This window comes from Malaclemys terrapin, chromosome 12 (assembly GCF_027887155.1).
Source record: "Malaclemys terrapin pileata isolate rMalTer1 chromosome 12, rMalTer1.hap1, whole genome shotgun sequence".
NCBI classification, from domain to species: Eukaryota; Metazoa; Chordata; order Testudines; family Emydidae; genus Malaclemys; species Malaclemys terrapin.
In genome coordinates, this window is record NC_071516.1 from 2,779,216 (window position 1) to 2,838,668 (window position 59,453).

A 59,453-nucleotide genomic window follows, 5' to 3' on the forward strand; every position below is an offset into this window, starting at 1 on the left:
CCTCAGCTCTTCTACCCCTCCCTGGCTGCCTTCCACTGTCAGACCCAGCCCTCTGCACTGGCCTGCGATGAGCTGCGATCCCAGACCTTCGATGCATCATCTCCCACAGCAGCTCGCACGAGCGATGCTTCTGCACTTTCCTGGAATCCAACTGCTCACAGCCCGTCGCCGTCACTTCCAGCTGCCCAGCCGGGATGGGACTGGAGGCGCCTGCACCAACGTTACCTTTGGCTAGAACGCTGTGCCCCGGCAGGCCAGAGGCCCAGGGCAGAGCAGGCAGACGTGTCCCCAGCGTCTGCCTGGGGCCCCTGGGAACCGCACAGAAATACCGTGCAATGCACCATCCATGCGGGCCCGGCACATCGCCCTCCGCACGCAGATTCAGGTGCTGCAGCAGCACCAGGACTGGGGGAGGAGTCCGGAAACCCCGTGCCAAACCCCCCAGGACAGGCAAACGCTGAGCAAGGTTTGTGGGTTAGGAGGGGGAGGAGGCAGCCAGCCCAGCTCCGTCTCTCCTTTGTCGGAAAGGAGCCATCTGCTGCCTCCTGCCACCCCTCCCCAGTGGGATTCCCCTCCTGGAGGAACGATGACTTTCCCACTGACAGCTCAGTTCCCGGTAACAGCCCCGATGAGGCCATTTTCCAGTAAGGGCCAGAGGCGGCGAAAACACTTTCTCCAATGGAAGTGGCAAAGAGAGCGAGAAAGCAGGAGAGATCCCAGGCACCTGCGACAGACTCGCTACCTGAGACACTCACTTTCCTGCCGCATCCCCCTGCCCCTTAACATTGCCTCGGGGAGGAAGGGCCCAGACCAAAGCCCCAAATCAAGGCACCCTGAATCCTGGGCAAGATCCACATCTTGGCCCCATGTCTGTTTTTAAAGGGCTAGCGTGCACTGGAAGGCAGTAGAAAGACAGCATAAGGGTGGGGGGTGGAGGGGACTTGAAGGAAACCAGTTGGTTTGAAGTGTTCCAAGTTCGACTATCTAGCATCCCTGTGCACCGTCCGTGAGCCCTGGCTTGGCACCGCAGGCTGGCTTCCTGCCGCTCTCACCCACTGCCCCACCTGACCTCTGCCTGGGCACCCTGCCCCTGTGCTCTCCCAGCCCTCCTGGGTCCACAATGAGCCCGCAGCAGCTCCCGCCCTTCCAGCAGGTCCCATCCGTCCTGGGCAACATAATGGGACTTGACTGATAACGAGTTAAAGGAGAGTAATGTAATTAACGCCCATCAACTGGGGGTTCTGGAAAACAGCCTGTCAAGCTCACTTCATATCTTTTTTGGTGGAGGTTGCAAATTTGGCTGACAAAGGTCATTGATGTAACAGACACGTTTGACTTGGGCCCACACAATGTTTGGATAGACAAACCCAAGTGTGAGATAAAAATCAACGTGGCGCACATGGACTGGATTACAGCCGGCTCACTCGTAGGTCTCAAAATATAACTGTCAATGGAGACTTATAGCAATGCCAGGCTGGAAGGGACCTCGAGAAATCATCCAATCCAGCCCCTGCGCGGCGGCAGGACCAAGCAAACCTAGACCAGCCCTGACAGGGGTTTGTCCAACTTGGCTTTAAAAGCGCCAATGACAGGAATTCCACAGCCTCCCTTGGAAGCCTGTTCCAGAGCTTAACTGCCCTAAGAGTTAGCAAGTTTCCCCCAATATCTCACCTGAATCTCCCTTGCTGCAGATTAAGCCGATTATTTCTTGTCCTGCCTTCAGTGGACATGGAGAACAATTCATCACCGTCCTCTTTATAACGGCCCTTAACAGACTGGATGGCTGTGATCAGTCTCCCCTCGATCTTCTTTTCTCAAGACTAAACATGCCCAGTTTTTTTAACCTTTCCTCATCGATCAGGTTCTTTAAACCTTTGATCCTTTTGTTGCTCTCCTCTGGATTCTTTCCAATTTGTCCACAACTTTCGTATAGTGCCATGCCCAGAACTGGACACAGGACTCCAGCTGCGGAGTCGAGCTGGACAATTACCTCCGGTGTCTTATGTACAACCCTGCTGTTAATACACACCAGAATCATACTAGCCCTTTTTTGCAGCTGCATCACACTGACAACTCCTATTCAGTTTGTGGTCCATTCTAACCCCCAGATCCTTTTCAGCAGCACGACCACCTAGCCAGTTAGTCCCCATTTCGTAGTTACGCACTTGATTTTTCCTTCCTAAGTGAAGTACTTCACACTTGTCTTTTTAATGTGACTAAATGTAAACATGCACACCTAGGAACAAAGATCGCCGGCCGCACTTACGTGATGGGGGACTCTACCCTGGGAAGCAGGGACTGGAAAAGATTTGGGGGTCCTGGTGGACAATCAGCTGAACATGAGCTCCCAGTGCGACACTGGGGCCAAAAGGGCTAATGCAAACCTGGGATGCATAAACAGGGGAATCTCGAGTAGGAGCAGAGAAGTTATTGCCCTTCTAGACAATAACAGCGGCTGGAATCCTGTGTCCAGGTTAGGTCCCACAATTCAGGGAGGCTGTTGATAAAGTGAAGCGGGTTCAGAGAAGAGCCACGAGAATGATTAAAGGATTAGAAAACCTGCCCAATGGGGATAGATTCAAGGAGCTCCGTCTATTTGGCTTAAGAAAGAGACAATTAAGGGGTGACTCGATGCCAGTCTATAAATACCGACATGGGGAACAAATATTTAATAATGGGCTCTTCGATCTAGCAGAGAAAGTTATAACACGATGCACTGGCTGGAAGTGGAAGCTAGACACATTCAGATGGGAAAGAAGGTGTAACATTTTTAACAGTGGGTAATTAACCCTTGGAACAATTTACCAAGGGCCGTGGTAACACCAGACTGGATGTTTTTCTAATAGAATTTCTCTAGGAATTATTTTGAGGAAGTTCTCTGGCTAAGGTCCCTTCTGGCTTTGGAAATGCTGGTCCTCTCCCTCATCTCCAGTTTCCTCTGTCCTACAGCCTGCAGGGCTTAGCCAGGCAGATGGTAGCAAGCCCTGAGAAAAGGGAAGGGAAATCCCCTCCCTGCTACACTGTGCGATTCTAAGCCTAGGGTTCCACGAGTTATCAGCTGAGTGCAGCAGCCCTGAGGCGCCAACCACAAGCGGCTCGTCCCCAGGGCTCTCTGCTGCAGTTCTGCAGCCAAGTCACCAGCACCGTCCCCTGCCCAGCATGCTTTCAAGCCTCTGCTGAAGCGTCTCTCTGACTCACTACATCTGTTTGTTCTTCACCTGCAATACAGTGTCCCCCCCACCCCCCACATGACAGTAGGGATGGGCCCCAAACACCTCTGAAGCCTGCAGAGTCCAACCCCAAATTGGGAGGTGCCCAAATGCCAGCTCTGTGTCCATGTCTGGCAGCTTGGGCCCCATCACTGTGAAGTTCCAGCCCTACCATAGCGTGGCAAGAACCTGCCTAAAGGGCCTGACAAAGCCTCCTACAGCACCAGGCATCTACTGGCTTCTCCACGTACACAGTAACTCCAGCCCTTAACAAAAGCTCTGGAGGAAACCAGCCCTTCCACTGGCATGGTCCAGCAAACAGGGCAGGCAGGAGACCGGGCTTATCGCAGGCTCCACCATTGACCCACAGGGCGGCCTGGGGCAAGTGGCTGCGTTTCTCTGTGCCTCAGTTTCCCCATCTGGACATGGGGCTAGTCATACACTTAGCGAGCCACCTTCATAAAGCGCTCTGAGTCTATGGATGGAGAGCGCTAGCCCAGTACCATACTATTACCTCAAGGAACAGCCCCGCTGAGACCGTGGTCACCAGGATTTGGCTGCTGGGCTGGCTGGGATGGCTCAGAAGCTCCCATGGGCGATGTAGCAAAATGCAGCTGACTTCTCAGGGCTTGAATCCTGGCAGGAGTTTTGCACCAGAAGAGGCTGGAAGCCAGGGTGAGGTGCACGGGCACAAGCTCTGCTCGAGACCAAGGCAGGGCGTCTCTACGGGGGAAGTGCCCCGGCATAACTATCCCGCTCCAAGCCCCAGGATAGGGGGAGCAGCGGGGAGCAAATGCATTAGTGGGCTCTGCTACCTTCCCATTCAAGCGCTTCGGCCAGAGATGGTAGGTCTGGAGCCGAACAACCAACCCTCCTGGAGCTTTACAATACCCCGGCTGGACCAGGTGCCTTTGATGAGGCTGTCGTGGGACGACAGAGGGGGAATCGAACAGGAAGCCATCCTCCCTCGCACTCCCCTTCCCCGGAAGATCTGACAGCCATGCTGCGGCGCCTGCCCTCAGGACCAAGGTGGAGGCAAAGCCCACCCAGGGACGGCAGGAAGGGGCCGGGCCGTGGGAGGAAAGGGCTCTGTTTATCAAGTCGCAGGGTGTGGCAGGTAGCCAGGAGCCTGTCTGAGCAGCACGCTTTCCTCTGTCCGAGCTTCCCGACAGGGCTGGCCCCCAGTCCCTGCCTCATCCCTTCTGGAGCTGGGCGAATCACGCGGACAGCCCAGACCGAGAGGGGAAGCCGGCTCTGACCCAGGGCTGCTCACTGCATCTCTGCCTCCAGCTCACCTTCCGGGGGTGGTGGAGTCCCTCTCGGAGGAGACTCTCCTGGCCACGCCAGATGGGATGTGCCCCGAGAACAGCCTGCAAAGGGCAGCCTCGCGCTGACACTACGCCAGCTGAAAGGGGCATGGCCACATGGTATCCGGGGTCAGAGGCACTTGGTGACCCTGGGGGGTAGGGGTAAGTGAGGCTGCGCTGTACTCAGCTGGGAAACTGGCTGCTGAAGTCTCATGACTAACCCGCTGGGCACTGGTTGGTGCTGGGAGCGTGAGCCCTCGAGCGCTGGAACGGCTGGATCCTTAGGCCTGTTATTCCACAGGGTTGTAGTGGACGCAGGTGATGGAGGATGGCATTGTCTGCCCCAGCACAGCGGCAGCCCTGTTCTTCCCATGGCCAGCAGCATGGTCTAATGGATTGAATAAGGGTTTGGGAGCCAGGCACTTGCATATCTCATCCCAGCTCAGCTACCAACTGGGCTGGTGACACGGCTCCTGGGTTCTGTTCCTGTCTCTGTGCCTCCGTTTCCTCAGCTGTCCCATGGGTGAAGTGTCCCTCCCCTTCTTCATGGAGTACTTCAGCGGTGCACTGTGCCAAGTGCTGCTATTCTGATCCTGGGATGTGTTCGGCTCATTTGCCTTGGAGACTTAGCCAGATTGTTACCTATGGCATTGCCTAGTGGTTAGAGCAGGTGACAAGAAGGCATGGGTTCTATTCCTAGCTCTGCTGCTGACCAGCTGTGCGAGCTTGGGCAAGTCCCTTTCTCATGACATGCCTCAGTTTACCTAGCTGTAAAATGGGGATAGAAACTTCCTCATTGTAAAGTCCTTTGAGATCTTCCAAAGCCAGGAGAATGGCAAATGGTAGTAAGGGATTGTGCTAAAATAAAGCTCTCACTGTAAGTATAATCAGCTTTTCGTTGGTGACCAGCTCTGGCGGCAGATAATTGCTCTCGTCCCTAGGAGAGCTGCTTGAGAGATTTCATCCTAGTTAGTGGTCACGAGCTATTCTCCGTGTCACACCTCGCTCGACTCAAGGAGGACAGTTTCCCTTAGACTTTAGTGCTAATATCTCCCCCCTGCTTCTCCCCCAAGGCCGGGGGGCGGCATTACAGCTCGACGCCCCTTTGGAACCCCACGGCAACTGCCCCCAGATAAGAGCTAAATCCACATGTCATCGGTTAACAGCTGGTGTCAGCCATTCACAGCGATAACTGCTGGAATCTTGCCAAACCTGTGCAGGACAAAGGCAAACAGGGGCCTGACGGGACGGGACGGGCGGTGCTCACAGGGAGGGACAGGTGGGGGGCAGAGCACCAGTGGCACTGGCAGTGCCAGAGGAGGGGGTGGGCACAGTAATTGGCCCCTCAGCAGCAGGAGAGGGGACACTTTCAGGTTGCTGGGGTGGCACTTGGTGCCAAGGCCCCCAAAGCACTCATCTGCCAGCCAAACCCAGCAGAGCCTGGAATCTGCTCCGAGACCTCCATGATGGGCACAGTGTAAGACAGACAGACAGACAGACAGACACTGCTGAGGTGCCTCTCAGAAACACCCAATGATTACTCCCCGCCCCCAAAGCAGGCTCCCCCAGGTCCCCAACCAGCCTCCAGCATCCACCCTCCCCTAGAGACACCCTGAACAGAGCAGGCTGCCTTTTGTATGGCAGGCCTTGGTCATGTGCTGCCCTGCTCCTTAAAGGCACATGTGGCACCTGTTGCTCTATGCACAATCAATTCAACCTGGAGAACCCAGCAGGGCACAGCGGGGTCCCAAACAGCTGGGTTCACTGAATATATGCAAACAGGCGTCCTGCTGTCTGCCTGGTCTCTGGACGCTCTAAAACGAAGAGCACAGTGAGGGCCACTAGAAGGCTCACCAACTATTTAAAGGGACACTGCCCGATTCTTGCACACTACAGTATGTACCCTCTCTTTTAAAGATGAATCTCCCTCCGTTCTTTCCTACCTCACTGGGAATTTGCTGGCTCCTTTCCTGGTCCTCTGGAACTCGCTACCTTCTTGGATCTTGTCTAAGCTACATCATTTGGGGTCCTCTGCATATGTTGCCACCACACTGCTCCCCCCTTTCCCGCTTCATTAACAAACCACATAACCAACACCAGGCGTCCTCGTAGGAAACCTTGTGGCACTTTGATCCCGATGGAAACTGACCCCTGCGCTGAGACTGTCTCGGGGATCAGCTCAGCTCTGGCCAATTATGCTTGCTGTTTTTCAGCGTGGATTCAAGGGAACATTTCCGGAAGGAAACAGCCATTTGCTGCAGCTCATCACAACAAACCGTACAGGATGGAGGCAAAATTCCTCTGAAAGGAACTGCACAATATAGGAAACGCTCAACGATCCCACTGCCCCCACGTCAGGGAAGTGCCTTGCACGGCTCTTCCACTGGGCGTATTTTAAATCTACCCTGGAAGGTTTTTCCATAACGTTGGCAGGGATTTGCGGATCCCCAAACACACACTGCATCCCTCTACTTTCTATGCACAGCACTGCCGCCCCCCAACCCAGGCGCACTGGCTGGGGCTCCCTTGGGAACCCAGCCGTGTCATCCTGTAATCAGCTGGCGTGGTTGCTGAGATGTGCTCTCTCTCCTCATCTGCCCCTAGCTCCCGCTGTCCCAGGGAATAAGTGAATGGGACTCGGAAACAAAGATGGGGGCTCCCTCCCATTGTGGCACAGTCAGAATGAAACCTACAAAGATCTACTCTGCACAATGAAAGGAAATGCTTCCTCTGCCTCCCTCCTCCGTCTGGTCCTGCTCCGTCTGTGATTCCATGATCACAGCAAACTCTCTGCTAGATTCCAGCGGGTGTCCAGGGCCTGCCGACACTAACCCCCGCGTTCCCCATCGTGCTTGGCTGGGCTGGTCAGCTCTGGGCCGGGTCAAAGTGCCTTGCGTTTACTTGGCATTCTACAAAGAAAGATCATAACAAAGCTCATTCGAGCAGGTGCAGGAACCTCTGAGAACTAGCTGCCAGTTCCTCCCCTGGGAGTGACTTCTGCACCTCTCATGGCAGGGTGCCTGGTAACAGACGTGACAGCTTCGCCTTGGCGTGAGCTATCAAAAGAGAAACAAGGTTGCTGTCAGCAGAGGATAGGAGTCTCTCCTTCCGCCAATTCAGTTTGATCTTGCCTTGACGTGAGATGTGAACCCAAGGCGCTGAGCACTTAGGGTTCCCTCCCAACAAGACTCTCAACAAAAGTCAGAGGGTTTGCCCTGGCGTTCTGGCGGATTCCAACCCGGGTCGATGCATTCTGCCTCAGCTACAATCCTGGGCCCCCGTGTTCAAGCAAGACGATTTCAGTCTGGGGCAGGTGCAGAGAAGGGCTCCTGGGATGGTCAGGGGATCAGGGGCCTATGGTCTGAGCTGGGCTTGGTTTGCCTAGCAAAACGAAGGCCGAGCGGGGATCTGACCGCTCTCTACAAACACAACTGGGTTAAACACCAGGAGGGGGAAGAGCCGTTTAAGCTAAAGGGCAATGCTGGCACAAGAACAACCGGGATAAACTGGCCGTGAACAAATTTCAGCAACCTATGTCCTAGTGTAGTGCCATAAACAGTGATTTGCACCGGGCCGGCTCACCACGGGGATTATGACGTGTCATCACAACTAAAGCAGAAGGCTGGGATCTGGGACGCTGGCTGGGAGCGGAAGCTCAGGGCTCCGGTGGCTTTGCCGGGTGGCAAACATGGAAAATAATTAGAAAGGGAAAGACAGGGGGCCTGGCGGGACGTGCCCGCTCTGATTCACCTTCAGCTGCTCTGCACTGTGGCATTAATTGTGCAGCCATGGAGCTAGACCCCCCCTTCACCTTATACTCAGCCCGGTGCGCTGCTGGCCGGATAACGCCACTGCTCACTCCCTTCCCTGTTTCACCTGCAGGGGTGGCATGAGCGGTCCCTGAGTCCACCCTGCCGACATCCAGTGGCTAGGGCAGCGGTTCCCAAACTTGAACAACCTGTGAACCCCTTTCACTAAAATGTCAAGACTTGCGAACCCCCTCCTAAAAATGAAGATTTCCAGGGATTTTCTCCTTTACCTGAGTATAAACGATAAAAGCAGTGATCTTGGAAATATAAAATTTGTTTTTATGACATGCTTATTACACACTCTTTATTATTAATTATTATTTATCACTACAGTATTGTTATTACATTATGAAAACGGCAACACTCTTCCAAGCTCTCACTTTCGTAGCTTGTATCACTTTGAATAAGCCTGTTAGAAGACAAGGCTCCTAGGTTTCATCAAGGAGTATCAGATGTGAAACAGCAGGAAGGGATCTAAGAAGCCAACCCAAAGAGTTCCTCCTACACAAGCATTCGGTCTTGAGCAGTCCCGGCAAACAACGCACATTACAACAAAGCTTAAACTTGTTCTTCATCATAATTTTAAAAACAAGACTAGCTGCCTATTTAATTTTAAAACCAGCAAAAAATATCCACCTCCCTTTCCAGTTCGTATAAGGAGTCTTGAAGTGTGACAGAGATGCTGGCTTTGATCTGCTTAGCTCTTGGAAGTCCAGGGGCTCCGGGCTGCTGGCCCTGGGCTGCCCGGGGTCCCTAGGGACAGCTCTGTCCGCCATTAGGGAATTTTTTCCTGAGAACCCCCTGTAACATTTCGCGAACCCCAGTTTGGGAACCACTGGGCTAGGCGGTAGGACGAGGAGGTGGCAGGGGCAGGCCAGTACACTCCCTCCAGGGGCACAGGACCTGCTTTCCGGGTTGCAGTTGTAGAATTGCAGGCCCCGTTTTGTGCACGCATTTAGCACGGTGGTGATGGGGGCACGATCAGGATAATCGGAGAGCAAATGGACTCGGAGACCTCTCAGGAGCAGGACAGTTACGTGCTGCTGCGTGGAAGTGTCTCCCAAGACCCGTCTCCTCGCTGCCCTCCGCTTTGGGGAGGCAGTTCCACAAGCGAGTGCAGACAGACCAGCAGTCCGTCACGGTGGCCTTGCACGGGTGCAAACAGCAGTGCAAGGGGCAGAGCAATGGGGAAGCAGGCGCGGGGGTGGGGGGGGGGCGTTCACATTTCAGCTCATTTTGCACAGGTGCGGGACAAAGGGCAGGAGGAGGGGCAGAGCAGGGATCACTACTGAATTTCTGGGCTGTAATATCCTGATTCTGCCTGTATACAGGGCAGTGCTGTGGGCAGACATGGCCTCCCCCGGCACAGAGTTTTCTAGCACCCACCCCAGATATTTTGCTTTGAAACCAGGCACCAACCCACTCGAGCCTGGGCAGCGGGCGTGCACGCGGTGCTGGAGACACCCCTCATTCTCGGAGCCGGGGGTGGGGCCGTGTCAACCTGCTGCAATCCGGCTGCGGGTTTGAGTAATTCGAGCCCGGGAGTGGCGCAATCCCACTCGGCGGAGGCCGGGGTTATTGCGAGTGTGAACCTCCGCGTGTCGTCACGGCAGGGAAAGCGGAGGGGGCGGCGCTGCCGCCGGGGCATGTTGCAATCCGGAGTGAGTTCAGCGTCAGCCGCGCCAGAGGAGAGGCGAGCGGCGGGCGGTTGCGGAGCGGCACGGGGGTGGGGCAGCCCCGATTAGCTCGGGTTTACATCATCCGCCGGGATCTGGGGCTCGGAGCCAGGGGGCCGGGCGAGGTGAGCCTCCCCCGGCTGCGCGCAGCCAGCCCCGCGAACAAAGCGCCCGCCGAGACGAGCCGCAGCCCCGCGCTGCCCATCGATCGCCCCCGGCCGGGGCTCGGGGCAGGACCCCCGGAGCGGAGCAGCCCGGGACAATGGCGGGTCGGGGTGTCTGAGACTCCGGGATCGGCCTGCGGGGATCGCTCCGGAGCGGCAGCCAGCCCCGCGCCTCTCGCCCGCCCGCCCCCCGAAGGTAGGGCACCCTGCTCCCCGGGGCGGGGGTCCCCTCGGGGCGCGCTCCGGTTCCACCCGCCCGGGCTCTGGGGGAGCCGCCTTGATCGCCCCGGCCCCCCGGGATCGGGCCGGCAAGCGGGGCCACTCTGCTGGCGGCCGAAGGCGAGCGCCGCCCGTGGGTGCCCCGGCCCCGGGGCAGCGCGCCCTGGGTAGGAGCCAGGGTGTGTTTGGCTGGCCTGGCCCGGGCAGGGCGGGGTGCCCGGTGCTGCGGGGAAGGGGGTGCCAGGCTGGGGGTGCCCGGTGCTGCGGGGGAGGGGGTGCCAGGCTGGGGGTGCCCGGTGCTGCGGGGGAGGGGGTGCCAGGCTGGGGGTGCCCGGTGCTGCGGGGAAGGGGGTGCCAGGCTGGGGGTGCCCGGTGCTGCGGGGAAGGGGGGTGCCCGGTGCTGCGGGGAAGGGGGGTGCCCGGTGCTGCGGGGAAGGGGGGTGCCAGGCTGGGGGGTGCCCGGTGCTGCGGGGGAGGGGGGTGCCAGGCTGGGGGGGCCCGGTGCTGCGGGGGAGGGGGGTGCCAGGCTGGGGGGGCCCGGTGCTGCGGGGGAGGGGGGTGCCAGGCTGGGGGGGCCCGGTGCTGCGGGGGAGGGGGGTGCCAGGCTGGGGGGGCCCGGTGCTGCGGGGGAGGGGGGTGCCAGGCTGGGGGGGCCCGGTGCTGCGGGGGAGGGGGGTGCCAGGCTGGGGGGGCCCGGTGCTGCGGGGGAGGGGGGTGCCAGGCTGGGGGGGCCCGGTGCTGCGGGGGAGGGGGGTGCCAGGCTGGGGGGGCCCGGTGCTGCGGGGAAGGGGGGTGCCAGGCTGGGGGGGCCCGGTGCTGCGGGGAAGGGGGGTGCCAGGCTGGGGGGGCCCGGTGCTGCGGGGAAGGGGGGTGCCAGGCTGGGGGTGCCCGGTGCTGCGGGGAAGGGAGGTGCCCAGCACCCCCACCCCCGTTGGCAGCCGTTGTGTAGCAGTGACTCAGCGGTAGCCGCAGCAGGATGGTGCAGCGCTGGCTGGGAGGGTGGAGAACAGCACCAGGCTGCCCCCTAGAGCAGGCAAGGCCCAGTGCAGGCTGCCGGCCTCACCTGGCTGCTGTGGGGGCTCACAGCTGGGCGGGGGGCTCTGTTCTGTACCTGTCCTGCAGGCTGACCCCCCTACCATCAGCAGACACACACTCACCACCATTGTTACACTATGAGACACACTCACTATCATGACACAGACACATGCACTCACCACCATTATCACATGGAGACATACACACATTCACTCACCCCCCGCTTATTGCCCTATTAAACTCACACACACATCCTCATTACACACCGAGACACACTGTCATGACACTGACACACACACTCACCATTATTACACTATGAGACAGTATCATTACATCATCAGACGTGAATGCACACACACATCCTCCTCAGACACGTACCCGCTGGCGCTGGCTGGCTGGAGCCTTTACTACTTTGGACAGGACATCAGTGGGTGGCAAGTTTTGGACAGAAATACTTCTCAGTTGGCTTTGGATGAACTCATGTTTAACTTGGGGCTTTCTTCCCTTCACTGTAGTAGTAATTCTAGTTACTCAGAGCAGCTGTTCTGAGTGCCTAGGTCTTCCTGGGTAGCAGGGTGGCACAAATATCCTTCTCGGGGCGTTGAAGCAGGTGCTTTTGGCCCAGGTTTGTGCAGACTCTCATGTTAACACTGCATCTGATGCAAACAGAATACTTAAGGCTGTACAATTGGAAATGGAGAGCTAAAGACAGCGCATGGCAGGTAGTTGCCGCACCCAGTACATGTCTGTATGGGCCAGGAGCTGGGGGTGCTCGCAGCATGCTAGAAAACAAACCTGGGTTCCCAGAGTGGCTCTGTAGGAAGGAGATAGACCAGGCAGAGCAGGGATTTCCTGGGTTTTCTTTCTTGAAGCGACTAGTTTCGCTCTGCAGCTGCAGCGTGACGTAACCCTTCCATCGTCTTGTTCTGCAGATGAGTCTAAACGTGCAGGCGATCCCTGTAGCGTCTCCACTGAGGAAGAAACGGCTGGACTTTGAGGATACCCCTGACTCCGAGCCCTCAAAGCCCAAGCACCCACGGTTGGGTCCCGTGTCAGGACTCACCCCATGCCTGCAGCCCCTTGTGCGGTCCCCTTGTGCCGTGGAACAGGACTCCAGGGTCTTGCAGATTGGACCGTACATCCTTCTGGATCCCAGGGAAGGGGGCCGCTGCTACAGGGCTGTGCACAGGCACACGGAGGCGGAGTACAGCTGCAAGGTACAGCAGGGTTTCTGGTGCCAGTCTCTGCTCCCCCCCTCCAAGGAAATCAGAGCCTGGTCTTACTGGAGAGTACGTGCCCTGGGGAAGTCTGTGGGCTTCAGATTGTTTATGGGAAAATGCCACGGCACTTCATGCCCTGATGGAGCTGTCCCTGGGGGCAGCTCTCTGAGGACACCTGCGCCAGGCCCCCTGGCACTGCTCTGTTAGACTGGCAAAGGGGGCAGGTGGGCCTCAGGGCCAGTATGGGCTGTGGCTGCAGAGAACAGCATTGGCAAGGGGTTTGTTTGGAAAGTTTCTCCATTCCCAGCTGGGGTCCCCCTCAGGTTTATCAACTCCCCTTTCCAGCTTGTTGTCCAATTCTCGCCCACGTCCTTCCATGAGCGGACAGGGGATGGACGGACATGTCCTCTGGTGCTGGGCAGGGAAGATACGAGACCCACACTGCAGCTGGTGGGTTCCTGGTCCATGGGTCCCCTCTCCTTGCGTCTCACATTCCTCCTAAGCAGTGCTGTCCCCTGGTGGCTACATTGTGAAATTTAAGAACCCTTGGACAGCATGGCACACGAGAGTGAGGTACGATACTGCAGCTCGGAGACCCCCTGCCCCCACTTAGACAGAGCCCTAGATCCCTTGCGGCAGCAGGACTGTAGACAAGAGGGAACGATTGCCCTGAGGCCTGTGCACGGATCGCACCAGCCCCCGCCTTTCTTTCCGGGCTGCTTTTCCTCATGCCCAGTGTCGTTTCTCTTTTAGGTTTATCCGGCAAGGAGTTACCCAGAGACGATAGCCCCTTACGGGCACCTCTCACCCCACCCCAATGTGGCCCAGGTTGCTGAGGTGATCCAAGGGGACCAGAACGTCTACGTCTTCTTCCAGCCCGGCGGAGGTGACATGCACAGCCACGTCCGCCGGCGCAAGCGCCTGCCCGAGAGAGAGGCCGCTGGGCTCTTCCGACAGATGGCCGAGGCGGTCGCCCACTGCCACGACCACGGGGTCATCCTCCGAGACCTCAAACTCCGCAAGTTCCTCTTCGTGGACAGGGAGAGGTGAGGGCTGGCGTCCAGCTGAACCCTTCAGCATCAGGGGCCCCACAGCGGGCTGGATGGGGAGCAGGACTCCGGGGTCCAGTGCCTGGGAGCCCAGGGCCGTTTTCCTCGTCCATACGATCGTTGTGCAGAGCCCAGCCGAGGCTCTGGAATGAGCTCTCCCTGCGTGTGGCTGCAGCAGCCTTGCTGGGACACAGGCTGTCTGACCCCGGGAAAGCCGGGGGAAGGGAGAGACAGCAGCTTATCAGGGCTAGTGGAGGGAGGGGTTCCTGGGCGTAGCGGGAGCCTCACTTCCATTCGAAACCTGTTTCTCTAGCCAGGCTGAGCCCACGGGCCCCCTGCATGTTGCAGATGCTCCCGGGGCCCCTGGTCACAGCGGCATGGCAGTGAGCGAGCAGACCCCTAGAGTATAGCTCAGGGTCATTCTGGCTGCAGCTTTCGCTCTGGGCCCTGTTCCTTGCATAGCTCCGCAGAGGTCTGCTTGTGCCGCAGGGAATTCAGACCTTTGTATCCTTCCAGAGCCGCCAGGGCTTCGCGCTAAAGCCTCCTCCGGTGGCGCCTCCCTCCAATCCCTGTCTTGGTCACTGAAGAAGTTCGTTCCCACCTAGTTTTCTGGGGCGGTACCATTGTCTCGTGCTGGGAGGCAGGACTCCCGGGGTCTGGCTCTGTGGCCTACCTCCCTAGCACGGTTGGACTGCACAGCGGTCGACAGGCTGATTTACTGGCGCTTTCCCTCTTTCTCTGCAGCACAAAGCTGGTGCTGGAGAACCTGGAGGACGCCTGTCTTCTGAGCGGCCCGGATGACTCTCTGTCGGACAAGCACGGCTGCCCGGCCTACGTGGGCCCGGAGATCCTCAGCTCCAAGAACTCTTACTCAGGGAAGGCGGCTGACGTGTGGAGCCTGGGCGTGGTGCTCTACACCATGCTGGTGGGGCGATACCCCTTCCAGGACACTGAGCCCGCCATGCTCTTCAGCAAGATCCGCCGGGGCGTCTTCTCCATCCCGGACGGCCTCTCTCCCAAAGCCAGGTGCCTCATCCGATGCCTCCTGCGCAAGACCCCGGCTGAGAGACTGACGGCCCGGGAGATTTTGCTCCACCCCTGGCTAGCGAGCGGTGGTGCTGCCTCCGAGGATTCCTGCACAAACCCCTCTGGGGAGCAGGGGATGGAGCAAGTTGTGCCAGACACCTGGAGCCAGAAGGATGAAGAGGAGGAGGAGGAAGATCTGCACAGTTAAGCATTCAGAGGATCCCCAAGGATGCATTACAAAAGGGGCCCTCCATGCCCCCAGGGAACCTTAGACTGTCGGATGCCCCAGGCGAGCTGGGGCTGGTGACTGTTTGTCTAAGGGGGGGCTGCTGCTCAGATCGGGATAACACTGTGGCTGTGTCGGCCCCAGCAGGGCCCAGAGCCAGGACTTGTAAACCCAAGTGCCTCAGAGGGGGAGCTGTGGTTGTCCAGGCGCGTGTCTGAATCCTGCAGAGCGGGAAAGTGCCTTAGCCTCTGACACGGCGATTCAGGGCGGACGGGACTAAACGGGAGTGAGCCCTGGTCTAGGGGGCTCCCACTTACTCGTGCCAAAGAACTTGTTCAAACTCTGATCACCAGCAGCGCCCTCCCAGAGGGATGGTGTGTTTCCCATTCCCAGACATGGGGCTCCAGAGGCAGGGAGCGGCTAGGGAACCGAGGCAGGCCCTGGCGTCTCCGGGTTCTGCACCAGTCCCTGTGGCTGCGTAGAAGCAGGATGGGTGCAGAGGGGGCTGAGCTCTGATACCAGCTTCCTGAAGTGGGGGAGTTGGGGGGGCCCTTTCCCAGAGGGCACAGGCCAGCGGGCATGGGAGGGTGTTGGAGGAGCTCCTTGTCTTGTCACCTGGGAACTGTGAGCTTTGCTGCAGCCCGGCAGCGGTTCCGTGGGGCTTGGAGGGTAGAGAGGTTAATGAGCAGAGAAGGGAGGGGGGATGCAGCTGGGTGGGAGCGTGAATAAGACTGGGGAGGGGGGCAGGGTTCCAAGGTCACGTCAAAGCAGAGCCCAAGAGCTGGACGCAGCCTGTGTAGCCCTGTGGGCCACCTCCCCTTCCCTTTGTAGCTGTAGCCTGTACAGACTACAAGTCCCAGCATGCAGTGCTCACCCCGGAGCAGAGGGGAAGGGGACACGCTATGCTGGGGTGGGGCACAGGTCTATGCTAGTAGGGAGGGTGACTACGGCCTGCCCCATTTGCCAGGCATGGCCCTTGGGCTCCTGGCAATGAGCAAATAAAGCCCCTGCCCAAGCTGTTCCCGGTGGGGCAGAGAGTGAGCCCTGGCTGGCGTGGGGGCACTATGAGGTCTCTGCACTATCGTGCCATGTAGCCTCTTTCCCCCCCCCCACCCCTACCCCCTGCTGTGACTGCAGCAGGCTGCCTTGGCTCTCTAACCTGCCCACTGGGGACCCTGCCCTCTGCTCCACCCCAGGAGCCTGTGCCAGGCCAGCCCTGCGCCATCCCCTCAGGCCAGGGGGCGGGGGGCCGGCAGCAGCCCAGAAGAACTTTAACCATACGTATCTCAGGGAGTTGTGAGGCAGCTGGTTTCTGGGGAGCGGCCGGCGTGCGCAGAATGGACCGGCCTGCTCCATCCCACTTAGCCCAGCCGGGCACCTGCCGCTCTCCCAGCGCAGGCCCGGGGCCTCGCCTCGCCTCGCCTCTCCCGGAGCTTGGCCTTCGTAGCGTGCGTTTTGTACCCCAACCATGTGTCGACACTACAGGGCCCAGCCCAGGACTCCTTTGTACACAGCACCATGTGTCTCTTTTTCTGTCCTTTGACAAATAAAAGGTTTGTACCACTGGCTCCTTACCTGTGCGCTGCCTGGAACTTCTGCGCCTGGGTGCAGCAGAGATGGGCTCTGGTTTGGCTTTGCAAAGGCTCCTGACTCCGTGTGAACTCAGCCCGTGCAGCTCAAGGGGATTTGGATAAAGTGTTCCTGGTCTGGATCCACCTCCAGGACTTGTATTCAGATTCAGACCTCTTTGTGAGTCTAACAACCTGCCCCTGCCAGCACCAGGCCTGAGTGCTTCAGCAGGATGGCCAGTGTCCCCTGCACCTGGCATGTCCGGTCAGGCAGAGCTGGTTCTGGGGCCAGGCGCAGGAGAGCACGGGGGTGGGGGGGCGAACGAAGGGCTGTGCTTAGACCCCTCTGTCTGGCAGAGTAGAGGGACAGAGGGGTCTAAGCCGGGGTCTTCCCCAGTCTGCAGCAGGAGCTCAGTCAGTTTTCCCACGATCTCCAGTGGGGAGAAGCGGGCTGTGAAAGCTGCAGAAGGTCGTTCCACTCACCCCTCGGATGGTCTAATCCTTTCCCCAGAGAGATGAGGAGACGCCGCTACCTGCGAGGCTGTTTTCGTGCCATGCCGGGGCCTGGGTGCCTGGGGGTTGGAGAGGAGGCTGGGGATCATTTCCAAGCCAAGCTTGGCAGCCCTGGGGCTCTCTGGGCTTCCCACTGAGGAGCACAAGCAGAGCTCCCGGGATGCAGCCAGGCGGAGGCACTAGGGGAGAGGTGCTGGGGTGAGATGTACCTTGCACCGGGGCTAGGGGCAGGACTGACGCACATCCTGCTCTGAACGGCCCCCGGTTGGGGCGGCAGGAGAGCAGTTTGGCCCGCGGGAGGGGGTGAAGGATGAAGGTTCAGAGGCTGGCCATGCAGCTGCGCAGGAAGGGGCAACAGGCCGGTCCTCAGCCCAACCCAGCCGGTGCAGGAGGACAGCAGAGCCCCCTTGGAATCGCTCGCCGCTGACCCATAACCTCTTGTGTTAGGTGAGGGGACATCGTCTCCTCCACCTGCTGCCCGGCGTCCCTGGGGCTGGTCCTGGGTTCGCCCCTCTCCCCTTGCCTCACTCACACTTCCCTTTGTTCGCTGATAAGTACACAGCCCTGGGCTCACTCTAGTCAGCCGGTCCCAGCCCTGGGGCTCCCCCTCGTACAGACAGACCCAGCCCTACCAGCAGGCTGTGTTGTCTTGCTACCCACATCCCTGGGAGCTGGGACTGAACACCCCACGACTCAGTCATGGCTTCTCCACCTGCCTGTCCCTCCTGGCTCAGCGTGCGCGGGGCTGGGGGCCCGGTATGGGAAAGGGAGAGAAGCCCTGACGTGAAGCCCAGCATAGAATCGCAGAAACGTGGGGCTGGAAGGACCCCGAGAGCTCATCCAGTCCAGCCCCAGCGCTGCGGCAGGACCAAATAAACCTAGACCAGCCCTGATGGATTTGTCCAACCTGTCCTTAGAAACCCCCCAGGAAAGGGATTCCACAGCCTCCCTCGGCTGCCTGTTCCAGAGCTTCATCACCCTTAGAGTCCGAAAGCTCCAACCATTTAACCTAACCCTCCGTGGCTGCAGATTACGTCCATTCCTCCTTGTCCTGCCTTCAGTGGACGTGGAGAACAACTGAGCCGATTCCGGCCTCTTTAGAACGGCCCTTAACACATCTGAAGACTGATACCAGGTCCCTGGGTCAGGCTCTCGTCTCTACACGAAACATGCCCAGTTGATTTAACCTGTCCGCACAGGTCAGGTTTTCTAAACCTTTTACCATTTTTGTTGCTCTTCTCTGGACTCTCTCCAATTTGTCCACATCTCTCCCAAAGTGGGGTGCCCAGAAGTGGGCACGGGAGTCCAGCAGAGGCCTCCCCGGTGCCGAGTAGAGCAGGACAATGACCTCCCGTGCCTTACGTACAACTCTCCTGTTAACACCCCAGAAGGATTTAGCCCTTTTCACAACTGCATCACATTGACTCACGCTCAGCTGGTGAGCCTCGGTGACCCCCAGCAGCACCACCACCTAGGCCCCATTTTGTAGCCGGGCATTTGATTTTTCCTTCCTAAGTGTCAGACTTGGCATCTGTCTTTGCTGAATTTCCTCTTGTTGCAGCTCCACGGAAGGTGACCCTGGGGCTGGATGGCGCCGCGGCTCTCACTAGGCCTCCCAAAGTCCTGTCCCAGCCTGCCTCAACTCCCTGCCAAGCCCTGCGTTGGCGCCTTCAGGGCAGGCCTCCCCTTCCCTTGCTTCAAAGTCCAGCACGGCTCTCCCCAGGTGGCTCGCGGTGAATGGGAATCCCCGGGAGGCCGAGAGGGTCGGAGCCCCTGCTCCGCAGCCTGTGGGTGGGGGAGCACCTAGTGAGTCCTCTCAGCTGGCCGGCGGGCCGTGCCGTGGGAGGGCCGGGGAGCTGCACTTTCGGTTTCTGAGTCCCCTGCAGCTGCTTCTGCGGTTTTGTTCCTGTTGCTCTCAGCCCAGCCCTGTTTCAAGGCCTTGGCTCCACTTCCTCATCTCTCCGCTTCTGCTTTCAGTTTTCACTTCAGTCAGTGGTGAGCTCTCAGCTGGCCCTGACCCCTGCCCAGTGTCTAGCCCCCTGGTGCAGGGCTCCGGGAGGTAAGTGAGCCAGGCAGGTCGGACACTCAGGGGGCGGCTTTTGCTCTCCAGCCTGGCGGTGTGGGTTTTTCTGTGCCTGCCGGGCTTCCCTGCTGCCGAGTTCCTCTTCCTGCTGCCGTGTGCTCGGGGGAGAGGTCTGTCAGGCCTGTGCGGTGCCACATGCAGGGACCGCTTGCTCACGTAGCCTCGGGCCGACCGCCTTGCGAGCGGCACGCCTGGAGTGCTGGATGGCGCTCCGTGGGCCAGCGGGGGCTGTGGTCGGGGCAGAGCCCCGGCTCGACGAGCTGCAGGGCCTGCGCTGCTGACCAGGGCGGCTGGCAAACGGGGCTGGGGTTGGAAGGTCAGCGGGGCAGGGCTTGTACCTGCTGGGTGGGGCCCAGCGCCCAGCTCGCTGTCAGCGCTTTCCTGGCCTCGTCCATCCAGCTTCCGGCAGGAACGGGGATCGGGGTCTGAGGCATGCAGGGCAGGGACTTGCCTCAGCACAGGTGGGGCCTGCAAGACCCAGCAGGGCCATGGCCTGAAAGCGCTGCCTGCACCTGGGCTGATCCAGGGCTGGGCTAACGGGACTGACTCCTGCAGGGAAACAAAGGTGCCCACACGCTAGGGTTACCATATTTCAACAATCAAAAAAGAGGACGGGAGGAGCCCCGCCCCTGTCCTAGCCCCGCCCCTGTCCCGTCCTAGCCCCGCCCCTGCCCCTTCCACTCCCTCCCACTTCCTGCCCCCTCAGAACCCCCAACCCTCCCCCCCACTCCTTGTCCCCTGACTGCCCCCCAGGACTCCACCCCCTCCCTAAGCCTCCCTGCCTCTTGTCCCCTGACTGCCTCCTCCTGAGACCTTCCCCACATCCTAACTGGCCCCCTAGTACCCTACCCCCCTACCTGTCCCCTGACTGCCCCAACCCTTATCCACACCCCCACCCCCTGACAGCCCCCCCCAGAACTCCTGACCCATCTAAACCCCTCTGCTCCCTGTCCCCTGACTGCCCCCTCCTGGGACCCCTGCTCCTAACTGCCCTCCAGAACCCCACCCCCTACCTAAGCCTCCCTGTTCCTTGTCCCCTAACTGCCCCTTCCTAAGACCCCTCTCCCTAACTGCCCCCCAGGACCCTACCCCCTACCTGTACCCTGACTGCCCAAAACCTTACACCCCCAACCCCCAGACAGCCCCCCCCAGAACTCCCAAACACCCCCCTGCTCCTTGTCCCCTAACTGCCCCCTCCTGAGACCCCCCACCTGTACCCTGACTACCCAAAACCTTACACCCCCAACCCCCAGACAGCCCCCCCCGAACTCCCTGACCCATTCAACCCTCCCCCCTGCTCCCTGTCTCTTGACTACCCCCCCCCACGAACCTCCCTGCCGCTTCTCTGGCCCCCGGCTGTGCTGCAGAGCGGCGCGCTCGGCAGCGGGGGAGGGGAGCAGGCTCGGAGCCAGCGATCTGTGAGTGCAGGGAGGGGAAGGGAGAGGAGTGGGGGTGTCAAGTTTCAGGAGGGAGGAGGGGGAAGTGCAAGCAGGGCTCTGGCTCTGGCTGTCGGAGCACCGGCTGCTTTGTAAGCGCGCGCACGCTCTGCATGGGAGGGGGGAGGAGGGGAAGTCCGGACATTGACAAATTCCCCCCGGACGCTATTTTTAACCCGAAAAAGCCGGACATGTCCGGGGGAATCCGGACGAATGGTAACCCTACCACACGCCCGCTGGGAAAGCACTTTTAAAAGGAGGGCCAGGCAGCCACTGGGCCTGTACGTCCGCGCTGGGACAGCACTGTTGGGGTCCACCCGCCTCGCTTTGGGAGCAGGGGGCTGCTGGGCCCAGCGTAGCGTAGAGCGGGATGGAGCAGGCGTAATGCGCACCGGAGAACAGAAGAGGGAGCTCTGGGGCACGGGTGGGGAGAGCTAAGCGGGTGCATGGCTAGTGGGAAGGGAGGATGCATGTGACCCTACCCGGGTCGCTTGCCCGGGCCACGCCAAGCCCAGCACAGAGCCCCAGGGAGCCCCGGACTCTCCCGCTGCCTTTGGGGGAGGTTAGCAGCACCGCGCCCTCGCCCTGGGTGTAGGGTGACCAGATGTCCTGATTTTATAGGGACAGTCCCGATTTTTGGGTCTTTTTCTTATATAGGCTCCTATTACCCCCCACCGCCTGTCCCGATTTTTCACACTTGCTGTCTGGTCACCCTACCTGGGTGGCTGGGCTCCCTTCCGGGGAGATGCAACAGCTGCACCGGGCCCCTGGCATCCAGCCCCGCTCCCCCAGCCTGGGTTTGACATGTGTCAGGACTGAGATCCCCACTTTGAACTTTAGGGTACAAATGTAGGGGCCTGCATAAAAACTTTTAAGCTTAATTACCAGCTTAGCTCTGGTTCGGCTGCCACCATTTTCAATGGATTCCCTCCCTGGGAAACCTTGAAAAACCTTCACCAAATCCCTGGTGAAAACAAATCCAACCCCTTGGATTTAAAACAAGGGGAAATTAACCATTCCCCTCCTTCCTCCCACCAACTCCTGGTGAATCAAGATCCAAAACCCCTTTGGATCTAAAACAAGGAAAAAATCAATCAGGTTCTTAAAAAGAAGGTTTTTAATTAAAGAAAAAGGTAAAAATCATCTCTGTAAAATCAGTATGGAAATCAACCTTACAGGGTAATCAAACTTAAAGAGCTCAGAGGACTCCCCTCTAGTCTCAGGTTCAAAGTACAGCAAACAAAGAGAAACACTCTAGTAAAAGGTACATTTACAAGTTGAGAAAAACAAAGGAAAACTAACACGCCTTGCCTGGCTATTTACTTACAAGTTTGAAATAGGAGAGGCTTGTTTAGAAAGATGTGGAGAACCTGGATTGATGTCTGGTCCCTCTCAGTCCCCGAGAACGAACACACTCCCAAACAAAGAACACAAACAAAAGCCTTCCCCCCCCAAGATTTGAAAGTATTTTGTCCCCTTATTGGTCCTTTAGGTCAGATGCCAGCCAGGTTACCTGAGCTTCTTAACCCTTTACAGGGAAAAGGATTTTGGAGTCTCTGGCCAGGAGGGATTTATAGTACTGTACACAGGACAGCTATTACCCTTCCCTTTATAGTTATGACACGCCCCCCAAATCACAGATAGTGTTGGATGTTCGGTTCCACACTGGCTGTGATTTCTTCCTGGAGTTCTAGGAGAAAACAGAGTTAATAAGACACATGTACCTTTAGACATACTACTGATTATATAAAAACTAACAATATGTTTCATTCCAAAAACAATTGTTAACCAGTTAACTCTGGGAAACTTTCCCGGGAGAGTGCATTAGCCACTTTGTTAGAAGCTCCCGAAATGTGTTGTATTTCAAAATCAAAATTTTGGAGAGCTAAACTCCACCGAAGAAGTTTTTTGTTATTTTCCTTGGCGGTATGAAGCCACTGTAGCGCAGCATGGTCTGTTTGTAGTTGGAAACTCCGTCCCCAAACATATGGGCGTAGCTTTTTTAGCGCATACACAATGGCATAGCATTCCTTTTCGCTGATTGACCAATGGCTTTCCCTCTCAGACAGTTTCTTACTGAGAAATACGACAGGATGGAATTCTTGATCCGGTCCTTCCTGCATTAAAACTGCTCCCACGCCTCGCTCGGACGCATCTGTGGTTACTTGGAACGGTTTGTCAAAGTCTGGGGCCCTTAGCACAGGGTCAGACATGAGTGTTGCCTTAAGCTGGTTAAAGGCCTTTTGACACTCATTAGTCCACTGAACTGCATTTGGCTGTTTCTTTCTGGTTAGGTCTGTCAGCGGGGCGGCGATTTGGCTGTAGTGGGGTACAAATCGCCTATAATATTCAGCCAAGCCTAAGAAGGATTGGACCTGTTTCTTAGACTTTGGAACCGGCCACTTTTGGATAGCATCCACTTTGGCCTGTATGGGATTTATAGTTCCTTGACCCACCTGGTGCCCCAGGTAAGTCACTTTGTTTTGGCCTATTTGACACTTTTTAGCCTTAACAGTTAGTTCTGCCTGCTGGATGCGCTCGAAAACTTTTTCAGGTGCTCCATGTGCTCTGCCCATGAATCAGAAAAAATGGCCACATCATCGAGGTAGGCAACTGCAGATTCTCCCAATCCCGCTAGGAGACCATTTACAAGTTTTTGGAAGGTGGCGGGTGCATTTTGCAACCCGAAAGGGAGTACATTGAATTCATACACCCCTGCCTGGGTGACGAAGGCTGACCTTTCCTTAGCGGGTTTATCTAGTGGTACTTGCCAGTACCCCTTGGTTAAGTCTAAAGTAGAGATGAATTGGGCATGTCCCAATTTTTCCAATAGCTCATCTGTGCGTGGCATTGGATAGTTGTCAGGACGAGTTACAGCATTTAGCTTACGGTAGTCCACGCAAAAGCGTATTTCCCCATCTGGTTTGGGAACTAGAACCACTGGAGATGCCCATGCACTCTTAGAGGGGCGGATTATACCCATTTGTAGCATGTCCTGGATCTCCCTTTGTATAGCAGTTTTGGCATGAGGTGACTCCCGGTAGGGTGGGGTTCTAATAGGGTGAGCATTACCTGTGTCAATGGAGTGGTATGCCCGTTCGGTCCATCCTGGAGTGGCTGAGAAAATTGGTGCAAAGCTTGTGCACAGCTCCTTGATTTGCTGTTGCTGCAGACGTCCAAGGGTTATGGAGAGGTTTACCTCTTCCACGCCACCATCCTTTTTTTCTTCGTAGTAGACACCTTCAGGCCACTCCGCGTCATCTGTTTCCTGGGCTGTAAACTGGCAAACGTTTAATTCTCTGGAATAAAAGGGCTTAAGAGAATTAACATGGTATACTTTAGGCTTTATGTTGGAGGTGGGGGAGGTTATGAGATAGTTAACAGCTCCTAGGCGCTCCTGGACCGTGAATGGTCCTTCCCACGACGCTTCCATTTTATGGGCCTGGATTGCCTTTAAGACCATGACTTGGTTTCCTACTTTGAAGGACCGTTCTCTGGAATGTTTATCATACCAGGCCTTTTGCTCTTCCTGAGCATTCTTTAGGTTTTCTTTAGCAAGGGCCAAAGAATGTCGGAGGGTGTTTTGTAGGTTGCTTACAAAGTCTAGAATGTTTGTTCCTGGAGAAGGCGTAAACCCCTCCCATTGTTGCTTCACCAACTGTAATGGCCCCTTAACCTTACGGCCATACACAAGTTTAAATGGTGAAAACCCTAAACTGGGATGTGGTACAGCCCTGTAGGCAAAAAGCAACTGCTGCAACACTAGGTCCCAATCATTGGAGTGTTCATTTACAAATTTACGTATCATGGCCCCCAAAGTTCCATTAAACCTCTCCACCAGGCCATTGGTTTCATGGTGGTAAGGGGTGGCAACCAAGTGATTCACCCCATGAGCTTCCCACAGGTTTTCCATGGTTCCTGCCAGGAAGTTAGTTCCCGAATCTGTAAGGATGTCTGAGGGCCAACCTACCCTGGCAAAAATGTCTGTTAATGCCTGGCACACACCTTTAGCCCTGGTGTTGCTTAAGGGTACTGCTTCCGGCCATTGGGTAGCAAAATCCATGAAAGTCAGTACGTACTGCTTTCCTCTGGGTGTCTTCTTTGGGAAAGGACCCAGAATATCCACAGCTACGTGCTGAAATGGGACCTCAATTATGGGTAGTGGCTGGAGAGGGGCTTTAACCTGGTCTTGGGGTTTTCCCACTCGTTGGCACACCTCACAAGACCGGACATAATTAGCAACGTCCTTGCCCATTCCCTCCCAGTGGAAGGACTTTCCCAACCGGTCTTTGGTTCTGTTCACCCCAGAATGGCCACTGGGATGATCATGGGCTAAGCTCAAGAGCTTTACCCGATACTTAGTGGGAACTACCAACTGCCTTTGAGGATGCCAGTCTTCCTGGTGCCCACCAGAAAGAGTCTCCTTGTATAAAAGTCCTTGTTCTACAACAAACCGGGATCGGTTAGAAGAGCTGAGAGGCGGTGGGGTGCTCCGCGCCGCCGCCCAAGCTTTCTGAAGGCTGTCATCTGCTTCCTGCTCGGCCTGGAACTGTTCCCTTGATGCTGGAGACATCAGTTCCTCCTTGGACTGTGGACTGGGGCTTGGTCCCTCTGGAAGCGATGCAGGTGCTGGGGCTGTTTCCATTGACTGTGAACCGCTGTCCGCTGGTGCACTATGTGGTATCTCAGGCTCTGGCTGAGCCTCTTGGGTAGGGTTATCTGCTGCTTCTGCCAGTTCAGGCTCGCTGGTGCCCTCTGGCGTTGGAGTTGTAGACGGGTTTGCAAGGGCTGGACTCAGGGCTGGCAATGGTTCTGGTGCTGGTTGCGTTGCCAGTTCCGGTTCTGGGACTGGCTTTGGCTGGGTCTCTGGGATTGGATCCACTACGGCTGTTGCAGTCGTTGGCAGAGGATCCAGTTCCACCACCTTTGTCTGGGTCTCCGGTAACACAGACGGGGCCCTGGTGGACGGCTCAGGAACAGGGATGGGGGTGAAAGCTTGCTTAGCCTGGCTGCGGGTGACTATTCCCACCCTCTTGGCTACCTTCACATGGTTGGCCAAATCTTCCCCCAGCAGCATGGGAATGGGATAATTGTCATAGACTGCAAAAGTCCACATTCCTGACCAGCCCTTGTACTGGACATGCAACGTGGCTGTAGGCAAGGTTACAGATTGTGACACGAAGGGTTGAATTGTCACTGTAGCCTCTGGGTTGATGAGTTTGGGGTCCACTAGGGATTGGTGGATAGTTGACACTTGAGCCCCAGCGTCCCTCCAAGCGGTAACCTTCCTTCCGCCCACTCTCAAGGTTTCCCTTCGCTCCGAGGGTATGAGAGAGGCATCTGGGTTTGGGGATCTTTGGTGTGATTGGGGTGTAATGAACTGTAATCGGTTGGGGTTCTTGGGGCAGTGAGCCTTTATATGTCCCAGTCCATTACATTTAAAACATCGCCCTGCTAAGGTATCACCGGGACGAGGTTGGTTGGTGGAGACTGGTGTGGTGGGGTGAGAAGGCGTCTGGGGTTTTCCTTGGGATGTGGGTGGGGCCTTGGGTTGTCCCCGGTGGTAAGGTTTTGTTTCGGCTTGCCCCTTCTGATATTTGCTCCAACTGCTACTAGTTTTTTTCTTTTCTGCCACCTCCACCCATTGGGCTCCAATCTCCCCCGCCTCAGTTACAGTTTTGGGCTTCCTATCTAGGATGTACCTTTCTATTTCCTCAGGAACACCCTTTAAAAACTGCTCCATTTTTACTAGGGAAAGCAGATCTTCCAGAGATTTAACATTTGCTCCTGATACCCGGGCATCACAATTTTTGTCAATGTGGTAGGCATGACGGGTAAATGACACATCCGGTTTCCACTTTAGGGCTCTGAACCGCCGACGGGCATGCTCGGGTGTTAGCCCCATTCTGAGTCTGGCCTTGTTTTTAAAAAGTTCATAACTGTTCATGTGTTCCTTAGGCATTTCAGCCGCCACCTCTGCTAAGGGTCCACTGAGCTGCGGCCTCAGCTCTACCATGTACTGGTCTGCAGTGATGCTGTATCCAAGGCAGGCCCTTTCAAAATTTTCTAAGAAGGCCTCAGTATCATCGCCTGCCTTGTAGATGGGGAATTTTCTGGGATGGGAAGTGGTACCTGGAGGGGGGTTGTTAGCATTGGCTGGTGCATCCTGCTTAGCCTTTGCTACTTCCAGTTCATGCTTCCTTTCTTTTTCTCTCTCCTCCATCTCTTTTTCTTTCAGCTCCATAGTTCTTTTGTGAGCCTCCTCTTTGGCTTTTTCCAGCTCCATCTCTCTTTCATGGGCCTCCTTTTTGGCTTTTTCTTCTCTTTCTCTCTGCTCTGTCTCGAGTTTTGTTAATTGAAGCAGTCTCTGATGTTTTTTTTCATTTTCTTCTGCTTCTAGTTTGGCCAGTTCTATTTTGTTAGCTACTTCTTTGGTAGTCATTTTCCTGTTTTCTTGTGCTGGGTAACCCCCTTTGCAGTTGACAAACTGGGAAGCTCTCAGCTCTGGCTGCTGCAGAGTTAACAGTAACTTTCTAACTAGCTACTCGGAGGATGTAAAAATAAAAAAAAACAATTCAGCTTGTAAATACCTTTTACCAGTCATTTGCTAATTGAACCCTTCTCTTAACAAAGGACCTGTAAAAAAAACTTAACACCTCTGCCTTCAGGCAAGGAGAGATAAGATATGCATCTATCTACTTCCAGCTTGGCTTTCCAAGCAGCTAGAAGGAAAAAAAAAAAAAATCACTGGCTTTTGGGTTTAAAATGATCCCACCGCTATTCACCATGTCAGGACTGAGATCCCCACTTTGAACTTTAGGGTACAAATGTAGGGGCCTGCATAAAAACTTTTAAGCTTAATTACCAGCTTAGCTCTGGTTCGGCTGCCACCATTTTCAATGGATTCCCTCCCTGGGAAACCTTGAAAAACCTTCACCAAATCCCTGGTGAAAACAAATCCAACCCCTTGGATTTAAAACAAGGGGAAATTAACCATTCCCCTCCTTCCTCCCACCAACTCCTGGTGAATCAAGATCCAAAACCCCTTTGGATCTAAAACAAGGAAAAAATCAATCAGGTTCTTAAAAAGAAGGTTTTTAATTAAAGAAAAAGGTAAAAATCATCTCTGTAAAATCAGTATGGAAATCAACCTTACAGGGTAATCAAACTTAAAGAGCTCAGAGGACTCCCCTCTAGTCTCAGGTTCAAAGTACAGCAAACAAAGAGAAACACTCTAGTAAAAGGTACATTTACAAGTTGAGAAAAACAAAGGAAAACTAACACGCCTTGCCTGGCTATTTACTTACAAGTTTGAAATAGGAGAGGCTTGTTTAGAAAGATGTGGAGAACCTGGATTGATGTCTGGTCCCTCTCAGTCCCCGAGAACGAACACACTCCCAAACAAAGAACACAAACAAAAGCCTTCCCCCCCCAAGATTTGAAAGTATTTTGTCCCCTTATTGGTCCTTTAGGTCAGATGCCAGCCAGGTTACCTGAGCTTCTTAACCCTTTACAGGGAAAAGGATTTTGGAGTCTCTGGCCAGGAGGGATTTATAGTACTGTACACAGGACAGCTATTACCCTTCCCTTTATAGTTATGACAACATGCTTCTGTTTGCTTTAAACAGCCCCGGGATTCTGCTGCGATGGGGACGAAATATGTGGAGGAGACGGCGAAGAAAGGTGGGGTCCGTGTGGGGGTCCAGGGAAATGCCCACCGGTGCACGGAGGTTTGGCCTGGACATCCCTAAGTGGGCATGCTGCAGGACACGCTGGCGGAGATGGGGGGCAGAGAAAGCAGATGTTTGTCGCGAGGGGGATTCATTGTTCTGTGAGGCAGCTCAGTGTGGGGCTGCAGTTTGTTGACGGGGGTCCCCCAGAGCCATGGAAGGACCGCTCAATCTTTGCATAAATCTAAATAATGATATTCGTCTATGGTAATTAGCAACTTGGGCCGCAAACAGCTCCCAGCAGCTCCCCTGCCAGGCCCTAGATGGAGCCCACATGGCCCTTTGAGCAGGTCCTGCCCTGGCCCTGAGCCAGGAGACCCCCCCCAGTAGGGCCCAGTCCAGCCTGGTCTCTTGTGCTCAGCAGAGGAGCTGGCCCTGAAGCTGGCTAAGGCCATCGAGGGCGGGGACAAGGAGCTGGCACGGGAGTGTGCTGGCGGGCTGGCTGAGCAGCGGGCGCCCGTGACGGTGCAGGTGAAGCCGGAGGCCTACCCCAAAAAGGAAATCAGGTGGGTGCCACCCGTGGGCCTCGGGGCAATGGGGATGGTGGCCAACCGCGGTCATTGTCCCTTTAAAGGGGGTGTTAGGCCACTCCTCCAAGAGACTCCATGGCAGGCGCTTCAGGGGGCTGGGGTGTGGCCACTCACTCCCCAGAGTGGGTGGGATCCCCATTGCAGCTCTTGGGTCTCCCTCCTGTGGCCCTGGCCTCCTTCACTCCATACACTGGGGGCAGCTCCAGTGTGAGGTGTGACCCGGCCAGGAGGCGATGCGGCTTGGCCCCCCTCTAATGACTAGTCCACAGGAGACGTGAAGGACCTAGGGCATCCTCCTGCCCAGCCCCTGAGCTTCTGGCCTGGGCAGCTAGCCCCCAGCCCCTCCCCTGCTGTTCCCCCTCCCTCGCAGCCTCAGCTCGCTGCGCTGCTGGTGCAATGCTCTGGGCGGCGGGGCGAGCTCCTGGGGCAGCGAGCTGCAGAGCCGGGGCCTGACCCGGTCTCTGCGCTGCGCGGTGGCGTGGCTGGCTCCAGCCGGGTGGCGCGGCTGCCTGGCCTGGTGCTCTGGGTGGCGTGGTAAGGGGCAGGGAATGGGGGGGGGGGGTTGGATAGAGGGCAGGGGAGTTTGAGGTGGTGGTCGGGGCAGGGGTGTGGATAGGGGTCGGGGCGGTCAGAGGGCAGGGAACGGGGGTTGAATGGGGGCAGAGGTCCCGGGGGGCAGTCAGGAAGGAGAGGGGGGTTGGATGGGGGCAGCGGGGGGCAGTCAGGTGCGGGGGGGTCCTGTGGCAGTCAGGGGACAGGGAATGGGAGGTTGGATGGGGCAGGAGTCCCAGGGAGGCCATCGGGGGCGAGAAGCAGGGGGGGGTCGGATAGGGGGCAGGGGCCGGGCCATGCCTGGCTGTTTGGGGAGGCACAGCCTCCCTTAACTGGCCCTCCATACAATTTCTGAAACCCGATGCGGCCCTCAGGCCAAAAAGTTTGCCCACCCCTGACCTAGGGCTTTGGTTCCTGCGGGGGAGGCTGCACCTGTTGCTCTGATGGTCCCTGGGTCAAAGCCCCTTCTCAGGTCTGCAGCTGTGTGGAACCAAGAGGTGGGCCAGCCCTGGGCTCCGTAGGGAAGAACGAGGCGACTTGGGCCGCGTGAGCACAATGGGAAAGACAGAAAGCCGGAGCACGTGAGCTGGAGGCTGTGACCGAGGCAGGCGCCGGGAGCCATGCACGCACCTTGCGGTGGGACCTCGGGGAGGGCAGGAGGGATACCAGAGCCGCTCTCACTGCCTCTCTTCTTTCAGCTTGTGGGTGGGAGTGGAGGACGCCCAGATGACCACAGTCCCCATCTACCTGCAAGTCAATCCTCATATGACTTTGGCTTCTCTGAAGGACATGGTACGGGCCTGAGGGCTGGAGCCGGGGGCACTGATGGCATGAAGCGTGGGGTGAGACCCTGCGGCCTCGCACAGGGGGCCCTGCAGGGCGTGAGCAAGCAGCCCCACGTGTCACCACCTCCAGGCTACACAACGAAGCAGCAGAGTGAGCCTGGAGGCGGGTCCAGGCTTAGGCAGGGGGCTCCCGAGAGCAGGTGTGGACACCAGGGCCGGTGGTCTCTCTCCACATCCCAGTCCATGAGCTGCTAGTGCGGCCCTGCAGCCCTCTGCTCTCTTTGCCTCGAACGCTGACAGCCGCAGCCGTGTGCCAGACATTGGCTGGTGTGCACCGGGGTGTGTGTGATCACCGGCCTTGCAGGCGGCAGCCGCCTCGTGGGCTGCCGGCTGACTGCGGTATCTGTCGTGTTACTGACACCCCCTGCCTGTCCTTCCTGGGCTGCCCTCTGCTCGCCTTGGTTCGTGCGGCGTGAGCTGCTGGCACCTGTTGCCGGTGGGCGCCAGCGTAAGGTCACTGAGTGACTGCCCGTCACAGCACCCGGCGGCCAGCTGGTTCTGAATGAGGCCCTCGGTGTCTCTTCGTGTCTCCTGGCCCAGGTATTCCTCCACTACGGCTTCCCACCCAGTGTTCAGCAGTGGGTGGTGGGCAAGAGGCTCCCCGGAGACCAGGAGACCCTGCACTACAACGGCATCCAGCGAGATGGTGACATGGCCTATCTCTACCTCAGGTCTGCCAAAGAGGCCAAGCTCAGCAAAGAGACATTCCAGAGGGAGCGGCAGCGCCGAGTCCTGGCAGGTGAGGCTGGGGGAGCGGCCGAGGGGAGCCCCAAAGGCAGAGCCTGGCGCTGGGGAATTCCAGCGGGCAGGAAGCAGAGGGGACTGCTGGACTTGCGGCTGAGGATGGCTCCCCAGGGCAGAGGGCCAGCGCTGGTCTCAGGAGGAGAAGTCCCTTGCGGGGCGACGGCAAGAAGCAGGCGCTGAAATCCGGGGCTGCACCGAGTGCTGGCTCTGGAGAGCCGGCCAGAGCGTGTGGGAGCAGCAAGGAGATCCGTCTCCTGGCAGCAACTCCCTCCCTCTCTCCTCCCTAGAACTGGGCTTCGGCGACATCAGCCTGCAGCCTCGTGGGAGCCAGGAACTGGCGGACGCGGGGCTCGGAGCCGGGGCGCAGGAGCAGGACAGCCTGTGCATGGAGGAGCTGAGGCATGAGCTCTCGCAGGTGGAAGCCGCCCTGCCCCCTGAACCCCCCAAGGTAAGAGAGCCCCAGATGCAGGGCGCCAACGCCCCCCCCGCCCCCCCCGGCTCGTTTCTTTCACCTCCCGTGACCTCACCGTGTTCCTAGGTCGGCTGGGTCTGTCCGAGCTGCACCTATGTCAACAAGCCCACCCGCCCCGGCTGCGAGATCTGCTGCAAGGAGCGGCCCGAGGACTACGCGGTGCCCCCGGCTTACCAGCCGGACGAGGAGGAGCTGGCGAGGATGAGGAACGAGGAGGAAGCTATGAGGCAGTCCCTACAGGTTGGAGGCCGGGATGCTGGGGAGCCGCGGCTGCTCAGTGCCGCCACTGGCTGCCGGGGCAGATCCTGTCTTGTGCACTGTCGCCGTAAGCAACCGTTGTAATGCGGCTCCTGGTGCAGCACCCTGCCCTGGCTCCACTAGGCTGGTCCCTTGGGGCATCTCTTGGCACAGGGTTCCCTGCACAAAGACTGACCAGGAGGTGAGGATGGGGGGCACCGGTTCTTCCCTTCTTCCTCTAGGCCAGCTGCACGCCCGGCTGGCGCCGCTCAGCTGCACAGGACCCTGGGGCGCTTGTCACGGGAGCTGCCCTCATGCTACACCGGTTCTCCCCGCGGCTCATGGGGCTTGTCTAGCCTGTGGCAGGAGGACTCGGGAGCGCAGCATTACACTGAGCTGGGAGGCACGGGGCAGCTAGCACCGGCCTCCGTCTGAGCTGGGCAGAGAGAGCCACGCTGGCTCGGGAGTGAGAGAGCGGGGCCTGCGAGGGGGGCCCGTCGCTCCCAGGCTGCTCCGGCGAGGCAGGGGCCCCAGGCAGGTCCAGCCACTCATGGTGCCTCCTCTCCAGCAGCGGGGCCTGTAGCCAGGAATGGCGCCAGGGTTTTTGGCGCCCTAGGCGGGGGTCCTTCCGCGCTCCCGGTCGTCGTCGGCAATTCTGCGGTGGGGGTCCTTCTGCGCTCCCGGTCTTTGGGGCACTTCGGCGGCGGGTCCCGGAGCGAGTGAAGGACCTGCCGCAGATTGCCGCCGAAGACCCGGAGCGCGGAAGGACCCCCCACCTCCGAATTGCCACCAATGCCGCCCCCCCAAATCCTGGCACCCTAGGCCCTGCCTGTAGCCCAGACCTCACCAGGGCTAGCAGCGGAGCCGCGCTCTGCACCAGAGCCAGACGAGCCTCATTTCCGGGCTCTTTCCAGCCTCCACGCCGTGCTGCCGAGGGGCCTGCCCCAGCTGGGCCCTGCTGCGGGGCAGGGAGGTGCAGCCCGCAGCGCCCAGCTGCAATGGAGCCGGAAGGCTGCAGCTGCGTGTTGCTCCTGGTTTTAAGGGAGCAGCGTGGGGCGCGGCGGGCTGGGCAAGCTCCCGTCACAGGGTGGGCACGCAAGGGAGAGCTGTGGGCGCCGGGTGATGGCAGAGGAGGCTGAGTCCCTTCTCCCTGTTTATTTGCATGAAGCTTTTGCAGTGACTCCAAAGGAGCAGGCCTGAGCGGGGGAAGGAGGGTCCAGGCCCTGTCACAGCCTCCCTGGGGGCAAGTCACTTATTGATTGGTTGAGGCGCCCAAATCGTTTGGGTGAGCTGGGCCTTAGTTCCCCTCTGGACAGCTCTGAAATCCATCGATGGCTGGAAGTCGCTGCTGGGATACTAATGACTTCCCCTCCCCCATCCCACTGGCCAGGCTGGGGTGGGGCACCTCGGGCACCATTTATCGGAGACAGGGAGGGAGGCTGAGAGGACACTGAAAACAAACCCTGGTTTGAGATAGGCTGGAGGAAGCAGTAGTCCCCCTGCCGCTGAATGGGGGTCCCCACCTAGCAGGCGAGCACTGGCTTATTGTGACTTTGTGCTCATAGCACCAAACTGTGCGACTTCACTAATTCCTGCCTTTGAGCTTCCAGCATTGTGGGGTGGCCAAGGCGTTGGCTTGATTCCTGGGGTAAGTCCTTACACCCAGGCTGTAACCATCCCTAGGGGACAGACTGGCAGCCCAGAACAGCTGGAGCACAAAGCATGCTGGGGTCAGGTCCCTTCCCTTCCTGGGCCACTGCTCGGGGAGGCCCTTTCACTGTCCCTGCAAGCCTGGGGAATCCCCATTGCACAGAGCATTCAGCAGTGGGGATCCAGCTGGTTGTCGGCTGCTGGGGTGGCGTAGAGAGGCCAGGGCACAGCCCCGTAGGGGTCAAGGTTCCTGATAGGAACTGTAAGCGAAGTGCCCCACCCACCAGCCCCTCCTGGTGACACTGGCTGTTCTGTCTGCCTAGGTGACGGAGCAGCAGAAGATCGAGAACTACCAGCACATCCTGCAGGTGGACAGGCAGAGCCTGGTGCCCACCGCTGAAGTGATCGAATGTCCCATCTGCTTTGTGACCCTGCAGCCTGGAAAGGGGGTGACCCTGCGGGAGTGCCTGCACTCCTTCTGCAGGTGGGTCGGCCCTAACCCCGGCCCCTCTCCCGCCCAGCCGGCCTGCGCCCGGGAGCCCTGGCCCTTTCCCCGCCCAGCTGGCCGGCCTCTGCCCCGGTTCCTCTCCTGTCTGGCTTCTGCCCTGGGAGCCCCGGCCTCTCTCCTACCCAACCGGCCTGCGCCCGGGAGGCCCGGTCCCTCTCCCAGCTGGCCTCCACCCCAGGATCCCTGGCCCCTCTCCTGCCCGGCCGGCCTGTGCCCAAGAGCCCCGGCCCCTCCCCTGTCTGGCATCCACCCTGGGAGCCTTACCTGCCTCAGACCCTCCTAGGCTTTGCCAGCTGGTTTGTGTCTCTGGGCTAGAGCGCCTGGTTGCACACCCCTGGCTGGAAGAGCTGCCCAGCTGGGCTGCGCTAAGAAGACCGAGCGTTCCCCCGGCTCACTTGCCAACAGGGAGGGCGTCGGCAGGGTGCCCCATAGGGCCAAAGATCAGTAGCCCGACAGGGAACTAGCCTGGTTGAATCATGTTAACAGGCTATGCTCCTGCATTAGCCTTCTTAGCCTGGCCCAGCTGTGGAGGGTGGACGGCCTGGCCTCAAAAATCTGAGGATCCCATCAGCTGTGGGGAGCAGGGGCTCTGCCAGACAGGAACCACTAGCAGGAAGGGGCGGGGGGGAGGGAAAAGCAGTGTGTCAGAGCCCCTCCCCCACCGTGGTGTTCATCACATCTTAACCCACCCCCGCGGGGCCCAGTCACGGGTGGGATTGTGCTCCTGCTCGACCCAAAGGCTTCAAACCGGCCCCTGAGTAGGAGAAAACGGGACTGGAGACGATGTGCTGGGCGCTGACGGGCCCCCGTGCCGGAGCAGGGATACAATCATCACCACCCTGTTCCATCCTCTCTGCTACCCCCCTTCCAAGCCCTCAGCCCTGCTCGTTTATGGGCACCTGCCATCAATTAGCCACCTACCTGCAGGGGCTTTACCTCCAGCCCTGTGCCCTGCAGCCACTAACCCTCTGCATGACAAGCCCCCACCCAGAGCGATTGGATATGGGCAGGCACCAGTGGCTGTGCTGCCCAGCCAAGGGCTTCGAGTCCCTGGCAGCCAGTGCCCCTCGATCAGCTAGGAGCTTGGTTCAGTGCAGCAGGGACCTGGTGAGGGAGAGCTAGGAGCCCCCTCCAGTGCTGTGTACCGCTCAGACCTGTGTACAAAGGGAAGCTGATTGCTGGGGTGCCAGTCTGCAGGGAGGTGGGAAGGAGCCAATCGCTGGTGTAATCCCCTCTGTACCCACCCAGGGGCTGGGGGCCCCAGGCACGCTGCGTATGCTCCCCTGGGTTATCCATGGGCCCGGGCTGCTGGGGGGATTCTGCTCCTTACCTCAGGCCTGGCCCCTAGGTGACCCCATCCAGCTCAGTCTTCAAGCAGCTTGTGCCTTGCTTGTGTCTCCTCTGACCCCGGCTCCCTCCAGGGACTGTCTGAAGGGGACGATCCTGAACAGCCTGGAGCCGGAGGTGCCCTGCCCGTACATCGACGAGAAGTACTCCTGCTCGGGACAGCTGCTGGAGCGTGAGATCAAAGCGGTAGGGGCCAGGAGCAGGAGGGGCAGAGCCAGGGGTGGGGTGGGAGCTGCAGGCACAGCTGAGGCGGGATACAACCCAGGAAAGCGAGGGCATGCCAGCATGCCCGGGTCCCGTAGGCTGGGCTAGGGCAGGGAACTGCGGCTATTTTGTGAGGGAGCAGGGGGAGGCGGGGCAGGGAGAAGAGGATGGGGCTGTTATCAGTCACTGCCAGGGGATGGGCGAGTGTCTCGGTGCTGATGGAGAGGGTTGGGTCCCACTCACAGCTCCTGAGTGCTGCCGAATACCAGCGCTTCCTGGACCTGGGCGTCTCCATCGCCGAGAACCGCAGCCGGTCCAGCTACCACTGCAAGACCACGGATTGCCGGGGCTGGTGCATCTTCGAGGACGACGTGAACGAGTTTGCCTGCCCCGTGTGCCAGAAGGTGAACTGCTTGCTCTGCAAGGTGAGATGCCCCCTGTCTCCGCAGCTTCCCAGGGAGAGAGGCCAGGACGGGTGGAGGGGAGTTCAGAGCCCTCTGGGCTCTGCGAAGCCAGGTGCCATGGGGCATGGCTGTATTCGGGGAAGGGGTGGGGGGATCCAGCTTTAAAGCAGCTGGTGGCCTTTGAGCTGTGTGTGGCAGCAGTGACCAAGCTCACGAGCCCTGCATGGCTGCCCCGGAACTGGCGAAGGCCGTGCCCGGGGCTTTAGACGCGCCCGGAAGGAGCGGCCTGTTTAAGGCACGTCCATGTAGCCCTAGAGCCATGGCGTCACATGCTGCCTGCCATGGTCCCTCCATGCAAGGGACAGAGGTAGATGGAAAAGAGAACAGCATTCCTAGAGGTGCTAACAGGGCCAGTGTGAACCTGCGCCGTGGCCTTCGCTCTGCCAACAGCAGATCGTCGCCACGGCCCTGTGCTCCATCCTTCTCCTGGAGCCAGTCCCAGCTCACTCTGCTCTTCCCCTCAACTCTGGCCACTTATCCTTGCCCCACAAAAGAGGCTTGGAATGTGTATGCCGGCCCTGCCCTGCAGTGTGAGGGGGTGCCCCGGGGTCCCACTCCATCTCCGTGACCCAGGGTTGTATTGGAGGAGATGTTCCCCTACGCACAGTTGCTGTAACTGGGGGGAGGGGACCTGTGCTGGCCCCTGAGCCGGGGAGCAGCAGCTGGGACACACGGCCAGGCAGTAGCACCTGCTCCAGGAGGCGTGTTAGAGCCTGGTGAACTAGCAGGGTGCTCTCCCCAGGCCATTCACGAGAACATGAACTGCAAGGAGTATCAGGACGACCTCAAGCTCCGGGCTCAGAACGACCAGGCTGCCAGGCAGACCACCGAGATGCTGACGGTAAGAGCCTGCTCTGGCCTGGCCCTTTTGTGGGCAGAGCGAGGCGGGGGGGAGAGGGGGCAGGATAGGAAGGGGCTGCAGCCTAGCACTGAACATACAGCCAGGACGGCACAGCAGATTTAATGTAAAGAGGCGTGTTACCATTCTCAGCCCTCGCTGCGGCTTTAGGAAATGCACTGACCAGGCGGATGGGGAGGGGGTTGTAGAGAGTGGGAGATAAGGGAACGCCCCAGCTTCCCCCTGCCAGACCAGGGGAATGTGACTGCACCAAGATGAGGGAGTATTGGCTTTAGAGAGCCAGGTAAAGCGACCAGTCCACTGATTCGGAGCTCGGGGCAGCCCAGCCGCTAGCCCCATCAGCTGCAAAGGGCAAATCCCAGTGAGTGTCTTAGGTGGCACTGCTGGGGATCCAGATAGGAATGGGAAGCCGGGGCCATCAGCTCCCCCGTGCACGTTAGCATTGCCCTCCTGTCCTTTCAGCTGATGGTCCAGAGCGGGGAGGCCATGCACTGTCCCACCTGTAAGATCATTATCCAGAAGAAGGACGGCTGTGACTGGATCCGCTGCACTGTCTGTCACACGGAGATCTGCTGGGTGACCAAGGGGCCGCGCTGGGGGCCAGCGGTAGGTTCGGAGCATGAACCAGCACATGCGACTGTAGGTTCGACCTGGGGAATCCTGCCATTCTGCAGAGTCGCTTGCCCCAGAATTAAAAGAACCTGCCCAACACAAGCCCCTGTGGCTCTGCCTTCTCAAGTCTGCAAACAGCCCAACCCACATGCTCGGAGGCATGAACCACTGGCCGCAGCTGGGCTGTTCCCTCTGATTGTGACCGTTTAAATGACCGCCTGCTGCTGCACACAGCTGGCCCTTGGGAGGCTGGAGCGGCTGGCAGGGGTGCAGAGCGGCTGGCAGGGGTGCAGAGCGGCTGGCAGGGGTGCAGAGCGGCTCACAGCTCAGCTGGCTGCAGAAGTGGGGAGTTACTTCCAGTGCTCCATTACATTTTCCTTCCTCTCCCACCCCCCAGTGCCAAGAGCCTTGCCTGCCTCCAGCCTGCCCAAAAGTCAGCCCTGCCAGCAGCCTAGCACGCATGCCTGGCTCCCGGTCCCACGTCCTGACGGCCTCTTACCCCTCCCTCCACCGCCTGCATGTGCATCATCTCTCCTCTGCTTTCCTCTCCCCAGGGCCCGGGCGATACCAACGGGGGCTGCCGCTGCAGGCTGAACGGCGCTCCTTGCCATCCCCAGTGTCACAACTGCCACTGAGCACGCAGAAGCCAAGACGAAGGAGGGGGTGGCCGCTCCCTACACAGTGCTCCAGCCCCGTTGGGGGGGCACACAGCTCCCCTCGAGCCCCTGGCTACTCTCCCCACCATGCCTTCACACCCTGGGGCCAGGCCTGTCGGTTTCTGGCTCCCTGAGCCCACCACAGACTCATGTGTCCGCTCGGGGAAGGACTGCGCAGGTCAGCAGCCATGGGGCGAGCGGAGCGTTCCTGTTTCATGGATTGAAGGCGGACTTAGGAGAAGGCTGGGTGCTGGCTGCCCCGTGCTGGGAACCCAGTGCCCTGTGAAAGTTGAGGGGGCCCTACCTCACAAGCTGCTCCCTTCGCGTGTCCTGCTGCAGCAGCTGTGGAGAAAATGACCGGGCTGGGTTGGAACAGCAGGCTGGGAACATTCGGGCTCCTCTAGTTCATGGAGGTGGCAGGTACATTAGTGTCCCTCAGGCTTGAAGGAGCCCTTCCTCATCCCTTAGGGAAAACATGGCTCCCCTCACCTATAGGTCAGCATTGCAGCCTGAGCCATTTTGCCAGCCACAGGGAAAAGGGTTTTTGGTGCCCCGCATCTCCCAAGTGGCCAAGCAGAAAAAAGGGCCAGCCCCTCAGAGAGAAGCAAAACTGCTGAGCAGTGCAGGGGACTGCCTGGGCCACCACCCCTCCACCTGGCTCCAGTTACAGCCTGCCCGCTGCAGCCCATTGGCACGTCTCAGTCAGCTGGTGCAGCAGGCCCCAGCCCAGCTGGCGTGCACAGTCCGCTCCAGGGCACTGGGGACAGACCGGGCAGTGTTGGGTTCTTAGCAGGCAGCTTTCGTTGCCCTCCACCTGGATTTACAATAAAGAGCCAGAAGTTTGTGTGTCGACCCAGTGGTGCTGTGCCTGGTTATGCAGATATGGCATCTTCTGAGAGGCAGGCTTAGCCTGCCCCTCACACATCAGTGGGTTGTAGACGTAACTGCCAAACTAGGCCAAATGATTCCTGCTGGGGAGGGGCTGGTGTCTGTCAGCAAGTGGTCTCACTGTGAGAGAATCTCCACACAAGCTGCCAAGTCAGCATCACTCCATTGCCATCCATGCTGATTTATCCCACCCGAGGAGCCAGTCCCCTGGCTAATGCCTGAGCCATGCACGAGACCCCCCCTGGGCTCCTGCTATTCATGGGTAAATCCCACTTCCCTTTACAAGATCTGGCTACCTGGATTTTCCTTCGGGGTGAAGTCCAACTCCCTTCCTGGCCTATGCTGCTGGATAGCAGAACGCTGGTAACTAGCTGCTGTTGTGCAGGGGTGGGCTGCGTTTCACCAGCGGATGAAGTGATACGTCCAGTTTAACATTCCTACAACAAACTTTAAACGTGATTATGAAAATTACTTCTTGAGAGGAAGTCACAGCATGCTAAAAATAGCACCAGCCCACTCTAGCAAACCGCCTGCCTGAAACACGTCATGGAGCTGGGGAGAGGCACACCAGCAGTGTCTGCAGGGCTCAACAGAGCAGGGCTGCTAATGAACTCAAACCCAGCTGTAGATGGTGCTGCCAGGCTGGGGTCAATGGGAGACGACTGGATGGGTGCCACACAGCCTCCTTTCGAGGTGGCTAAGAGTGACATGGGCAACATGACCAGCATCTCTGACCATGGCACTAAGTGCATTGCAGCCTCTCCCTGCTCGCCCGCCCATTCTCTCGTCCTTTCACCTTCCTCAGTTCAGAAGTGAACCTGTGGCAAAGAGGGAACTAGAAACAATGAAGCCCCTTGAGCAGCGACACATCTGAGTCAGTGGCAGAGCTGGAAACAGAACCACAGGGTGACTCACTCACTGCACAGCACGACCAGCTCCAGGCTCGGGGGAGACAGAAAAGCCAATTTTGCACGGCCCAAGCTGCAAGCCACGTGCCTGGGCAGCCAGGAGACCTGCTAGCCCCGAGGCGCACTCACACGGGGGGGAGGTATGTGGTAACCGGGTATTGCTGTTTATTTTACACAGTTCTGTACAAAACAGCATTTACACGTGTATACAAGTCTTTATACAGAGTAAACCACCTGAAGAGAACAGTGTCTTTTTGCAGGGGCCATCCTGGCCTCCTCCATGAAGGTGTGAAAAGAGAATGAAACAGTTACGTTCCTGGAGAGCCAGAGTGCAGGCCAAGCGCACCAGCTATCAGTCTCCAGGGACCCTCAGCCACGGAAGGGTACTAAAGGCTCAGTAACCCCTCCAGGCGGGAATGGGCTGGAAACCGCTCCGAGCGTGTAAGGCAGGGGTTCATACTTAGGTGTGGGAGGTGTCTGACTGGATCCCCAAGCTGTGGCGTTTTGATCTGTACACGCAAGGGGAAATCACACAGTGCACACAACACTCAGCGCCACAACAGGTCCCTGCAATGGCACCTTGTCGCTTCACTAGGCGGCAGAGATGTTTGTGTCTTTCCCTCAGGAGTCAGTAACATCAAGTCTCCTCTTCCCTGTGTGTGGTGGAGGAGGACCAGAGAGCTGGAACAGGCACTCATAGCCTGTAACTGAAGCATGGACAGAGGGTTTCGACCTTTAACAAAGATCTTTCCTGCCAACTGCATCTGGTGTTGGAGCTAGAGGTGTTAACAGGAAAAACAATGTTAAAAGCCGACTCTCAACTGCTCAGTATTTGCTCCTTGATACCTGTGATATCAATCCTACCAGCTCTCTAGTTGCCCAGCATCTGACAAGCAAAGCAGGTGAGACAAGATCTGAATTTCTAATGTTAAAAAAACAGCAGAAAGATTTTCAGATGGGGGAGGGAACTCCTTTCCAACTGCCTTTACACAACAGAAAAGGCCAAACCCTACCACTGTATTTTAATTGTACAGGTCAGGCAGGATTTGCAGAAGCCCCTGAATTAGGAGCATAAACCCCACTGAATGGGACTTGTACTTTCAACTCACCTCAGTGCTTTGGAAAAATCCTCCCACACACTCCCTCTCTTCTTAATTCCCTGCCTGGGCCTACCACAAACCACACCAAGTTAAACAAGGGTCAAACACTGCAGAAAGGCTCATCTCTCTTGGGAGCTATATAGGAAGGTATCTTCTGTCTCAATGAGATCAACTGCAAGCATCCAAGGTGCCCCGGATGGAACCAGGGTCCTGGGTTTGTATTTAGGCAAGGAAGGTAAACCATGTGAGAAAATAACCCCCGGGGAGAGCGCCCTCCTCTTCTAGAAGTGGTTTTTTTGTTTTTTTTTAAATAAAGTGCTTCATTTAACAGCTCTTCCCATACCCCCAACTCCATTTATTGCAACGCAGAGGATGCCACCAACAACTTCCCATTGGTTGGGCAGCCCACTCCCCTGCAGCCAGAAATTGACAATACCTTTTACACATGCAGCATGTTACAAGACATGCTGGCCAAGGGGAGGAGTGAGTGCTTGATCAGTGACTAGCCAGATGTCACTAGAAAGCAAGGTGCCCTCAAAGAGGGGCCAACAACAGAAAGGGGAATGGTGCAAATTTCCTCCTTGCTTTTTTGTTTTTGTTTCTTGAATCAAAACATACCACAGACATCAGCCACTGCAGAAGCAAAGGGCAATTTGTTTGCTCAGAGCCCTGCTCCCATCCGATAAAGTTATGCTTGTATAAGGTGCGCACTGCTGTTATCTAGGCACTATTACTTCCTTACGCTGCAGTTCTGAATGGCATGGTGCCTTCGGGACTGAGAGCACAGTCAGAGTAACTCAGATATAAAATTGACTGTATTAAGAGTGAATAAAAGGCTCTAGATTACTGCAGGGCACAAAGCTTCTAGTATATTCAGATTTCCTTAACTCTTCAACCAACACCTAATTTCCAGGTGTGTAACTGCTGGAAACGGGGACAGATGGCATTGGGTGGGATGCAGCAGGGGACAGTCAGTCACCTGGGAAGCAGTGGGGCAGGGTAAGGGCACTTGTGGGAGGGGTTAGCAGCAGTGGAGGAGGAGGTAGAGATGTGTAGTGTCTATTGGCTCAGTTTAAGTCGGACAGTACTAGGTGCTTGGAGGTTTTGGGGCTGGGAGGAGGAGAAGCTCGCAGCAGATCTGGTGAGCGGCTGGGCTCTAGGCACCTGGGGTCAATTTCGGGAAAAGTCACTGACTTGCAGCATTTTAAGGGTTGACGTGAAAGTCTGAACAGTTATTTACCGAGACATTTTAAAGGGGCTTCCAGGGGCAATGGCTTCTGTCCTGCCGTAAGCTATTTTGCATGGTGGAAAGCATTTTTTTAATTTTAAAGGCTGTGTTTAAAAGTTAGCAATTGAAATGGCTTCTCTAGGTGTAGTAACAGGAGCTGGTGTGGTCTGGCAAGTAACTGTTCACACCTGGGGCAAATAATTCACACTCAGCCCTGCCTTATCTTGCTGAACTGAAAGAACCAACTACGCTTACCACCAGTCAAGTTGGTGTGGCAGGCTGAGAGCTGACCTCTCTCCAGCAGACCAGAAAAAGCCCATAGATGTTCCCGCCTGTAAACATACCAGACTGGGGAGATTAGGACACTAACTTAACTCATGCAGTTATACAGTGGTGACACCCTTGAACCCTAATGTTAGTCTAGGGGGTCTATTCCCATGAGAGGAATTTGTGAAGAGGGCTCTGCTCTACTAAAACATTGCCTGCAGAGCAAGAAAACGATCCGAGTGTTGGTAAGTCCAGGACTCTGCAGAAAGCGGAGTGCTCTGGGGGAGGGCAGAAAGGGATGCTATGGGAACCAGAAAGCTACTTACACCATTCGTCAGGAGTCTAACCTCCCCTACAACCCACTCAGTTCCCAGACTGATTCCTCGTGCAGATGCGACCGCTCATCTACCTGAAAATATTTAGTCATTTCCTCTCCCATTACACTCTGGGGAGAGAACGTCAGAGTGCTTCAAGAGACCGACACACACAGAGCCCTGCAGGTGTCCAGCCACTGTGTATGAAACCTGACCTGCCAGGCTGTTCCAGGCATTGTCAGCTCAGGAAGTGTTCGCTTCTAATTCCTCAGAGTAAGAGAGGAGGAGTTTCCTTGCTGCTCAGGGAGGCGAGAACAAGGTGAGCATCCTCACATGGTGAGCACTGCTGCTGGGCCAGTCCCCCTCCGCCTCGGAGACAAAGGCAAGTCGTGTTAAGGAGGGCAGCAGGACTAGAAAATTCTCTACACCAGTCATGTTTAGACAAGTCCTTTCAATAAAGGAAACACCGTCCTCTCCTGCCATGGCAGGACGTGATCTTTAAAGTGGCAGGGCACCATTCTCCCTCCATCAGGGGAAAATCTGCAGTTCGAACTTGGGTGCCCATTCTAGTGCACTCTTCACCACGGCAAGAGCAGCTGCCCCCAGTGCCACCGTCAGCCCCATCACTGCCAGCTTGACAAAGCGGTTGGTCCTTGGTTTTGTCAAGATGGATTTTGTCCGTTCCTCCACTCGGAGCCGGTCCCTGAAGCGTTGCCGCAGCACAGTGTCTGGTCTCTGCTGGGCTGAAGCCAACTCAAAGTCTTTAAAGGTGGAAGCAGCGGTCCTGCAAGCGAAGGGACAGAAATAAAGAGAAAAGGAGCTGAATGGGTCCTTCTGCACCCAGACACTCTTGGCTCCAAGCAGGATGAGCATTCCTCAGCACACTCCACTCTGCTGGCTGAACGAGAGCGATGCAGGAGCAGGGGACCGCGGCCCTACCCTGTCCCCAAAGCAACTAACTGAAGTGCAAAGAGAAATGTTGGTAAAAAGCACTGCTCCACACGTTACTGCCAATGCCACGGGGACAAAGCCAGAGGGCAAGTGACTGCAAAGGATGGAAACCGGTGTTCCAAACAAAACCTGAAAGAGACGTTTGTCATGGAAAAGCAGCACTCTGGAGTGTGAGGCCCTTTCAGCTTTGCTGGTTTGATTAGGCATTAACAGAGCATTGCTAACACTTTAAAATAGTTCCTGGAGGATAGGTCCCTCAATGGCTCTAAGCCAGGCTGGGCAGGGATGGTGTCCCTAGCCTCTGTTTGCAAGAAGCTGGGAATGGGCAACAGGCGAGTACCTGTTCTGTTCATTCCCTCTAGGACACCTGGCATTGCCCACCATACAGGATACTGGGCTAGATGGACCTTTGGTCTGACCCAGTAATGCCGTTCTTATGTTAGTCAGCCCTTAAGTACTGTTCTGCTGGTGTTGTAGCCACCAGCCCCAAGAACAGTTCATCCAACAAAGTGAGAGTATCATCTTAATACCACATTCAAACAACGCTCTGTTATCCCGACCAAGTGCTACGGGGTTTAGATTTGTGTGGGGACCAAATGGCAGAGAGGAGCTTGGGCTTTTGGACCCCAAGACAATGAATCCCAGCCCACAGAAGGAATGGATCCAGCAGAGAGGGGGCAGCATAGGGAGTGCCAAGGGAGCGAGGAAGCTGTCAGGGAGTTTGTGCAGAAGAGGGAAAGGCAGAGCCTGTTGGAATGAGCCAACCTGTATGGCTTGGCTTGGCTTTCTTTTAAAGAGCTGTGACCAGGTGAAATGGAACATTCTGCCTGCCCAGGTCAGAAGCACGAGGATTTAAAGCACACGCTCTGATCCTAGTCATACTCCATTCCTGCGAGCACTTTCTGAGATGGACACTGGGCTTCCCTCCTGAGCTGCGCTAATGCTGCGTGTTGGGAGTCGCACAGCGAAAACTCACCTCTCAACACGCTGCTGTGCTGCCTTCCTGGCAAGCTCCGACGGAGGAAACTGGACGAAGAGATCCCCAGCTCTGCTAATCAGGGTCTCGTAGGGAAGGTCCTGTGGGATCTGGGACAAGAGATGGTGGACAGAGGCCATGTCGCATTCGCAGTCCAGAACCTCCTGCTCCCGATATAGCACTATCTGCAAAGGGAAGGAAGAGCAGCTCAGTGCTCTGGGGTAGGATGGTGCCCTTTCTGTTTTCATTCACGACTGCCACCTCTAGGGCCTGCCATGAAAAGGGACCCCCCCACACACTGATTCTTAATGAATTCCAGGATCCCGCCTGGAGGTGCATAGGAGACGTAGTAAGTTCCCCCAGCTGCTCTGAAGCCAGGAAAAGCTCCTGCCGGAGGTGCTGTGGCTGTGGGAGCAGTCCAAGACTCCTGAGCCAGGCTCAGTCAGCATCTGAACAAGGCACCCTGGGGTGAAACGGCTTTGGAAACGACATTTGTTTAGGTGGCGCTCAGATAAATGGCACATGGACACAAATCAGAAACCTGCTTGCAACCAAGCCCTTACTGTAAATAATGCCTTGGTAAGTCTCCATCTCAAATTGCAGTGACAATGCCAAGGAAAAGAATTCCAGTCAGTATTGCACCCAGGGTCTGCCCAACACATTCATGCACTGCTGTAGTATGAAACAACAGGTTTAAGCTTGTTGTATGTCCTGCCTCCCTCTTAGCCACACAGTGCAGACATGCCAACTGCCCTGTATGGGAATAGCAGGAAGGCGAATACAGCTGGGATTCCACTCCCAGGGTTCAGAGATCGGGGCAGTGGGCAAAGAGGGACATGTGATGTTCTTCACTAAAAACACGCTGAAGTCACTAAACCCCATTCCCTCGGAAAGGGCTTTAGGTACACCTGACACTCTAGATGAAACAGGGTTAGAAGCCAATGCTGAATTCACTAGCCCCATCTGGGTAACTGTTAATGGTACACACTGGTTTCATTCATTTACAAAATCACAACAGCTGATACCGACCACAGCAGCAAAGTAAATGGGCATCAGCGGGTGACATGCCAGGAAGAAGTCATACAATCGCACCACATGTCGGAAGTCAGCCAGGACATGCCCAAACCAGGTGATCAACCAACTGAGTGCAAAGATGGTCCCCACTTCAGCACTGTGCAAATAGAAAACATCCAATTAGACAGCTCACCTGCTACCAGAATCTCCTCGGCCACACCTCTCCAGTGTGGATAAAAGTACCTTCTGGTGATCCCTTAATGCCAGGGGTTCCTCCATTTCTGGTAAGGGACGGGCCATTGGCCATCAGTGATGAGAGGTTAGGGCCCAGCCCATTACTATAACTGCCTCTCTCCCCCCGACAGACATGGAAATGCACAGTGACTGCATCACATACACTCAGGTGCATCTTGGAATGTCACCTGTAGCCGAGGATTCCCTCAGTTCCCAGATCACCACCGCCTGGAAGCGGTTCATTCAGAGAGGACACAGTTCCATCACAAAGGTCGGGAGTTTGACCCTGGAGTCTCTCTTCAGGAGGGTTTTAAAGAGAGTGATGTGTGCTGCTCTCATGTATAGCAAACTGCACGGTATGCGTTACAAACCTGCCAGCAGGGCTCCCCACTCTGAAGAGTTACCAGCCCCTGGGAGTCTGCCGCCAACATCACTAGAGATATTGCTAGCACAATGAACAGCGCAGCCATGGGTCTAGTGGGCAAGGGACTCTGAACAGAAGTTTCCCACCTCTGCTTTTCTCTGGATAGGTCCCCCCCTTTCCCTTGATTTCAACCCACCGCCATTTTTGAAAGGTGCCCCAATTATCCTCAGGGCCAATGATAAACTGCAGAAGGCCCCCAAAGGAGATGTCTCAGCGCCCACAGAACTATACAAATGAGGCAATCAGAACTGACTAATTAGAACTGTGTCCCACACCAGCTGCTCATCATTTTGTCATGCAAGCACAGATGATAAGGGGCCAGGGTGGTGATGTTACAGTATGACCCAGCCCTCAAGACACAGTGTAATGGCTTCAAAAGCAAGGGGCTGCGGGAAAACCAAGGGCCACAAGGGTTTCCTCATTTATCAGCGGTGGGGCCGCAGCTCCATTCTGAGGAAAGCACCGCTGTGCTGTGCAGGTCCTGACCCAGTTGAGCCACACAGTGCCTTGGAATAACACCACGAGAACAGCTGGGCTTGGCTGGGAGCTGCCGATGAACCCCGTGAGAAAGGGAAAGGTTTGGTGAATCTTGATGTACCTTTGCATGAAGTCATGGAGTTCAGGGTTCACCTGGTCTATAATGGGCATCAGGTAATTTAAAATGTGCTTGGTGTTGTCCATTGTTGGGTCCATAAAATCCCTGTCACAAGACAAATATAAGCTCCATCAGGTAACAGTGTCATTCTGGTCCCATTCACCACTGCGGGTGCACAACACACAGAGCAAGTCAGAAGTTAAGACACACTTGCAACCTAATTGACCCCGGGGGTGCGGGTGTCCCTACAACTGCATCTCAGGGAGTTCTGACCCTGTTGCATCCCACCCCTTCCTGAGATCCAGCCTCACAACAAGGAGTCAGAAAAGAGCCAGGGAGTCTGCCCTAGCACACCCTCTTCCCTGCAACAGCCACCTACCGCTAGCAGTAAGAACTAACCGCTGGTCTACACACAACCTTGCACCAAAATTACAGCACTGATTTTATTCACACCTTTTGCTACGTCTGTGCATGCCTGAGTGCAGATAGGCCCAGAGTTAGGAAAATAACATTAGCACAAGCCTAATGCCTTCCCAGTGCCAAGGGTTGTAGCCAACAGCTCCCCACTGGGGGACTGGAGAAGACTCCCTTCAAAACCAGTCCTATTGGCCAGAGCCTGACTTACACAACTCACTCAGACTCAGATTCTCCCACGGTACCTGGCCATGCTCACCCCTAAGCAAGTCCAAGACAGCCTATTGCACCGTATGAAAAGTGAGCCATTGTGTTAGGCCACTCTGGGGGCAGCCATGGAAGTGACAATGGAACAGGCGGTCACAGGAGGGGCTATGAAGTGGGTTTTTCATTTACAGAGGCAGTGCATTCCACGATGACATTAGAACAACCAGCCCTCAGTTCAGCTTTCCCCTCGGCATGTGCAATTCATGTCATTACCACTGCAGTTTCACAGCACCCCAGGCCTTGTTAGCACTGTCGGCTAAAAGCAGCCAGTCTATTCACGCTTTGCTTTTCAGGCTCTAGGCACTTCTTTGTTTTCCCTGCATTTCCAGACTCTTCCCTATGTGAATGGCAGGAAAGGCTTCTCCACAACATGCGGCTTCTGACAGGGAAGGCAGGCAGGAAGCTCCTCGTCACCCCACTCTGCAGGAGACGCGCCACGCATGCCCAGCTGAAGTACCTGAGGTGGTGGGTCGAAAGCTTTTCCACAAGAGCAGTCGCCAGTCTCTCCCCCACGACCAGCAGAAAAGTGACCACAATGTCATGGTAGCCCTGGTAGTAGTGCAGCTGGGGGTTGCGCTGTAAAACCTGCAGGATGCTGTCGATCAGTTCTTCCTGGAGCCCTTCCCTCTGCTCATCTGGCATCCCTGTGGGGACAGCAGCAGATGGGCCTAGTACAAGGCTGAGTCAGAGACCTGACAAGATACCTGCCACGTACTGTGTCAGTCAACCCACAGAATCCCAGGAGCAGTCGAATCAGCTGTGCCATGCAGAGATGGCCACAATCTCAATGTCTTGACAACTGTCAACCAACCCTATCTGAGCGTGGGGCATGGTGCCGTGGTCTGAGCATGGGACTAGAAACCAGCAAGTCCTGGCTATTAATATTCACTTTGCAAGGCTGAGGAGGATTTACTAGTATTTGTGAAACATCTTGAAGGCTAAATTCCACTCCATGCCTGTAAGTGCTGAGGATTTTAATTATTTTGAATATTCCAGATATCCTAATTAAACTAACCCCCTTTCATGGAAACTGTGCTGAGTTTGTAAAACTCACAGAAACCACTGCACTGCCCATCTCTAGACAGGGTTCTTCTGCCCACTGACAGAAAGCATCTTTGGAACAGAACGCCATGTGTAGAGAAAACCGTATCCACCTTTTGCCAGGACCCGTTTAAGTAGATACAGTGCCCCCCGGCAGAACAAGCTTCACAAAATCCCAAGCAAGGTTCTGACAACACAAAGATCTTTTTTGGGTCTATTATGAATTCTAAGCATTGTCAGAATATGGCCATTCAAAAGCAATATGGTGTTAGCAGAACCTCGAGCCACAGGGATCTGCATGGTATCCACAACACACTGAGGATCTGGATATACTGACTGTTTATACAAAGGAAAAAAAGCAAGCAGTGAAAAGCAGTTTCTGCCCAGGAGCAACAAACAGCTGCTCTGCAAAGTCAGGTAACTGCTAGTGTAAAAGGGTCTAGAAATAGCACCAAGCACCAACCAACCATATGAACTAAGCAAAGGCAAGGTTTTGTTATTAAACATTGAGAGTTGTTCTAGGTTGGTGCATGACAGTCACTGGAAGGAAAACGCTTTAGCAATCATTAAAAAAACCCAAATCCATGTAAATCATTCGTGAACTCAGGCTCCAAACCCAGACATGTTTCAGCCCAAGACACATGTAGGAAAATGGTAAACCCCTCAAACGCCGTACACGAGTCTGTCGCATCCTATGAACAGCAGCAGAACGGCCAGGGATGGCTATATCTGAGTCAGGCCTCTCTAGATAAAGGGCGAGTTTGAACTGTACCAGATGGGCTGGCAGAATGAGTCAGCAAGTTAAGGGCGAGAATTTAGTGTGGAAAGAACCTGCTGAAAAACAGCTGCAGTGCAAGCCTGCAACCATATCTGAAATGGGTGTTGCTGCAAACAGGTCGGAAAGGCCTTTCCAGAAGACTCCATTTCTATGGGCCCCTGGAGTGCTGCTCCTGCAGATCTACTGTGGCCCCTGAAGTGAGATGCATCACATGGAGGTGTGGGGACAGGGAGCTCCTGGTGCACATGGAGCTTCCCTGCTATAAACAGGAAGACCATCTCACCAGGTGGGAAGCGGCGCAGGGATCGCCTCACATCCAGTAACACCTGCTGGTAGTCTTCATTGTCCTCCCGCAGCTCCTTTCCTGATGGAGAAAGAAGAGCATTACAAACCCACCCGGGGCACTGAGTAGCATACAGAGTGCAATAGAGGGAGCTGGTTCAGAGAAGGACCCTGCACAAGTCAAGGGCATGAAATTTAGGCCCCAAACTGATCAAGTCCCCAATTTTAGATCCCCATTTTCACTTGTTACACATGAGCCCAGTACTGCTATACATTCTGGCACTGTCAATACCAATTTATGACATTCCAGTGCCAGAAAACAGGGCACGAATTTCTTTGGTACAAACATCATTTTAAGATCCTTACATCATCATCTTTCCTTTGTCATAAATCTTTGCCCCATCACCATACCACTGGAGTAAGGCAGAATATAGCTTTAAGACATTACACAGGGGTAGAGGCAACACCGCACAGTTTAATAAATAGAAATTGAGTGAAATTAAGGATGGGTAGCTAAGATATTTAAAACACGTAAGTGGAAGAAATCATTACCGTGCCATAAGCCACGCACACAGCTGTATGGAGCTGAACATTAGTCTCCTGCAGCTCTGCATTTTTAATACAACCCTAGCTACTCCAGGACAACCAAGTATGCACCCCTTTGAACAGATACTTCTGCTCACAAAAACCCATCTTACACTCTGGGGGCTGCGCAAGTAAAAACTACTGCATATGGAACTCCTCCAGGTCTGCGAATCAAGCAAATTTTCCCTGCCTCGGATGTGACTTATTCTATGTACAAGCTTCAATTTACAGTAATTTGGCCACTGATTCACCCATGCCTAGGACAGGAAGGTCCATTTAGTATTCAATAAAGCCAAGCTCCCATTCACGATAAAGGTAATTAAACTAGATACGTTTGCAACATAGCAGCTTTTTGCTACTAGTTAACGTGCATTTTGCAAGCAAATTACACCAGACCGCAACAGCTGTGTTCCAAACACGCTTACTTCAATCAATGTGGCCCAACAGTAAAAGGACTCTTACAGTGCAATGGAAAAATAAAAAATTCAGGTCATTCCTGGATCTGCTATTCATATCATTAAATATGTAACGCAGGTGAAACCACGGAATCGTTCCGCGCCACAAGTATGATTCTCAAGCAAGCGCAATGGAAAAGGCATCTCAATTTACATGAAGAAAACGCAAGTTAAAAACAGCCCAATTCAAGCCCTACGTATGTACAAAGATCACTAGAATTTTTCCCAAAGCAGCAAAGAAAGGGCTTCTCTGTACCTGGAGCAGGAGGCAGATCATCCGTCTTCACGTTGAGAAGCTTTGGCCATACTTTGCAACGAATCTCATCTGTCAGGAGACCCCCTTCACTGATCGCCATTCGTCTGAGTGCAGCCACATCAATGGGATCGCTGTTCAGGGCCTGATAAATCTCCGCTACTTTCCTTTTCTTCTTAGAATTATACTCTGCAAGAGGAACAAAAAATAAAGTTTCAGGATTACAGCTATCGTCCAGCATGCAAAACGAAGGCACAGACTGGATTAGCTCACAGATGCAAAGACCATGTAAAAAAAGTGATCGAAAAAACATGTTGGGTCACCCCGGCTAGAGATGGGAGGCGCCTAGGAGATTATTCACTCTGCTTCCCCTGCAAGGGCAGATTATATATGACCTATCATCACTGGATACCAAGAATCTTCACCAAAGGCCACGCATAACAACGGCACTTTCACCACTTAAAGTGCCAACTCCACTACCCTGCTACCAGCTCTGCAATTCCTTCACGCCCTGTGAGATCTCACTGGAATACAGGCTACTGTTCTTCAGATGACATATGAATTCTGAGGTGTCAGAGACGCAATCACTAATGTTCTACAGTATCCCTTGTCCTTCAATTCTAATGTCAACAGAACTGCCACTGCACCTGACCCAGTAGTTACTATTCAAAGCCATTTTGCAACTGTTTGCCTTCCCCTGCTGGGATGGCTCAGCTTCCAGCTGAGGTGTCAAGTGTTTCATAAGACTGGTACTCTGCATTGGTACTGGCTGGCAGCTAGACTCTAGTATTGTTGAGCTGAGCTTACCCCAAATCAGTACCTAGAAACATCACGTAACTGAACATTTCCCCAACGCTGCCATATGTGCACAGGAGCATTTACATTAGAATTATACTCCATTTCCATACAGATCATACCTACCCACCCTTCTGGAGTGTTGCAAGGATTTGCCAATGAATATTTGTAAAGTGATGTCAGGGCTAAGTACTGTCAAGCAAATATACCATGATGCCTTTATAGGACATTTGATTTTCAGGGACATTAGGTGGGGAAAAGAATGACACACACAATGCATGTAGGGAACTGCTTATTAACAGGTTAAAGGCATTCGACAGGATCCAGAAATATTTCCTTCGAGCAGATTCCAGCGTGGCCATATTTGCAGTGGGGGACTTGCCAGCACCATGCTATGTGGGGAAAGAAAGGCAGCTGAGAATCAGCTGATTTCCATATCCTTTGGCAGCAAAATCCTTCAGTACGTGTGAAGGTTTTGTTTGAGAGCCATGGCTCCAGTGCGTAAAATGAGAGAGTACATCTAGCCTGCCTTCAAAAGCTTTCCCAACAAGCTCATGTTTGTGTGGCTTCCAGTCGAAACCCCACTCTCACCATCCATTATATCACCCCTTTGATCTGAACGGCATTAAACTGGCACTAAGTCAGTCTGGATGGGATTTTTGGGGGGGGCAGATGGACAGGGATGGACTAAAACTGGCCTAATGGAGAAAACGGTTGGTTTTCCCACCATGCTTTCCCTCACTGTCGTTTACAGCAACCCTTTGAACATTTGATATCAGAAGTGTTTCCTCCCTACTGCTCTTCCACCCTTGTCTGCTATTAGAGAGTTGCTCCTGAGTGCTCAGTTTATAGCATTGTGTTCTGAAGTGTCTGAATGAGAGAAATGGACAGGATGACAGGCTTTTCAAACACCTCCAAACAAGTCAGTAGCTCAAGTGGTGGATGGTACCCATCTAAACAGCATCCCTTTCAAAACTCCTTTTGTATAGCTTGTTTTTCAATCAACATGTAGGTCTGCTTAGTTTTTGATAAGTCTGCAACTCCCTCTTAAGTAACAAGTCACCTGATGCCAGTAAACAGAGAAAGTTATCAAAACCTTATCCAGTAATTCTACTCTCCCTGTATTTCCTTTCTCCTCCCTGCTGCACACCAAGGTGTTAGTGTGTGAACAGAAGTTACCTCCTTTCTACTCAGCTACTGCCTACTGAAGTCAAGCTTTAAAGTCAACACAAACACTGGACTGACACATAGTGAATGAATCAGGAAGGAGGAGAGAAAGCTTATAAAAGAGAACACTCAAAGAATGTAGGAAGCAACACCCAGGAAAGAAAATATATGCTGCCCTGGCCTCCCCCACATTACATTATTTTTAAAGTTGAACGCGTGAAAATTGAGAACTGTTGCGTGGGGGTGGAAAGAATGCATGTTTTCAAACATGTTTTTGATCCACCGACAATTTCTACTCAAGTCCCTAGCAAGTATCAATCACCACCACCTTGTCTGAGAGAAACGTGCAGCCAAAGGGATGAGGTAGGTTTTGCTAGACAAGTAATTCCAGGTCCTCCATAAAATAAGGCCCAGCTGGATTTTGTTTCTGTCCAGGACTAACGATGGAGCTCAAAGCCTGTGACAGGTGCTCTTTTACACAATTGTACAAATAGACAGCTAAAGAAATAAATAAAACAAAGGTGCAGATGATCCCCTAGGATGCTAAAGGGCTATATAGAGATGGGCACATGTACCAGTGTCTGATTTCAGTAATTATGCTGAGAGAACTCTACAATTCCAATGGCATGCGGAAACAGAAAGCATTGGCACAGCATTGATAATATTTAACGCTGAGGTAACACTTTGTAAAGATTGCAGCACTCCTGCGATGGCAGCAAATATTCTCCCATTTTACAGCTGGGGAAACTGAGGCTCAAAGACGTCTAAGGGAATGGTCCAATGCTGCACTGGGAATGGAACTTCTAGCCCTCCGTTCAAGCCACAGTCATGGAGCCCGTTAATCTCGCAGGCAATGGAAGAACAATTATATTCTGCTTGTCAAGACACAAAACTAAGATTGCCCCATTTGACTTGCTTTCCCCCTAAGTAGTCATTGGGACTACTCGCGCTTAAAGGTAAGCATGGGCACATTTGCAGGACGTGCGCACATTTGTGTTGCATCTGAAGTGAGGTTTTTTACCTCACGAAAGCTTATACCCAAATAAATCTGTTAGTTTTTAAGGTGCCACCGGACTCCTTGTTCTTTCTGTGGATACAGACAAACACAGCTACCCCCCGATACTTGCAGGACTGGGGCCAACGTCACAAATAGGAAGAGAGTGGGTGTATTTGTATTTCAGAGGCACACTTAGGGCCCTATGGCGGTAGGTGGGGCACAAACACAAGACACAGGGCCCCAAAGAGTCTGGTTCAAGGCAACCAAAAGGCAACAGACACCAGGAAGGACGGGGGATGAATGGACGAGGGCAGCAGTCCTGAAACCACACCTGAACACAGTCTAAGTTACTGGCTATAAATACCCTTGGAGGGGAACAAACCCTTCGCCTGGGTCATCAGTGGTGTGCGCCTGACCTCCTAGTTCTGCTCCACTCGCCTCCCTTGGGCAGCCCCGTTGGGGTACAGCAGTCGAGACCCCCCTGCACAGTGCTACAAAGCACCTCCCGCCAGAAGCACTCAAGGGGGTAAACAACTGCCCCGTTCCCCCCCGGGCTACCACCGCCCTTCGGGTGCTGCAAAGGGAACCGGCCGGGAAGCCGCGGGCTTGTCGCTGCGCCATGGCCAGGCCAGGCCAGCCGCCGCCGGCTCGGTTCGCAGGCGCCCGCCGCGGGAGGGTCCGGGCCCGGCGGGGCTCACACCCGCCAGGGGAGGGCCGGGGGCCGGGCCCGCTACAGACCCCCTGACACGGGGACAAGCCGCCGAGCCGCCGCCGGGCTCGGGGGGCGGAAAGCTCGTTCGTACGGGACTTAGAGCCCGGCCGAGCCCCGGCGCTTCCGGACCCCCGAGCGGCGCCAGGCCCGGCGGGGGGGGGGGGGGGGGGGGCGCTGAGGGAGGCCCCGGCCCGGCCTGGCTGCGGGGGCAGCTGGGACGCGGGGGCTCCGGAGGGGCGGGGCTTGCAGAGACCCCGCCCCCCAGGCCAGGGCCCTGCCCCCCGGTACCGTGCGGCGCGATCCCGTCCGGCGGCGGCGGCCTGCGCAGGGACATGGTCTCCGGGCGCCGAAGCGCATCCCGGGCGGGCGGGGCCCGGCTCCGCTTCCTGCGCTAGCGGCGCGCGGCCGCCGATGTCATCGCGCCGAGCGCTTGCGCGTGAGGCGCCCGTCCCAGGGCCAGGGCGGAAGGGAGCCGTAGAAGCCACGGCGCGTGCGCCTAACGGACGCCGCCTCCTGAGAGAGTCCGGCCTGCGCGCGCTGCTTCTCGCGCTCGGTCCCGCCCCCCAGCGCGCGCCTGCGGCACGTGGCTGTGAGCAAGTCGGTGCAGGGCGCGGGGCTGGGGCAGCCGCTGCAAACCCGTCCCTCGTGCCCGCGGAGCGGCGGCGGGCCCTGCCCACGTGTCTGCGCGGAGAACGTGCTCGGGGTACAGGATAAACCCAGGGTGAGAGCACGCAGGGGCCAGCTCCAGCTAGGCAAGGGCCGGGAACTGACCCGCAAGGTGCAGAGGTCGCACGGCCGTCTGCAGCGCTGCTGGCAAGGGAAAGAAACAACCCGCAAAGCTTGCACGGGGTGGTAGAATAGTGACACGGACAAAGAGCTTTACCCAAAGCTAGCACTTTTACATTACATGCTCCAGCCCAACACTCAAACCCTGGTACAAACCAGCCACTGACTACCCAGAGAAGGAAGAAGATGCTTTTTAGGATTTGTCACAGCCATAAGTGTCTAGGGATAATTTGAACACACAGGTTGGAAGTAGCAATGATGGGTTGGATTAAGTTGTAGGCAAGTGGTGCAGAGATGAAGTGAAATGGTGGATGATTAGTAGAAAATCATATTTAACAACCTAGTGACTGGGAACAGTATTCCCTCAAAGAAATTCATAAAGTGACAAAGCCCCAGAGGGTAGTATGAAGGACGAGGTAGATCACATCTGCATTTCAAAAGACGTTCTAATTTGTTAGCAGATGTACAAAGGAACAGATGGGGGCAGTAGCTATAACCTTACTATCATTAAATTGAAGTTCACGTTAAAAAGGATGAAGAAGGTTAGAAGACCGCACATCAACAGCACACTATTAAAAGACCCAGACATTAAGTACAGTTCAGTTTGTTGAAACCCGGCTTCAGTTTATTGTAGTAGAGACAACTGAAGAAAATCAAGACATGTGCTCTACAGCAAGATATCAGAGCATACGACTTAGAAATGGCAAAGACAGTCCTAACAGCAATAGAGTCTAGAAAGGGAAGGATGGATTAGCAATGTGATTGGGGTAGCAGTAGAAAAGACGCTAAAGCAAAATCTCTTGAATGCTAAGACGAAGACATAAGCAAGTGGAATACAATGACAGAGCTCTACCCGGCAAGATTAAAAAAAAGAGTACTAGAGGAGATAAAAGGGCATATATAAGGTCAAAACATGTCAAGAGGCTGACCATACTAGCCAGAGTGACCTTACAACCTTGTATAAGGATCAAATATCAAAGGAAACTTTAGCAATAGTGGAAGCCCTCTTAAAGATGCAAATAGAAAAGACTTCTAGTGCAGAAGAACAAAGGGAAAGATGGGCAAAACATTTTCAGGCTGTTTTAAACAGACCAAGCCCAAGCAAAATTACTAGACATTTGTGACAAAGACCTACCGCCCGAGTTTGGTATCGGTTTAGGAGATATTATAGTGGATGTTAGAAAAGCCATCACTAATCTTAAAAATGGCAAAGCACCAGGAGAGGATATTACTGGAAAGACACTTAAAGCAAGTGCTGAAACAGCCCACAGACTTTCTTGGGGTTTTTCAATAAAATATGGATAGAAGAAAAGAATCCATTCCACTGAAAGAGGCCTTTTAGTAAAATTGCCAAAGAGAGGTGACCTTACCAACTGCCATAGCTGGAGAGGAATCATTACTCAGGGCCTAGGAAATAATGCATCCTGGAATGTATCAAGAAGCAAATACAACTCCAACTTAACCTGCTTGTTATTCTTTCATTGAGATCATGCGCAGACTATAATTGTTATTCTCAGAACAAAGTATGGAGTGGCAAGCACCTCGTGATAAGTTTTCTTGATTGCACACAAATAGCCTTTGCAAAATTATGTATGCTATGGAATACCAGCAAAACCAATTTGAATAATTAAGGCTCTATATGATAATTCTGAACATGCAGCCAGAGATGGTGCCAATAGCCAATAGGTTGCAGCAACAACTGTAGTAAGGCAAGGGTGTATTATGTCCCCCCTATTGTTTCCATTCATCATTTGCTATGTCAGGAGGAAAGTAACCGCAGAAGGCAACCAAGTAATTTTATGGGCAAATGATCAATCACAATTGGATGACTTTTTCATGATGACATCGTCCTGCTTAGTTCAACACATAATTTAATGGAAGAAAACACCGTGCTTTTGGCATACACAACAAAAGTATGTTCATTAACAGGAAGACAAAATAGGTGACTACTAATGTCCCCAAAGCATTCAGAGTAAAAGTAGTAAGTCACGTTACCTTCCCAGGGAAGAATGTGCAATGAGGGTGACACCATGGTAAATGTCAAGCAATGAATATCAGAAGCAGCAAACAACTTTCATAAACTTGGAGATTTGAAAAAATGACCAGATTGACACCAATAAAAATACGAATATTTAACACCAGCATCATGTCTGTCCTTTATGGAGCAGAGTCATAGAAATCTATAAGAAAATTGATAAGATTATTTCATTCCAAAGAAAATGCCTGTGAAAGTTCAGAGTTTCTTGGAAAGAGTTTCTGCAAAATCAGAAGTTCTAAGGAGAGCAAACCAACCTAAAGCATCAAATATGGTAAGATGACAATGATGATCACATTTAGGACATCCTTTAAGGATGCCACCAACATGACTTCCACATCAAGCAAAGTCCACATGGACACCACCTGGAAAGAGAGAGGGTGACCCAGAGAAACATGCGTAACAGAGAAAGAAGCCAAATCCATCAACTGACACACAGAAGGGCTCCTCTCTACAGTGCAAACGAAGATGAAAATAAGCAAATTGACCATCAATGAGACTGTACCAAAACAGATGTCACACTGAATTGTATTAAGATCTTCTATAGCAGAGTTAGCCAGCCACCCTGGAATTTTTTACTTCTAATTTGCTTTAATTTTTTCCTCCCTTCTCACATTTCCCCTCCTACATTTCAGGCCCGGTTTAATAGTACACCTCTACCCTGATACAACGCTGTCCTCGGGAGCCAAAAAATCTTACCGCGTTCTAGGTGAAACCACGTTATATTGAACTTTCTTTGATCCTCTGGAGTGTGCAGCCCCGCCCCCCGGAGCGCTGCTTTAATGCGTTCTATCTGAATTTGTGTTATATGGGGGTAGAGGTGTATCATGCATTTACATAGCACCTCATCCACTAACACCACTTTACAAAAGGGAGTTCTTGCAGGTATGGATTTCTCCAGTGTGTATTTGTACAGCTTCTGGCACAAGGAGGCCCTGATCCTCACTGGGGCTTCTTGGTGTTAAAGACAAACTGAGATTGCATCACTTGCCATTTAAATGCAGCCAGCTCTGGGTTGTAACTCTTTAGCAGCACACCAGTAGTTTAGGCCAGGAATTCAATACCAGATCACCAGAAACTCAACATTTGCTTTGCAAGACAAAGATCCCTTTTCAGTTAACTACATATCCTCCATCACAGTACTTGTGTTCTTGAAGTTTCATTCCATGGATTCAGAGGAAGGGCTCCACACACTCCCAATTCCAGAATTGGAGAGTCACTGCCTTAACCCAGCTCAAACCGCAGGGGCAATTTGGGTGGAAATAGAATTACTCGAATTATCCCCACTCTCCTACACAAAATCGAATTCTTTCGAAGACCAACGTAAGGTTTTTAGTGACCACAAATGACCAGGACATTTGTTTTCATCCTTCACCCAAGTGACAGTGTTGCCAGCAATAGTGTGCCCCTAATCGCCACAGAGACCGGCTCAGAGGAAAGAATGCACCTGCCAAATCACCACTTCCTGCAGCACCTAGATGCTCTGTGGAGGCCTCCATCCAAGCTCTGACAAGCCAGGACCTGCTTGCTTGTGTGAGCTTGGAAAAACCAAGGCACAAAGTGGCACAGGTACAGAAGATGAAAAAGTACTGTCTGAGCAGGGCACAAGTTTCTGCAGCATTAGAATGGATACATTTCATCTTTATTTCCTTTTTTGGAAGACACCACTGTAATTTGTGTAAAATCAAAGCAATTTAGTATGCATGTGCAACTAGCTGCAGGTTACTGTACTGCTCACTCTGTGGTGGTGATTTTGTTTCAATGTTTTTATTAAAAAAAATTAAAGACCTCCATGGCACAACTTCTTCCCAGCATGGTTAAGTTTAGTTAGAACAATTACAATACAATTACAACCAATAAATCGAGAAAAGAAAGTCTAACTTCAACAAAAAAAGGGCCACTTCAAACAAGATAAAAAACCTTTTAAAAAAAAGACCTTGAAGGTTAGTTGCCAACAGGACTAATATATTGGCATTTGATTTCCTGCCACTTAACACAATGCAGAGACAAGTACTGCTGAGAAACAAGTGTTCCAAT

At 55.0% G+C, this 59,453-nt stretch overlaps 3 protein-coding genes across 8 annotated transcripts; 2 read left to right on the forward strand and 1 right to left on the reverse strand.

Annotated features, from left to right (window-relative positions):
• The first annotated feature begins 8,650 nt into the window (after positions 1–8,650).
• Positions 8,651–16,514, forward strand: TRIB3 (tribbles pseudokinase 3). Of its 2 annotated transcripts, none has more exons than XM_054046398.1 (4): positions 8,651–10,361; positions 12,352–12,636; positions 13,393–13,685; positions 14,433–16,514. In XM_054046398.1, exons 2-4 carry the CDS (start codon positions 12,352–12,354, stop codon positions 14,920–14,922), a joined length of 1,068 nt encoding a protein of 355 aa, XP_053902373.1. In that variant the 5' UTR covers positions 8,651–10,361; the 3' UTR covers positions 14,923–16,514. The 2 variants fall into 2 exon arrangements, with proteins under 2 accessions (XP_053902373.1, XP_053902374.1); XM_054046399.1 differs by having other exon boundaries at positions 8,651–10,126.
• Positions 16,515–18,629: 2,115 nt separating this feature from the next.
• Positions 18,630–38,802, forward strand: RBCK1 (RANBP2-type and C3HC4-type zinc finger containing 1). Of its 4 annotated transcripts, none has more exons than XM_054045347.1 (13): positions 18,630–18,827; positions 28,169–28,223; positions 28,632–28,776; positions 30,051–30,144; positions 30,738–30,936; positions 31,229–31,389; positions 31,480–31,653; positions 33,624–33,784; positions 35,230–35,341; positions 35,605–35,784; positions 36,566–36,664; positions 37,145–37,288; positions 37,849–38,802. In XM_054045347.1, the coding sequence occupies exons 1-13, from the start codon at positions 18,759–18,761 to the stop codon at positions 37,927–37,929; spliced, it is 1,674 nt and encodes a 557-aa protein (XP_053901322.1). In that variant the 5' UTR covers positions 18,630–18,758; the 3' UTR covers positions 37,930–38,802. The 4 variants fall into 4 exon arrangements, with proteins under 4 accessions (XP_053901322.1, XP_053901323.1, XP_053901324.1 ...); XM_054045348.1 differs by having other exon boundaries at positions 28,635–28,776; XM_054045349.1 differs by lacking the exon at positions 18,630–18,827 and adding an exon at positions 18,957–19,080.
• Positions 38,803–39,889: 1,087 nt separating this feature from the next.
• TBC1D20 (TBC1 domain family member 20) lies at positions 39,890–54,984 on the reverse strand. Of its 2 annotated transcripts, XM_054045353.1 has the most exons (8): positions 54,884–54,984; positions 50,928–51,113; positions 49,633–49,713; positions 47,988–48,174; positions 46,853–46,954; positions 45,612–45,753; positions 44,583–44,767; positions 39,890–43,439 (listed from the first exon to the last, which is right to left on the reverse strand). In XM_054045353.1, the coding sequence occupies exons 1-8, from the start codon at positions 54,927–54,929 to the stop codon at positions 43,184–43,186; spliced, it is 1,185 nt and encodes a 394-aa protein (XP_053901328.1). In that variant the 5' UTR covers positions 54,930–54,984; the 3' UTR covers positions 39,890–43,183. The 2 variants fall into 2 exon arrangements, with proteins under 2 accessions (XP_053901328.1, XP_053901327.1); XM_054045352.1 differs by lacking the exon at positions 54,884–54,984 and having other exon boundaries at positions 50,928–54,499.
• Between the last annotated feature and the right edge of the window lie 4,469 nt (positions 54,985–59,453).

What these genes read in the sequence shown, in the direction of transcription:
- TBC1D20 (XM_054045352.1), bottom strand. Translation starts at nt 51,237, where the DNA reads ATGTTTTTTCGATCACTTTTTTTACATGGTCTTTGCATCTGTGAGCTA. An exon ending in CCTGCGCCGCTTCCCACCTG is followed by an intron (nt 48,175 to 49,632) that starts GTGAGATGGTCT and finishes CTGTCCCCACAG; the next exon opens with GGATGCCAGATGAGCAGAGG. An exon ending in GCACAGCAGCGTGTTGAGAG is followed by an intron (nt 43,440 to 44,582) that starts GTGAGTTTTCGC and finishes CTTCGCTTGCAG; the next exon opens with GACCGCTGCTTCCACCTTTA.
- TRIB3 (XM_054046398.1), top strand. Translation starts at nt 12,352, where the DNA reads ATGAGTCTAAACGTGCAGGCGATCCCTGTAGCGTCTCCACTGAGGAAG. An exon ending in AGGCGGAGTACAGCTGCAAG is followed by an intron (nt 12,637 to 13,392) that starts GTACAGCAGGGT and finishes TTTCTCTTTTAG; the next exon opens with GTTTATCCGGCAAGGAGTTA. An exon ending in CTCTTCGTGGACAGGGAGAG is followed by an intron (nt 13,686 to 14,432) that starts GTGAGGGCTGGC and finishes CTTTCTCTGCAG; the next exon opens with CACAAAGCTGGTGCTGGAGA.
- RBCK1 (XM_054045347.1), top strand. Translation starts at nt 18,759, where the DNA reads ATGGGAATCCCCGGGAGGCCGAGAGGGTCGGAGCCCCTGCTCCGCAGC. An exon ending in TGGAGCGTGAGATCAAAGCG is followed by an intron (nt 35,342 to 35,604) that starts GTAGGGGCCAGG and finishes TCCCACTCACAG; the next exon opens with CTCCTGAGTGCTGCCGAATA. An exon ending in AGACCACCGAGATGCTGACG is followed by an intron (nt 36,665 to 37,144) that starts GTAAGAGCCTGC and finishes CTGTCCTTTCAG; the next exon opens with CTGATGGTCCAGAGCGGGGA.